The sequence below is a fragment of the Ictalurus punctatus genome, chromosome 16, assembly GCF_001660625.3.
Source record: "Ictalurus punctatus breed USDA103 chromosome 16, Coco_2.0, whole genome shotgun sequence".
Taxonomy (NCBI): Eukaryota; Metazoa; Chordata; class Actinopteri; order Siluriformes; family Ictaluridae; genus Ictalurus; species Ictalurus punctatus.
The window spans coordinates 2,625,693-2,691,976 of record NC_030431.2 but is presented as its reverse complement, the minus strand read 5'-3'; the positions used below and the strand labels follow the sequence as shown (position 1 = coordinate 2,691,976).

Here is a 66,284-nt window from a genome sequence, read left to right as displayed (position 1 = left end):
TTTTCTGATTATATTTTTCCCCCCCAATCCCATTGTCTCATCCAGGAAACTGAAATGGGAGCTAACTAAGTGACATCAACTGAGATGGAGTTTGTATGTTCTCACCGTGCTGCGGGGGTTTCCTCCGGGTACTCCGGTTTCCTCCCCCAGTCCAAAGACGAGGCTGATTGGCATGTACAAAAGTGTCCGTAGTGTATGAATGGGTGTGTGAGTGTGTATGTGATTGTGCCCTGTGATGGATTGGCACCCTGTCCAGAGTGTACCCCGCCTTGCGCCTGATGCTCCCTGGGATAGACTCCAGGTTTCCCCGTGACCCTGAAAAGGATAAATCGGTATAGAGGACGGATGGATGGATGGATGGATGGATGGACATCAACTGAGATGCAAACATTTGAGCTTGTTGGAATTCTGTTCTGTAGATAAATCGTAAAATGGAGGTACGTAAAACTTTTTTTTCAGACAGAAACCAAACATTTGGACTCAATTGTATTGGGCCTAATAGAAAGCTTTTTGTGTACCAAAGTGCACACCAAATATGTGTACCAAATATGACAAAAGAAAGCAACAACAACAACAACAACGAAAGCGAGTATAACCTAGTTGTACAAGTGTGCACACCTCTAAACTAATACTTTGTTGAAGCACCTTCTGGTTATATTCCACCACTCAGTCATTTTGGGTAAGAGTCTATCAGTGTGGCATGTCTTGACTTGGCAAGATTTTATCACTCTAACATTCTAGATCCATCAAATTGTGAGGGCATCTCCTGTGCACAGCCCGCTTCAGGTCATCCCACAGATTTTTAGTTGGATTCAGGTCTGGGCTCTTTCTAGGCCATTCAAAAACTTTGACCTTCTTTTGGTTAAGCCATTAAACCATGAAAAGCTCAGAGAACAGTTTCTTCCTCTGAAATGGACTCCTGGTTGCAAAGTGTTTGAGAACTCATGTTGTAAGTGAGTGACTAATGCCACATACACATGTGAATACATAGTAAAAAAAAAGTAATAGGCCTTAAGGAATGAATGAATGAATGAATGAACGAATGAATGAATGGACTCTTGACTCTTAAATTATAATCCTTGCCTTGGATTGATTAGATGCTGTGTAAATCGCACGGTTTAAATATTATTTACCATTAGAAGCACCAAATCTGCAAATAATTTCACGTTTGCCTGAAAAACGGCTGTATTGACAGTGAGTTGTTGTTTAAGATAATGTCCACTAGGTGTCACCAGACTTCTCTTCATGACTCTCCAGTTAGCGACTGAAGAGTCATTTCTAAAAGGAGTCGATTCTCTTAGGGCAAATCTATTCTCAAGCATGAATGAATCGAAGATATTTCTTCTCAAAGTTCCTTATTTTCTCTTTAATTATTTTTGTTTTAAAGTGACGTAATATATCAAGGTTGTTATATGGGTCAATAATGACAATCACGTGTTAAAATGTCATGTGCTATGTTGAAGTACACCGCTTTGTGCTTGTGAATCAAACGATTCTGATTCGCAAAGATCCGATTCACTTGAACAAATACTTCAAATGAATCGAATCTGTAATGTAAGTAGTAATACTCAGACTTAACTCTTATATACATCAAATAGCTTGGAATCTAACATCCGTTTTGGTAATTTAAGTGATTTATCTAATTCTAAAGAACCCCAACATACAGATATTATTGCTATTTCTTTCTTCTTCTTTTTTAATGAACAAATTAATGCATTACCATCACACTGTTTCCACTCTGTGCATTATAAATCACATATTAAGCCATATTAAAAGTTATAGACGAGGATATAAAACAGTTTTTGTATGTCTTTAGCTGCTTCTTTTATATGTTTCTTTCAGAAACACACATACACATAAGCTACACATAAGTAGTTTCCCAGATTGAAATATTCTGTATATGACATTTTCCCCCCTGCATGTCTGTTGTTTCAGGTTCTCTGTTGTTCTCTGATTGAGGATGCATGACAGGAAATGATGTCAGCTTCCTTATGGGAGCCTATTTTTAGCCTTCGGTTTGTCCGTAACTTAAATAATGCAATATAAATCTGGATACTTGTAATGCGTGTATATTTTATTAATGACATTTTATATGTGCCTGGCACAATGTAGCTTTTAATAGAGGATAACTAATTGTACTAATCGTGGTTTAGGTTGGGATATCATTATATAAAATTTTTTTAAAAATCAGGGACAGGACAGGACAATTTCTCCAGCTCTTCTTAATTGTATCGGTCAACGGGTAACTTTTTTGTATTTGTTTTGTAGATGTTGACGTCATTTTCTGATTGCTGTGTTAGAATAAAGTTATGTTTGAAGTTGATGTATCGTGTTGTTCTTGTTTGTGTGATGCATCAGCTAACTGGCATCACACCAGCTTTTCTCTTATATGCAGGAAAGATGTAGATATAAATCAAATAAAAGCGTTTCAGTGGTGCAGATTTTATTGGAGGGGGGAATTGGAACACACAATTTATCGGAAAACAATTTCATAGCTAGGCCGATCAACAAATTCAGTCAATCACAGGTTTTCTAGTGCAGAGGAGCATTTTCAGTGCGGACTGCAACCAGGCCAGACACGATGGTGTATCTGAGGGTCGACAGGAATGTACTCTGTGTGCACTTTGTAAAATCCTTCAGATATTACGAGATATTTCACAAACCCAGATCATCTTTCATATATTGTAACTCAGCAAGGCCGTTCAGGCATGTACAAGAAAAGCTAAAACCCTGAGAGAATGCTGTTAAAGGATGTACCTCGGAAATCATGCATAATATTAGCATGTGACCGTGCATCCATGCTTTTGACAATCTTTATCCTGAAGAAAAATAAGCCTTCCCGCTTTGACAGGCATGGAAATGTTGTATAAATAAAGAGTAGATGCAGGAAAAGGCAATAAATCAGATGACATATCGAATGTGTGTGGCAATATTGTATTTCTCACACCCTTATCGGCTTCCCATTGAGGGAATCCCCTCTGCCATTTTGAGAGCTGATCCACTTCTTTATTAGGTCAAGTGAAGTTTGCTAGCTCTTGAAGACCCGAGGGAGACTCATGGGTAAGTGAGACGTTACCCAAAAGGCATTGCAGTCTGATGCAATTTCCTTCCCAGAAGGAATGTTTTGGAATGTTTTTGTTTATAAATGTAAAGCAGAATAATCATAACAAGATGTACATCCTGCTAGTTAGCTAGCAAGCTAGGCCATGAGAATGCTAGCTTTAAAAAAAATTCAAATGTAGGTAATATAGATGCTAATCAACTAATCAACAGGAAAATTTGCACATAATGTGAAGAAAATAAACCACACAGACCTCCAAAGAAATCGCTTTAACTACATTATTTTTGCTACCAAATTCGAGTTTGTGTAAGCTGCAAGTGATATAGACTCAAGGGGAAGACAACAAGGGCGGTCAAACAATATTGGAAAAGCATCAGAACTGTTTTGATGACGTCATCTTGTCAGACTTGTTTTCAGAATATTCACAAACGTATTTAGTGGAAGGTTTTGCATTTTCTTTCACCGATTTCCTTACACTTTGTAAAACCTCGAATGGAAAGGTTCAATAAAACACACACACTCTAATGCACACTTTCGTCTGAGTCGGATCGCTTTCTCGGAGTACACACTGCTTTGTGTCTAACATGGTGTGTGTTTAGGACAGAACATGCCTCAAACACACTGGTGGTGGTCCACAGATCTTTTGGAATGTCCTCTTGAGGTAACAGTCCTCTGCTGGTTCAGTCAAAAGTTAATGCCACACACAACCACACACACACACACACACGCTCACATTCTCTCACTCTCACACACACAGTCACACACATACACATGCACCCATGCTATCCATATAATTCAATTCAAAGTTGCACTGAAGTCAGTTATAATTCGTCTCTCATCTTCTCGCCTTTGGGCCGGACCAGCCTGCCGATGAAGAGGATGGAGCCTGTGCTCTTATCTTTCACCAGGAAGATGAACGGATGGTCCACGTAGAACAGTTTCGGGTTCTTCACCTTGTCCGTGCCGAAGATGCTGGTGTCTGCAGGGTTGCCAGCAATGTCCCACTCAAAGGCGGAGGCATGAAAGACGTTGGCCAGGTAAAGGTCTTTCTTTCCTGAGATGTTGGATAAATCAGCCTTGGTTTTATCCACGGCCTCGGTTACACCAAGTTCTCCGAGATATTTCTGCAAAAGATTGTAAGTGTAAAAAAAAAAAAAATCTCAATAATCTCAATATATATCTTTATCTCAATATAAACAACATGGTTTACCAGAGATAGAATCTACACCCATAGAAAAGGGCTTTCTTCAAGGGTTCTTTGGACCTCTATGAAAGGGAAGTCCTCGATCATAGGGTTAGACATTAAACCAAATATAACTGAAGATAGCTGCTTTTTTCTTGCAAAGTACTTATTTCGTAAGCTTTCACTGATGAAAGGGAAATCCTCTATCTTAGGAATATACACAGAACCCTTAAGAGTTCCCAGAGAAGGACAGCCAAAGAACCCGTACTGCCGGAGCAGGTGTGCTGGTGGTTGGAGCTGTTGAGCGCATTCTTACCTGCAAATTGTGGCTGACCTCCATGCTGATCTTCGGCAAAGAGACGGCCACGGCTTTCTGCTCCATCTTAGACTGCCAGATGTCCAGCTGTTTACGCGTCAGCATTTTTTCCAGCCTCTCCAGAGACTCCACATGGTAGGGCATGATGAAGATTACGGATGATTTCTTATGAGCCAGTGGCATCTCCAGGACGAAGAAGCTGTTGGCGGTGTCATCGTAAAAGCCGTAGATACCTTATAGAGAAAGGACAAGATGAGGTGTTTCATTGTGTATGCATTCACGTACATATATTAACAGGTATGTCTTGGTGGGTTGTAGGTTTTACCTGTGCGGTGCATCATGGGTACGGACACTGTGTATGAGCGATGGACGAGGAAGGCACGGTTGTCAACCATCTGGTGATGGAATTGTTCATCCCAATGAGCTATTGGGATTGTATGAGATAAGAATTAGTCGAATTCTGCATTGACATTTGTTAAATCCGATGTAAACAAATACTTACGTTTGTAGAAGATAGCATTGATGATCATGGCGCCATCCGTCTTCTCAACATCTTTGGTGACCTCAGGTAGCTTGCCATCAGTAGACTTGGAAGCCCATTCGTTGATGGCATTGACGGCGCTCTTCTTGTCACGGAAGTTGATCTTGGCGTGCTCGTACTTGTAGTGCTTCTTGCTGTTCTTCACGAAGTCCTCAGAAAAGCTGACCGAGCTGGGGCCGTACAGCCGGTTGGTTATCTTCCAGGTGACATTACGCTCTTTAGGGTTGCTAACCTCGCTCAGAAGCTCAGCCAGGCCCGAGTGGAGATTCTCATCCTTCACTTTATTGCCACTGAGGACTGTCTTCACCTGCGATGCCGTGGAGGCCTTTCCACCAAGAGCCACCAGACCCAGCGAGGAAGCCACCACCACAGGGGAAATCAAGATATTCTCCATGTCTTTCTCTTTGGCCATGTTGTGGTACAGGTCGAAGGCCAGGTTGGCGCTGTTGTCTGCCAGGATGGTTGCATGGCTGCTGAGCTTCTTGTCTGCTCCGACGCTGGCCAACAGGCAAAGGCCCACCAGGAATTTCACCCACATGGTTTTCAAGACGTGATTGTGTTTCCCTGCGGGGGAAACAGACCAGATATACTGTAAACTCTGCTGAAATTTGACTTAAACATTGCTTTATGAAAATCCTTGGTCCAACAACTCCTCAAGTTATACATTACCCAAGTGAGTTTCAGTGCATGCCTGAAATTTTCCAAATGTGGCCTGTTTTAGCATTCCAAGTGGACTTGGATTGATGACTCAGCATTTTTGTTGTGTATATGTGAACACAACAAATGAAGTCTGACCCATCAAAATCGACTGTTTTTAGAGGTCTTTAAAGGAGGAATCACTTTTAGGGTGTATGGCTTATTTATGGTTCTTTTTGTGGTCCATGGCTTGTCAAAACAAACTGCTCCCAATTTGCTTCACGCTTTGTTTTATAGCTAAAGTATTTAAGGCTATTCATTTTATTTTTCATTCAAGTGAAAAATACTCTAACGGTCCCTAACACTATGAACTGTGTCTTAAGATTAAGTACTCAGAAATGACTTACTGTACAATATATGATTATTATGTAATATACGTAGCACGTGTATGTATGTGTTTTGTCTGTATAAACCACTTACATGAGAGTCACACGTAGACCAAGGGCCTGAAGAATGGGTTGCGTTTCATGCTTCTGCAACCAAATTCTCTTTTTACATTTCCTTTCCCACCCCCAGATTCTTAAACAGTTACGATTTTCTCTTCCCCTCATACCTTCTTAAAGATCTGATGGTCCCATATTTTGCTCAATATACAGCACAAAATGATCGACTAGTTTAACCACCAATCAAAAATCACCAACCTGTCCACTGGATCTTCTTACCCATCTTCCCATTTATGAGGTTGTCCTTTTGTTCTTCTTCATGTTTAAATAAGAATAACTTTATTCAGGAAATTCGGACAGGTTTTGGGACACATCACAGAGAAGCTCTCCTTAAGATGTCCAGTGAAATGCCAACAACACGTTTTGCTATATTTAATGATTAGAGAATCTTGCTATTCTTTTGGACCACTTTATTTAAAGCGTTGCTGTTTAAGGCCTTAGAGTGGTCTGCTTTGTTATGGTAGTTTTAACAGTTGACCACCATGGCCTGAGCTTAGCAGAGCTCGATTTGAAATACCCATAGTCGTGTAATTACAGGCTTGCTGAGCTCCATCTAGAGAGCCTGAGACGACATCAAGTGAAGATACTTACATAGCTGCCACGTCAGCGCCTATAACTCCAGACAAAACAAGAGCAGATGTACTACAAATTTTTTTTGTTATCTTGTTATCTTTTATCTTTCTAACGGACCCTTTTTCACACACGCGCACACACACACACACACACACACACACACACCAGAGATGAAAGCTTAGCTAACTGGATTGCTGAGGAAGCTATGTGCACAGATTTCTCTAAAAGGACTAAAGGACAGGGATTTGTGAGAGAAAGACTGCAATATCAAGATGCAGGACGTCCATATAAGACACATTTATCCACAGATCTGAAAGGATTGATCAGGGTTTTGTGCAGGATAAGTGTCCTCCAATCACAGGAAGTTTAGACTAGATTTGAGGATTTGGAGATAACGGAAACACATCCCACTTCTAATTTTCTACAAACTTCCATGATCCCAACTGGTATTGAAATGGACAGTCAATAAGAGTGCTAAAATGTGTTGTACCCAACATTCTCAGAAACAAACATACCAAACTCTCAAGCTTTTAGAGTGAGTTTTATAGATTCCTCAGCGGTCTACTCAATATCCTGAGTAAAAAAAAAAGCTCCAACTCTTTCCAGACCATTTAAGGAAGAACTATTGCACTGCTGTCCTGTTGCATGATCTCTGCGAAATCATTCAGCTCATACGTTTCTCTTACCTTATAGGAGACCGTCGTCGTGCGTGTCGGCCTTCACGGTCGGAAATCTGTCCTGCAATGCGAGGAAACTTCTGGAAAGGGGAGTTGAAATGAGAAGCTGTGATTGCGTTCTCCAGGAGGACAGACACAGAAGCCCTCCGCCCCCATGCTCCAGTTACTGTGGAAAATGAGTTCACTCCTCCAGGTCCTAATGCTGTGGGAACCTGCCCGGGACTGCTGCATGGCCTGAATAAACCTCACTTCAGAGCGTTCTGAAATTGGAGTCACAAAATGATCAAGTGATGAAGATTGTGATAAGATGTGAGCAGACGTCTGCTGCTATAATCTTATCGGGTAACTTTATGAATTTTTATTTATTTATTTTTTTTGGGGGGGGGGGATAAAATGTCAAGCTGAATAAAAGAGAATAAAAGACAGGCTGGTGAGGGAACATTTTATCTCACGGTGTCTTATATTTAAAGTCGTTATAATGTAAGTGATAACAGAAAGGAACTTATTGTAAATAAAAATGGATAAAACGTATAATGGGTCAATCGTCAATTAAAAGAATTGGCTGTGGAAAATTGCTGTGGTGTAAGAGGAATAAAACACTATAGGGCATGCTATTATTGGAAAATGGTGGCTCGTGATTAGCTTAGATTACTTTCCTATAACAACACAGTGTGCCATATTTTATTCCCTGCTCATCGTTCATCATATTATTAATTTTATCTTTAGCATTAGTATTAATGATAATAGGCCATATCCTAAAACACAAGCATTGTCTGTATGAATGAAGACTGCTGGATATGTTCTAACGGATGACAAAGTTAAAGGAATGTGTGTGTGTGTGTGTGTGTGTGTGTGTGTGTGTGTGTGTGTGTGTGTGTGTGTGTTATCTGCTCAACTGCAGGCTTTATCTCCTCCCTCTCGCCTCCTCCTCTTCCTCCTCCTCCCTCCACACTGCCACGTCTGTAGCAGGCCGAGACCAGCCCCAGCCCTCCATCGCAGGGGAATTTGCTTCTAAATTCCTGACCTCACCATGTTTTACTGATTTATATCAGACATCTGACTCTTTTTTTTTTTTTTTTCCTGTATGCTTCAAACTTTTTTGTTTCATTACATTGTCAGCAGCAAGCTTCTGTTTGTCAGTGCCTGAGGGCAAAAATTTGATTTCATAGTTCAGAGAAGAAATGTCATGTATTGCATGAAGGTATTTTTTAGCGAGCAGCAAAAGGTCAGCGTTCACACACAAATCTGTGTCACCACGTGTGAAAACTGCAGCACGTTACACACACAAAGCACCGTTTTGTATAGCGCATGGTCTCCAAGGGTCAGTGTGAAACGAAAATGTAGGTGAAGTACAACGTGCTGAAAGTTGGAAAAAGGAGACACACACACACACACACACACACACACACACACACATAAGTGTCATGAGAGAACTTTTAGACACAGGTCCTTTTTTAGACACAGCCGTTTTTTGTTAGCTAAGTAAACTAATTTAGCTAAGGTTAGTGAGCCGTTTTAATTGTAGGTATATTAAATTAATGAATCGTAATCATATACAAACAAATGTTACACCCTTCCAAGTCTACGAAATCGCAAATGTTGTAGATTATATCCAGTCAGAATTAATTTCCCACCCGTTTAGACTTTATTTAGATCTGCATTCATTCACGACACGTTCATTTCTGTTAAATGCCTTTAAAGCAATGGGCCTCATAAAGCTAACAACTGTGGCATTTATTATCATTTCTATAGAAGTGTTGTCCTCCATGAACTTATTCGTGAGCCACAGGCTCAAATTTCACATCTATAAATAAGACTACAGATATGGAAAATGTACCACAGACCCAGAAAAAAAAAATAATAGACAGCCTGTGTTTTTAAAATGACATCTTTACACTGTGCTTTACAAAGAGGACGATTAAGACACACTGTACATGGGGGGGTGCGGGGGGGGGGATTCAATTTAGTCTTTAAGTGCAGACCTACACGGTGACGAACAAGGTAGGAGATGTGTAATAAAGTGTTAATAAATGAACACAATGTTTAAAAGTTCCAACAAGTGACAGATACCACTTGTATGCCAACATGTCAGTGGTTCGAGACGATAAATATTTGTTAGTGTTGATGCTAAATGAATGTACATCCGGCTGTCCACTAAACACTCACTTCCCAAGTGGGACAGCACACAGCCCTCTTTTAAAGGCTGTGTCATCTTCCACATCATGGATTTACGCTCAAAGGATGTGTTATATTGACTTCATAATCCTACTTGACCGTAGATTAAGTAGACTTGCGTAGTAATTGCTTTATTTCATTAAACAATTTAATAATAATAATAATAATAATAATAATAATAATAATAATAATAATAATAATATCTTGAACTTTGTCTGATTTAGAGGGGGGAAATGCCAATGAGCCGTTTGATGGTCGAAAGAGTCGACTCTGAACCGACTCACTGTGAACCGAATTCCTGTCGTTAGTTCAGAAGCCGTTATGCTAGCATAAAATTGTTAGCGGCGGTCCAGTTCTAGCCTCGTTTAATTAGCTTGAATTCATTTTGTATCACATTTATTCATTTAGCAGATGTTTTTTTTTTTCTGAAGTAATTATTTTCCTCTGTAGGTGATCAAAACCACTCCTTTAATAAAGAATGACGGTGATACGACCTATAGCGGACATTACCTAGCATTTATTAGGACATTTGATACGTCTAACGGTCAAAATGATTGTATTTATTCAATACACTCGCAAAGCATATAAAACGTCATCTCTAAATTCATTTGGATCTGAACATACCAATTTCAGCCTGTATTGTAAGACTGTGGCTTAAATTGGTGGCTTGTTGTTCCAGGTTTGGCCACCAGGTGGTGCTAGTTAACAGCAAACTACACTCAAGGCTCTTTTAGTCCACGTACACAGAGTAGATGATGAACTACTTTTATACTGGTTCAATTTTTAGTCATTATTCTGTTCTCCACTTGAAGTATATATTTGATCAATTTGAAATCTTTTGGGTTTTTTTCCACCATATTTTTTATATTCGTTTGTCAGCTTCTCTTTAAAAAACAGTCAAGGGCGTTAGGATATCAGCCACATGAAAGACTAAAGACTAATGCTTGTCACACACACATTCACACGCTACAGACAATTTGGAAATGCCAATCAGCCATACAAAGCATGTCGTTGGACTTGGGAAGGAAACCGGAGTACCCGGAGGAAACCCCTGAAGCACAGGGCGAACCCTCTGCACACACAATGCAGAGGCGGGATTCGAAACCCCAACCTCAGAGATACAAGGCAAATGTGCAAACCACTAAGTTACCATGAACAATTTTAAAACCTAAGTAAGTGTATAAACAATAAATTCCAGCAAAGGGAAATACAATGAAGTGTTATCTCTATGTGTAGAACGTACCTATATACAGGCATGTGATTAGTGACCCCCTCCAGAGTAAGAGGATTTTGAAGGATCTCCTTATGCTCACAGCGCACATTTCATTTCAAGAGTAAAAGGGAAAATATTCACCATTATATTAATCATTATATTCAAGCCATCAGAGCTTTTAATTCCTGAATGTTTCCCTCATCCAGATTTGAATTTAAAACACTGGCTACCATCTTAACAGCACTTTCTGGTTTTATTAAAATGGCTGAACAAATTAACAGCATTTATGCCTGTTTTAAGTCACTGAGCTTTAAAATAAACCCTTTCATTTCAAATGGCCAGTCAATTATGCCTACAGCTATCATTACGACCTTGATCCTAGTTATAGTAATCGCCACCACGGTCATACGATTTTAAACAAGAAATAAACCCTGGAAGCACAACCTGCTGCGATAACCATGGCGCTATATATAAGAAGTACCGAGCCATTCAGAGTCTTACATCTTGAAGCTTCCAAGCTGTGCTTCTATTTCCTTTGCCATTTCTTGAACAGGGCTCGTTTCCCTGGTAATGTGGTACATTTAAGATCTGTAGTTATCTCTGTGCCATTATATTACTCTTTGACTCACACACCTAAGGATTTCTATTTTGGTATGAAGTATTACCTACCTACATTAGCAAGACTGTGCAGTCTAATTGAACTCTTAATGTAATGAGGTGAATCAGCTCCCATTATTCACATCAAGGACATGAACCACTGCTTGCAATTGACCCACCGCTAACCACTCTGCACACTCAGACAATGCCACAGGCTCTCAGCTGCCATGTGTGTAGATGGACAGCATGTTGCTGCACTTTTAGGTCATGAGGGATTAGAAGGACGAAATGACGTAGGCCTATAACAGTCTTCCAGTTCAGGGGGTTAATCCTTAACCACCGTCCTAGAATAGATTACACACCTGAGACAGAGGAACCAGCCTTCCAAGATTCCAAGCATTAAATACTTTTCAAACTACATACACTCAAGCGACTTTTTCTTTTAAGTGCTGTTAGTGTCTCAGTCCCAAATTAGGTCCTTTAGTTAGTGCACTACTTTTGCTGTTGTCTAATTATATTCATGATTATCTTTTTTTTTTTTTTTACTATATAGTAGAATCTCCGTGCGAAACTCTTGACTGCAAAAGGAAAATATGAGAAATGGCTAAATATGTGACGTATGATGTGAGTTTGTACATTTTTCAAGCAATGTAAAGTATAGAATATGAGAGAGAAATGTTTAGATGTTTCACACAGGCCTGGCTACCCTGCGCTGAGGCTTTTCTACAGTATAAGCGCGTGCATGCCGAAACAAAAAAAAACTAAATTCACATTTAGAAGATATATGCATTCGAAATTTACAGTCTCTCTCTCCTCCACCAATAGGGAGCAGCTATTTTGATGACATCATCCTGCACTTCAGCTTCTCATCAGATTTTCTGTCCAATCAAATGCTCTCTAGAATCTGAAATGAGACCGCCCCCAACAATTCTAGGTTTCCTGGCAGTGGGGTAAGCCAGGGGTTCCCAAACTTTTCCAGGGCAAGGCCCCCCAAATGGCACTAACATTTGACCGAGGCCCCCCTTTTTGCAAGATGTCTTTAAAACACATTAAAAATACAAACTTCTGAATATATCCCCCCCTTTTTTTTCATTAATAATTACATCTTGTATCTTTACATTACATTAGATTAGGAATTGATTGTGTGTGTGTGTGGTTGTCCGAGAGTGAGAAAGAGAAAATCATGTATTTATTTATTTTTCACACCAAATTATTGAGGCCCCCTGGGCGTCCCCTGGCGGTCCCCAAGGGGCCACGGCCCCCACTCTGAAAACCACTGGGGTAATCGACACTGTTTAAAAAGGGGGAAGAGCTACTTGATATGTCCCATACTTGATATGACTTTCTGTTTAATTAATTAAACGGAATTAATAATAATTTTATTATTATTATTATTATTATTATTATTATTATTATTATTATTTAAATGGAGGATTTAATGCTGAAGTCACTTGGACAAAATGGTACCTGTGGCATCACAGTTGAACCCTTTCACAACAAAAAGTTATGAACCCCGCCCCTTTGCTGCCTTTCAGAGGACGTAAACCACGCCCACAACACAACCCGTCCCGCCCATACCCCCCCAAAAGCCACGCCCACGCGTTTCCAGATAAATCATTCGCCTGAGCGCTCTGAGCTGAATCACACCATTATCCCTCCTCCTCCGGGAAATACACACAAAAACATCGGATTTTTAATGTTGTTCGGTCATTAAAAGAAACAAAAAAACAAATAGGACCAGCGAACACGGGTTGTTTACTGAAAACAGCACTGAAGATTTATTTATAAAAGAAAGAGAGGTAGAGAAATATTCAGCACAACAAGCGAGTCAGTCTGAAGAAGCGGATATAAAGTGTTATTCTGCATTTCTTCTGTTTGTTTTTTTTTATCCACTACTTAGAAGAACAGAAATCAAAAGAAAGTGACTGCATTAGACTTTTGGGTGAAGATGAATACCGTTAGAGAAGTGTGAACTAAAAGCAAACTTACCTGCGCCGTTCACCTTGTGAGGACAGAAGGAGGATTAAAGCAGCTGTAGAGGTGAGTGTTTACACTCGGATTAACTCTCTCTTTGTCCCTTTCTCATGTGTATTCGGTTTAGAATTTGTTCATGGGTTGTTGTTGTGTTTGTTTGTTTGTTTAACTTTACCTACATGTCAAATTTTTACGTTTTGTCAGAATTGTCCTCACATGGGCTACTTAAAGGTGCAGTAGTTCCGGTCCGGAACGCTGGTTTATGTTTTTGGATGCACCTCCTGTCAGTCATTTTATAGCCACTGTATGAACCAGCTAAAGCTGCATTCGAAGTGAAGTTGCAACCGGGTTAAAAACCACAGAATTCACCCCTCAAAAGTTTCATAATTAGTCTTCTTAATTAACTATCAGTTCCTTCTGTGTTTTACCGAGTGACGTCACATCAACATGGCCGCTCGCACGGTTAACTGCTGAGACGTTCGAAAACGCTACATGGGTTAATGTACTAAACCAAAGACCAGGGAGAAAAATTCCTCTCATGTTTCTCATGTCATGAACACTATTCACCTCTAAAACAAGTCTGTAGGCAATATTTTTACGTCAAGCGTTTTCCTCCCATAGAAAGCCTTTATAAAGAAAATGCTTAACGTTGCTTAGTGCAGTGGTTTTCAAAGTGGGGGCCGCCAGGGGGCGCCCGGGGGGCCTCAACAATTTGGTGTGAAAAATACATACATACGTAAGTTATATATATGTTTATATAATTCCAAATGTAATGTAAAGATGTAATGTGTAATTATTAATAATAAAAAAAACGGGGATATATTCAGAAGATATATTCAGAAGTATTTTTAATGTGTTTTAAAGACATCTCGCAAAAATCGGGGCCTCTGTCAAATGTTAACGCCATTTGAGGGGCCTTACCCTGGAAAAGTTTGGGAACCCCTGGCTTAGTGTATTAAGACAGTGATATTAGAAGACCAAATTCAGTGTACACCTTATTGACGATGCATACTATGTACAGGCAAGCAGATGAACCCAGAATCCGAACGCAACGTGCAAAGTTTCACGTTTTTCCCCCCATAGAAAACCGCTATAAAGAAAACGCTTAATGTGGCTTCCTGGACTACGACAGTGATATTGGAGGACCAAATTTAGTGCATACTTGAGTAATACACAGTATGCTTTATTCGCGATAACGGCTTTCTATGGGAGGAAATATTCTCTTTGGAATATTGGATTAATCCAAATTTTTTTGGATTGTGGTGCCATTACGGGTTTTTTTTTTTTTTTAGAAGCTCTTAAATGGTTATAATTTGATGGAGAGCTCATTTGCATATCGCAGGCCTTTGCAATATCAAGAGTACTATGAGTAATTGCGTATACTGTTTAACTGCAAGGTAGAAGATCATCGATAAACGACATGGCCGGCCCATATAAAGTTATATATGAAGCGTTAGCTGCGCTGTACGGTATTCTTTATTATTATATTTTATACTAAGGATCATATTCGGCAGGTTTTTTTTTTTTTTTTTGTTAAGAAAGTCTGACCTGCAGACAGTTGTTGTAGGAAGTGCTGCGGTGACGCCTCTGGAAGTTTCCCGTCGAGCGGGGGGGGAAAGAGCGAGGCGGTAGTGTTGTGAACGTCCGAGACGGGACTTTCAGGTGGAAGGATGTGAGACGCTTTTATCAGCAAAGCTCGGACACAGACGGCCGTCTGGATAATGAGCCCGTGGGCGTTTGGCTCACCCGACACCCAAGGGTGCTCGACAGGATCATAATTGCCGGGTGGGCAACATATCGTGATACCTGAAGACACAATATCCTAGATGTATCATATTATGGTGTTTAGGTTTGCTAAGAAAGTGGGAAAGTTATGGTTTTTGTTTGTTTAAAAGTGCACAAAAAGATATGATTTAAGGCGACAGACGAGGGGAAGTCGTGACGTCAGTACGGCCGTTTGCGTAAATCTGACACGTTTACATGTAAATACTGATGAGGGGGTGTTTTTCAAACTCTAAATATCGAGATTACGTAGTGTTTAACTTTCGGACCTGAGGATCTTTTTAAAAAATCTCCTCTAGTCCCACCTACGTCCTCTTCGATTATTTACAGTAATCAGTTTCTGCCCCGAGAAAAGCTTTGGGTCAATAGGTAAACCTCTCGCGAGCGATTCCGAGAGCAAACCTGCTGCTGTTTCGGTACTTCTGTACAAAATCTTAAATTCCTCCAATGAAGGTGATGGGGCTGAGATTGTAATTGCGAGCTCTCAGAACATCTGACCGTGTGGGAGGTCTTTTCTTTCTTTCACTTGCAGAGCAGGTGGGTTTGCTGTCATAACAAAGAATTAGGTGCACAATATACCATGTTTACGATGCATCGTTTGCCGTGGGGATAGACCACCAGAGAGCATGGGGGATTGTTTTAATCACAGCAATGTAACCTGATCACTTCTTTCCCTCAAATCAACCAATTCCTGAACTTTTAAAATTGATTTTTAAAGAATTTCTAAATTAACACGGCCCTGAGAAAAGATGTCGGGGGGGGGGGGGGGGGGGGGGGGTATATATTATATACTTTCTTATTCCTCTGACGTGGACGTTCTCTCGGAGAGCTTATACGTTATTCTCTCCGTTAAGCAATACTTAAATTACGTGCCGCATCCGCCGTTCGTGTCTCCGCGTACGTCGTTACTATGGAAACAATGACGTGTTGATATAATCCTGTGATTTGCAGCTGCACTACTGTCAGACCTGCTGTTGCACAAAGAGAATCCTTTAGACCAATCAGAATCAGGAATGCTATAGCACTGCGGTATGTTATATAAGGTGTTATTAGTCAAGTCGGTTATTTCTGGTTGCCTGTAATCATTCACGAGCACGGGAATAGAAAGCACATCCATTATTTATTTAAGTCGTAGTGCTGATATTAATAAATCCTTATGGATAATGGGGTTGTTTTTTTTTTTTTGGTCTCGGCTTCAAACCCGTTCGCTAAGACGATTATAGCGAGTAAAATCTTGCTAGTTAGACTCGATGGCAATGCGGGATTGCGTGTAGCGGGATTGCGTGTAGCGGTTTTTGTCCGTCTGAGAAGTTTTATGATGGAAAGTCCCGATCAGAGTGTCACTGTATTAGATAAGATCTAAAACCCAATATTTATCAATCTCTTTGTTTCACACGAGCCTTTTTTTTTGGTCTAGTGTGGAATTTATCCATGCTTCTGTTGTTGTTGTTTTTAAAACCATAAGTCGGCCGAATTTTGGACTCTAGCACCAACGTGCTACTCCTCCAGGTTTTGGTGGCGACCGTTGAACTGTGCGATAGTTCTGAAAGTTTTTGAACGTCTTTATCGGGGCAGAAATGCAAATGAGTGACACCCTAATGAATCAATGGTCTTGAAGAAGGAACAACTATATTCAAGCTCCATTGCTTATGCTAGTGCTGTGTCAACCATGCCTCCGGTGTCCTACACGACGACGACGTCTTGACTCGGGAGTCCTAAAGTAGGTGCAGATCGTTTTTAAATGGGAAAGAAATAAGCAGCGTCCCTTCATGGACTAACGACAAGCGTCGCATTTCAGTCGCTTTCTCCAGAATTTTCAAGCAGATCCTGTTTCCCGGTGAGACGCTGGTGCTCCGACTTCTGCGATATCTCTCGACCCGTGCCGATCTCTGGCGTGTCCTGCAGAAAGCCCGATTAGCCTCTCTAGCCCTCGGTCGCCAGGAGATTGTCGGGATCTGTCCCGAGGGCTCGTCGTTTCCCGTCAGGACCAAACAGTGAGTCGCTTTGCTGAGCCAGGGAGATGATTAGACATGGAGAACGTCTACACGAAAGGTTCGCGATGTCAACCTGTCAAAGCACACAGAAATACCTTTCCCATACCTCCAACTCGAAACCACACACATCGTAAAGCTCTTCTTTTAGTACGCTGGCCGTTTTCTTTCTTTTCTTTTTTTTTTTTTTTTTTTTTTTTTTCTTCTGCTTCGCGTTAACAATAAAAATGGCCGATCGTGGTAAACCTTCCTTCCCTGTAAGACAATAATCACATCTACTTCTCACGACGATTCATCTCAGTCACTCAGCTGGTGGAAACTCGATCTTCTAGCACTTGTTTAAGAAGCGACAGTGATGCATCTCGACACCTGGATTGGATTCTGCTTGACTCGTAAGTCTCGTTAGATAAAAGCACCTGCCCGATGAATAAATGTAAACGGACACTACGCCCAGAGAGAGAGAGAGAGAGAGAGAGAGAGAGAGAGAGAGGACCGCGGTGCAGGAGTGCAGCTGACCTGTCTGAAAACCTAAGCATAAAGAGGCTCTGAAAACAGATCTGCCTGAAACAGTGGCTGAAATGCCGCTGCTTTTGTGAATTTTGTAAAAGCTCGCCGAGAGGCCAGTGTCATGGAAACGAGCTGGAACAGCCAACCGTACACAAGCGCAGAGAGAGCACACAGCTGCTGATCGCACACACACACACACACACACACACACACACACACACGACAATGCGTCTCTGAACACCAGGGCTGTTATGAAGGGCGAGTTTAGAGAAATGACTCCCTTTGATCTCGGTGTTTACACTTTTTCAGTTAGTTTTATCCAAAGTGACAGCTGATTTGAAATTCTTCCAGCATGATAAAAATCATATCATGGCTCACAAACGTTTCGCATATAACCGCACGATCGTTTTGTAACGTCGTCCAAATAAGAAGCGCTCACTGCTACGTCTTCGGTCGTGGTTTTCCGCCGGCGCTGACGCTGGAGACTCCTTCCATAAATGCTCACTGAAGGTCTCGTTAACAAAATCACGCCACCCTATCGACGGTTACGCGCATCTTTCGTCCGTTCCGCCATGCAAGTCCCTGCATGACTTGTTACTATAGAAACCGTATGTATTAAAACAAGTGTTTCTATTCATCAACACGTTCTGACCAATCAGATTTGAGAATTCAACAGCGCTGTGCTAGAACCTTAACCGTTCACATCCTGATCGTTCTTTAACCTTTTATCGCGACTCCTGATATCGTAATACTATCGATTTTTTTATTTTATTTTTTTTAAATTTTTTTTTTCTGTCAAAATGACATGTTCATCTGCGACCCGGTCTCGTTTTATACGCAAGTCTACGTTTTTACGTATAAATTACGCCTCCGCGTTCGTCTTCCGTTAGCAACGATCTAGTCGGCTAACTCGGAGGATACCGTGGATCTGAATTTATTGTCAAAATGTAACCTATTAATTAAGGTGATTAAACAATAAGAATCATTTCGCGTAACGGTTTGCGTAGACTTTTTAGATCCGCTGTAACTCCGTGCCGATTTATTTACCGCTCATGCCGTGAGCGGCCATGTCGGTTCGACGTCACTTGCTGAACCCCGGGGTTGACCTCCTCGAGTTTCTGAGTCGTGCGGGCGATTCTCTTCGGTCGTTCGTGGTCAGGCGTCAGAAATTCCGACCGAGTCTGGGCAACAGGGTTCCCCGAGCGGGTCGTCGGATAGTTCGGCAGAGATTCTCCCAATGAAACCCCATCTGTTCTACATAGAACCCTTCTCCATCTGAACGTCTTAAGGGCGGCGATTTATGACCTAGTACAACACCTGAATGTTCTCGCCCGATGCAAATCGCTCCCATCTAACTAACAAATCAGTCCATGTGTTTGTTCAGGGCAGATGGCCAACATTATCTTACCCGGACAGGACCATTTGTTCTCAAGGTGTGAGCCCCGAACAGGAAGCCATGTCCTGGAGAGATAGCAGCAACAACAATAAGCAGGGCTTCTTTTGTTCACACTAATCATGAGAATGACTCCACACACACCTTTTTACTTTTCGTCAAGGGGCTGTGAGAGTTATTTCGGTTATTGGTGGGTTCTAAACATAGCTCACCTTTCACTGGGATGATGAGTCCTTTTAATAATAATAATAATAAAAAAATCTTCATTAAAGATTTTGGAAGCAAATATGAAGGGATATTGTACTGTAGTGCGTGGAGAGCTGAGAGACACCTAAAGAGCTGTTTAGCCACGTTTACGTGCACACAATAACCTATCCGTATTTAATCCAGGTGAAGCGCTAATTACAGCAATTTTAGCAAACATTTATGCGACCGGGCACGTCTACGTTCGAGGGCGATTCAAGGATGTCCTTAACGTCCTTAAAGAGTCACACCCAGCCGCATTAACATACGGTAGATAAACCTTTGTTCTGCACGCCTTTTTCCTGGGTGTTTCCACGTGACGTTCGTTATCGGACTCAACCTGAGCGCTTGTCGTTCAGCGGACGGGGGACTGTATCCGGTTCTGAACTTAGGTCATAAACTTAGAGTAGTTCCGTGAGAATGTTCTGGGTATCCATCCCGTAGTCGGGTGGAAGTTCAACTAGCCGCGAAAACATAAACGCCATCCCGCGCGCTAACCGACGAGAAGACGCGAGCAGAAAACGCTAATCCCGTCGTCGGGTCTTATCCGTAACGTTCACACCGCGCACGTGCGTGGCGTTTTATCCCGGGGGAAATTTACATTATACATGCGACCGTGTATTGTCTCGTCGCTCTCCCAAATAAAACCGTCCTTTGGGTCTCGTGGCTAATTTTGTACTCCAGAAAGCCTGTTTATGAAAGATTTGAGAAACAGATGGCGAGAGATATTGTGTCGTGTGCCAGAGGGAGCTGAGTCACACCTGAAGAGCTCCAAAAAAAAAACCGTTCTCAGCTATTCAGCACCTCCGGCGCTCTAATGACTCATTAATATTCTCATCCCGCCGTCTACACGAGCCAATTCATTATTCTATTATTAACAAGTCTTATAATTGCGCTCGAAGCGAGTCCTGTGTCTGTTTTTTTTTTTTTTTTCTTTTTTCTTCTGTTCCAATTCACACACTATTGTATGTGAAAGATGTCGAACTGAGATGTCAAATGTAAGAATTGAGTCGACTGGATCTTGTTTATCTCTTAAGGCCCATATGGTAGCTGGGAATATTGTCCTCATGAAAGCCCTTATAGATGTCGAGTTAGCATCAGCGGGAGCGACCCGAAAGCATCGTAGACGGGAAGTCATTCGAATAAACACGCACACGTTAATAACGAGGGAAATCGTTCCTCATCGGGCGCCTTTCTGACGCATCAGATGCGTTGCTAAGACATATTTAAGCGGTGAGAAACACGGACGAGAGAGAGCCAAAGCCGCCAGTGGAGAAAGTTCTTCCAGCCATTTCGAAGTTCCCAAGACAACGGAGATTTCAGCCGTCACGAGATGAATAATTCATCGTTCTCCAACGATGTCAAGCTGCAGTTAACTCATCGTTCTGTCAGTGCTGGGTTATTATTTTGTGGATTAAAAAAACACTATTCAGACTGGGACGTCCTCACGGATGCGGCATGGGGAAATGCACATCGATTATTAATATCGTCCCAGGTTATTACCGACTGAAGGCTTGAGGGCATGTGAAGGGTCAAAGGTCATCACAGAGGAAGCACAGGGTGGCAACTATCAAGCAAAACAGCAATGGACCCTTTAGAATCCTTAAGGGGTCTTCAGACAGGGGGCAGCACTCATCACAGTTAGCTGGCTGGCTTGTTTTTAACAAAAGATGAACATGGAGGTGTGAATGGTCCCCCCCCCCATTTCTGACATCGTATCTAGCATCTAGCAGAGTGTTTCCCTATCCGAAAGTATTCCAAGTAGGACCCTTTTAGACATTTCAGAACCCTTAATTATCCAAAGAATGCAATAGGAACCCCTTTTTTTTTTTTTTTTTTTTTTTTTTCCTACGTCGCAAGTACCCGGATCAAGGTATTAAGAAGAAAACAGTGACCGATGTCTTAAACGAAGCGTTCTTTAAGGTTTCCGTGGATAGTCGAAGAGTTCCCAATAATTTGAAACCTCTCCGACGGGAAGATACTTTATCGTAGGGTTTGAATTTTTAGTTCCCCAAGAGGTACAACCAAAGAACCTTTAAGTGTTCGAAATCATTTCAAGCATGTACATACTTTTTCCACTGGAGCGTCGTGATCTCAGTGCGCTGCTGATCGGGACGCTGTGCGACTCTAATGACAGCGCTGGATCTCGCAGCCCTTTAATCTGGCCTAATGACAGGAAGTGACTAAGTGAGACCTTCACACCGGCTGCTTGTGTGTATATATGTGTGTGTGTGTGTGTGTGTGTGTGTGTGTGTGTGTGTGTGTGTGTGTGTGTGTGTGTGAGAGAGAGAGAGAGAGAGCGAGAGTGTATTTACCATGCTAATGAGCGCCTGCTGTGACCTCCTGTCATTGCGAGAAGGCACCAATGCATGAAGAGGTCATCAATAAGGGACCTAGCCAATGATTGCTGCTTAATTACTGCAATTTACCCTTTTCTCCCAGAACCACCTCAGAAATGAGCGCAACATCTGCTGCTTACATCACGAATAGAGATGCATCTGGTGACATTTTTGGAAGGACAGCACTAATATCGAGCATTTCCTCAGGGATCGTAGAGTAATAATAGTCACAAAGCGCTTCAAACTGGTTCATCATTTGCCGCCCGTTCTTCGATGAAGTGAACTTTTGATTAGATCTGAAAGTTTTAATGGCGAGCAGTTTGGGAATCTAGACCGAGGTCGTCCTGCACTGGCAACCCTAAGGTTATGAATCCGTACCCTCTGTTGTGTAAAGTTCTTAAGCCTCGGGTTCTCAGCTTTGTGCTTTGATTTGTATTTCGAAGTCGTTCTGGCTGAAAGTTCTGCAAGAATACTGTTTTGAACACACCCTCGTCGACTTCCTTTCACCTTTTCCTCTCAGGGATTCCCCGTCTCCGGCGCCGCCTCAAGCAAGGTTGTCAGATGAACCATTGGGATTTCAAGGCTCGCCAATTTTACCATACTTCAGCTTCAGGCATGAACGATGTTTGAGTACAATATTTTTCGTTTAATTTAGTTTTTTTCGTAGCCAAGGCATTTATATGTTCTCCGATTTGATGGTAAGCTTGTAAATAACAGTTTTATAGACATGTTTTATTGATTTTTGGGTTGTTTCTGGGCTGGCGTTGAAAGTCTATTGAGTCTTTTTTTTTTTCACCTGGCAACCCGTCAAACTATACTGCCTACACGGTGTTCAGTTCGGATAGTAGCTCGGTCAGTGAATTGGTTCCACCCGTTTAAAACCAAGACGGTGTAGTCAAAACAGTTTGAAATGTTTTTGTTCGGCGGATGTCGGAACTATTGCATTTCCATCGACGTGTAATTGGATAGGTTTGAATGGAACCCCTCATTTCAGCCACACCTTCAGGGAGCTTGTGGAGATTTTGCGTAAAGCCGTGAGGTTTCCGAGCGAAGGGAAAGTGAACTGACTGAAGGATGGATTGACTGACTGAAATTCAGGACCGATCTCTTCAAATGCACCTCCGGTCTCTGTCCTCACGTCTCGCCCGTAGGCGTCGCCTCATCTCGTTCTTCGGCATCTGATAGACGCCACCGTTGCTATTTATACAGTAATACGCGTTGACGAACTGACCTCCACCAGCCAACATTAAACTTTCATGCTGTCTTTCTCAATGTCGTCTAAATTAAGTCATCCACAGCTGTGAGTTTGGTGTTCAGTGCAATTAGGACTCATATTTTTGCATCTGACAATCTGTACTTTTAGAGTTTTTTTTTTCTAAATATCATTACACGATATCTTTCTCATTCTGTCCTGGGGTGTGCAAACTTGTTCAAGCTGTTTTGACATGAGAGTGAAATATAACGATGATCCCGAATGTCTGTTTTAGGACGGTCAATACGTCATCCCATCTGTTCTCTGTCCTTAAATATATTTAATAATTGAGATCATGTGACGTTTTGGGTAACGTTACAATTTCAGTGCTGTAAAATCTGAACAGAATTAAAGGGAAACGTCTAGCCCGATGGGACGTCCGTTGCTTAGTAGTGGTACGCACTGTGAGAGTGTGCGTTTGTCCGCAGGCTTCCCGACACCCAGTGGGATGTGAGCGGATCGGTGGCGGGCCGAGTGTGAAGGAGCATGGTGAAACACCAACCCTTACAGGTCTATGAGAGACAGCTGTGCTTGTCCTGCCTGACCGGGATCTACGGGTGCCGCTGGAAACGCTACCAGCGCTCTCACGATGACAGCTCCAAGGTAGGAAGCGCCTTCGTCACGCTACAGTACATGCAAATAATCTCCTCTGATGTCCAGACAGTCACCCACGCTCCATCTCATCTGCATTGTACAAGAGAACACACCTGGAGTAGACACCTTTGATGGCACAAATTAAACAGTCTTTTTAGACCTCAAATGAAATGTTGCATAAAACATGAATAAAATATGGTTAGGAAAATGTAGCAATAGTACCAATACACTGGCGCCATTGCGCTTTCTCGTGTGTGTGAGACGGCCGAGAGAAACCCAAGCTGAGGTTTCGGGTTCTCCCGAAGGGCATGCTGTAGGTCATTCCTGTCTGTATACAACGCACACAGGAGCGCGCCGGGTTAGATTTTCCACCCCCTTCGCTCTGGCCTGGTAATGCGAGTGCAGGTGCCAATACTAATGTTTAGTCAGCCAGAGAAGGTTGTTGGGTTTTAAGAATCCATCCATCCAGTTAGTTTAAAAAAACAAACAAACAAAAAAACCCCCTCCTAGTCCACTTTTTACTTCAAATGTGGTCGATTAACTGAGACGTATTTGTCCGTATTCTCTTGAAAAAGATTCAATCGAGAACCTGTAAGAATCCTTAAGAGTTCTTTTGACTGATTCAGTGTTTAATCCGTGTTATAGTACTCCTGATGTGCTCTCCTCAGCACGCCATTTTAGGCAAGTCAGAACTCTGGTATGGACCGAAGCGTCCTGTCCGAGAACGTCCTAGCGAGGTGGTCTCTGTCCGCCTGAAAACTGAGCTCAATCGAGAAAGTGACTCGACTCCGAATCGACTCGGGAAGTGAATCAAACATGCCGTGTGGTTTGGGTTGCAGTGTTTTGGTTTGTTTTTGTAAACGTGAGCCGCTAAACTTGAGCTAAGGGACCGAGGTGCAGCGCTGCTGAAATAAGATGTCTTCGGACCAGCTTACAAAAAGAGGAAAGGAACGATGGACGCATGCGATACACCAAATGATTTAGCCTGGTTATTTATATAACGATTGAGTCGGTTATTTAGACTCCGGCTAAACGTTCTCCGTACTCGAGTGCCAGTACTATATCCGCTATGTCGAAAGAACGCTCTCTTAACAATAGTAGTTTTCTTCTTTCCTCGACTACGAGGTTAAAGTTGCGAACAATTAAGGAACACAGACACTACTAAGAACATTAGATAAGAGGAAGATTGTCAAACAAAAATGAGCGACCCGTCCTCGTTACCAGTTTGGCGTCTGTGCTGCACCAGATGTGGAATCGGTGCTAATTGCTGCCTTTAATATTCATGACATCTGGCTGGAAAGCAAGTGCCTCATCACCATAAACAGTCTGGCTTCGTCTGATAGAGGAGCTTAAATGGCTTTGACTAAAGCCGCCCGTGAAGCATTACATTATTTATTTATTTTTTTTTATATTCATTTGATTTATCTGAAGCGACTCGCAAGTGTTACAATCCGAGCATGTGGCTGAGGTCTGAAGGTGTAATCACACGGCTCCTGGGATTTAAACCCTCAACATTAAGGTCACCGGTACGAACGTTAACAGCTGAGCTACCACTGCGTATAAATAAACAAAACACGTCAGGAACACGCCGTCAGAACCTGTTTAATTCATAGCAGTCCACAACCGAAAGATTTCTCACAGAGGAGGTATTTTATCCAACAGTTCTAAACTCCATGTTTTTGAGCAGGAGAAGCAGCGTAGCAGTGTGAGGTCATGAAATGAAAGTTTCACCGTGTGCTTTTTTTTTTTTTTTTTTTTAAATCCCCGATCCCGGCTGCTGTGGCCGTCTCAACACAATAGCTCATGCGGGTGAATGCAAATTAGACTGTTTATGGAATGTGTTCGGTGGGCGAAATACTGAACTGCTGATCACAGGGGAAACGTGAACAGACACGGTGACGTTGCACAGGAACGATGGCGTGCTGCAGCTGTGTCTGCTCCGTGTCCAGCTGATAGCAGAGTTGTTGTTTTTTTGTTGTTGTTGTTATCAGCAGTCTACTCAATATCAGTATTTATACCACAGAATTCTCGATTCTGATTGGTCAGTAGATGTCGATTCATTTTCTGCACCAGCGCAGCTGCGAATCACAGGTTTCTATTAATGCCCTCGTTCGAGTACGTTATCCTTTCCATAGTGACAACCTACACAGGGACTTGTATGAAAGACGCACTACATGAACTGTATGAGGTGGGTGGCACCATTGATTATTTTCCTATAAGAGCACGCTGCGAGGTGTTTTATTCTCTACTTATGAAATGAAGTGTACTATGATTTAGAAACAGTACTCCTGCTGCTTGGTAAGTATCGGTGGTCCTGATTAACGTGAGTTCACGTGAGGTTCTAGAGAAGCTGATTGGATTGCCAGATTAGCCCGAGTAAGCTCTATGCAGCAAATGATTCAGGCAGTGAGGTCTGGGATGCGTCTCAGTCTTGACACCCCGTAACGTCCCACACAGACGCGAGCGGCGTTGTAAACGTCATGCTGCGCCTCCACTGAAGCGCGTTTGTTTTGCGTTGTTAAGGCAATGACCTTATTTAAACTTTCCACATGGCCTTTTTACGGTTTGGGAGATTTGGCCTCCAGTTTATGAGGCGTCTGCAGCTCGTCCCGAGTCGGTTGTCCAGACGTGGATTAAGAGAGCGTCGGCCTTTATTCAGCCCGTTTCGCTTTGATACCTAAGTGAATTATCATCATGCTTCTATTTATAAGAGCGCGGATTGTTAATCAGCAGCTGTGACGCACGTCTTGCCTTCTCTTTCGTGGGCTGTCTAGAAGTTAAATATCGAGCTAACAGATTAGACTTGTATTTAAAAAATAAACGAAATACGTGAAAACCCGATGAGCGACGTCTGCTCACACTGTAGAGTACACATGGTATTCGTGGTAAGAATCCCACGTGTACTACGTACACGCAGTTTTAATACAGATGGATCGTTTCGACTTTTATTAACCCTTGTCGTAGGGTTTGTCGCCGCTCAAGTGCCAGACCTCTTTTCCCAGAGGATATAACCGAATCTTTAGCAGCATGTCAGTTCAGACGGGACGTATTCTACCTGGGGTTATTTCCCGCGCTCGTTTATTCCCGACGGGATTAAAAATCCCGGAGATCTTCCCAGCTCCGCATGTAAAACTAATCCAATCCGAAGAGGGCTTCAGTCTTCCAATCCTAAAATGTTAATGAAGCTTGTTAGTTTAAATCTCACAGTAAGCAGAATATAAACCACACGGTTCATTAGTACCGGTCACCATGGCGTGAGTTATTGTCAAAGTTCACTTGTAAACGGAGTTACATGCCATAAAAATGGTGAACTTTGCACATAGAGTATAATCGTGCTTTCTCCATAACGTCTTTGTTGTCAGGGTGCGTGTCCCGGCGTCTGACAGGATAATCACGGTAATAAAATGTCATGTGATAGTATGATGTGTGTGTGTGTGTGCGCACACGTGCGTATTCGCAACCAAATACGGCACTTTGATTTCAACTTTGTGGACTGATACATGAGGAAAACAAGTATAAAGGAATATCGAGTGGTTCCAGATGTCTGGACATCATCATTAGGTCTGTTGCTCATCATGGGATTAAGAGGTCTTTCAGGTTCTCTGCCGTGAGCCCGGTGACCAGACCGAGAGCCGTACGGATAGATCGCCTTTTCTCATCTCCTCCGCGCGGATTATGTTACATCCGCTGATCTGGAGCTGTGGTTTCGCCGCCAGGTCAGCCTACACGCCGGAGCCCCGCCCCTCGTCTCCAACGGCGATCTAGTGCAACTCTCGCTCCCTCTTTAATCACTTGAAGGTTACCACCTGCTGCGTGTTATTTCCCCAGTCGTTTTTGCTCTCTACCGCTGGCCGCTGGGGTTTCTGCGGAGAAGGAATTTAATTAAGCGTCGGTCCGTCGTTTGTTATTTTCTCTCCACTTTGAGGACATCTTCAAAGGTTCACGCTCGAGGTTCAACTCGGATCCCGAAATCCGTTCCCGGCTTGCACATCCCCCTGTTTCCCCCTGTCCCAGGTTGTTTGTTTTCTTATTTTGCCAGAGTTCCTGATTTTCATCACCCTTACCACGGGTTCCTCCATATTTCGCGCTTTGAGACGAATGTTTTTCTGTCCTTCGTTAGACCGTCGCTATGGTCTACAAGGTAACAGGCCACACCCCCTGAGTACAATGACATCTCATTGAAGCTATATATAGTAGCCTGTGCGTTTATATTATAGCAGTGTTGCAGCATACGTATATAGTACATATTGCTCTCAAACCAGGTCAAGGTCGCAGCAAGGTCAAATGTCTGAAATGTTTTTTAATAGCTGCGTTCTTGTTTGAATGATGTATTTAGGGTATTTCTAGGCATACAAAGTAACAACAAGAAGGACTGGACTTCTTGGTGGCTGAGGCATCTCCATCAACACTGTTGGCTGACGTGAAATGAATCTGACCATATAGTGAAGTGCTTATGACCAGTGCGATATGTTGATGATGCGTCTCTCCACCAGTGGACCGATGTAGTAGTTCGAGATCCTTATCATTGCACTGAATGGCATGGTGTCATGTTGCAGTTTCATTCGTTTGCCATGTGACTATATGTTATGTTATGAACCTAAGAGGCTTCGTAAATTACTCTGTGCTTCACAAGTGGCTTCCCTAATCATTAGCACAAAAAGTTTAACTCCTGATCCATTTTTTTCAAAACGTTCACATTGCTTCTCTTCCTTTTTTTTTTTCTTCACAGTGGGAGTGCTCCTGGTTCCTCATCCTGTGCTCCTCGTTTCTCCTCCTCCTCGTCTGGTCTTACTTCTGGTGGGAGGCTCACAACGACTACAACGAGTTTAACTGGTAAGGCGCTCGTGTTATTAACCGCTTTCATGCTTTTCCCCCAGAAAAAATAAAATAATTTGTACTCAGAAGTGTCTGAAATGGCAGCATGGCAGGTGTGTCTGTAATTCTGTCATGTAATCCAGGAAGGAAAAAAAAAAAAGAACACGCCTCCGTCGGCCTGGCCTGCTCAAACACGAGACGTGCTGTAGCCGTAAAGGTCAATTAAAGCAAACCAAGCGTGTAATAAGTGACGCTGGCAGTTAGTCTCGGGTTGTGGCGTCTACGAGGCCGTCACACCGAGTCACATCTCTCTTGCAGGCTGTTATATAACCGGTCAGGGGAGTGGAGCGATGGTACCGTCCCCATTCTCGCCAGCACGCTCGTGGGATTCTCTTACACTGCATTTTTAATGGTGAGCATTTAACACACACTCGCGCGCACACATGCTTTCTCATGTACTAGTTTCACTCTCGGTTATTTATCATAAACCCTCGTATCCTGAAACCGTTCGATTATGCTGTCCGGATCGCGGCTGGGTACGATTACGACGTCGTATCATTGTAAATGGAATAAATGGTATCACTCGCGTCGCTTTTCAGAGATATCACATCATATATGTTAGAATTATATCACATGGACAATTTTAAAATATGTTTAATGCGATCACACACTGATTGGAAGCCACCGATTTGATGGTGATGTTTATTTTTTGCAGTGTTTTTAACGCACCCCTACTGTTTTGTCAGCACACTTGTATGTCGTGATACATTGTGTATTGTAGAAATTCCTTTAAGTATCGTGATGTAATGTTTTTGTCATGTAATCCACCACGTACTGATTATTTTATTTATTTATATTTTTTTCTTGTCTGATCCACTTTCAGATATTGGGCCTTTGCCATATCGCACTGGGACAGCAGCTCAATCTCTACTGGGTTCATAAGGTAAACACGGCAGACGAGTTTGCTTCCTGGCTCTTCCTGTACTCGTATCACAGGATTTTTCGCTGCACCACCAGAAAGCAAAGATTCCACTTGTATAGTTTTCAGTACCTGCTGTACTTTAGGATGAGGGCTAGCAGGTGCTGATTCTCTCAGTTCTCGCAATGGTTATGTTTACATCATCACAAAAACATAAGTTGTGTCCCAGATGACGTACTATACAGTATGAGCTATGTACTCTACCGTCTAGTGTATGAATTTTAGAATTGTAGTGTCGTCTCGAATGGAACACGGACGTTTTTTTTTTTTTTACCAACCAGAAGTGTAAGCCGTTTCCCAGTCGACGGCAGAAACCGCGACATCGCTAGCTCTAGCCGAGTCAGCGATAAAGAATTGCTTCGTTTTACTTTTTATACCGTTAGCTTTTTTCCGTTCGTAAGATGTCTTGTCCACCAGAGTGTCGTCGGCCATCTTGAAATGTTTTTCTCATCCAGCGTCGGCGCCCGGTAGCCCCTCCCCTCTTCCACTACGAAAGCAAAGCTGCGACCGTTGAGTGTCCAACGTTTTACCCGGGGTGTTTTTTTAATTTTTAATTTTTTTTTTGAATGTGTTGTGAAATAAGCGACGTATTGCTGCCTGTTGAATGTCGTATGGCTACCGGATCGTCCTCGTGAACGAGCTTTACTACAGAAGCTCTGTTCATTTGTGAAAAATATCAACTTAGCGGATGTTTACCGTTACTTTATACGTGCAGATTGGCGTGCTGGCCGTCCTGCTCATCACCGTCACAGGCGTGGTGTCCATCGACGACTTATGGCGGGACGAATGGGACATCATCCTCATCTCGCTGCAGGTCAGAACACGTCCACTCACTCGGTAAAACGTCAGTAATGCACCGTCTTAGAGATTTCATGCTCCGTATTGTTCCATAGACAAGTCCAGTGTCCTTGTCATGCTACTACTTCTACTACTACTTGACATTTCAACATGGCTCCAATGCCCAGCTTGGTTCCAGTGTTCCATGTGGTTGGTTTTATGTTTGCATCTAGTCGACTGGACCCTTCCTGCACCTTGGGGCCGTGGCTGCCATGACGGCGTTGGGGTGGATTGTCGCAGGTCAGGTCGTGCGTGGAGAAAGAACGAGTGAGTGTGCAAATGCAGTGGGTTGTGCAAATGAACACCGGTGTTGCACACACTCTCATGGTGCGCCTGATACACCCAATCCACCTCAATAATATCTGCTTGTGTGTGTGTGTGTGTGTGTAGGATTTCAGGTACTGCTGCTCCTGCTGTATGTGTGTGTTCTCCTGGCTCTCTATCTGACTCCCCTCACCATCTCCTCCCCCTGCATCATGGACCGATCGAACCTGAAGCCACAGCCCACCATCATCAGCCGCCGAGGAGCTCCGATGGTGCTTAAATGCAGCTTTATTCATCTTTATTATCACTTACTGTGTAATGTTTTCACTCCGACTCTGGTGTGTCAGGCTTCCCATAAACCCCATCTCCATTTTGCCTTCATTACTGCAAAATCAGTGCCCCTTAGAAGACCCCAGGAAGATTTATCCGTAGAAATGGATTTCATTTTTATAAATTGTTTAAAGATTTAAATAAGGATTATGCGTGCGATGGTTTGTTGAATTGAAATTGATTAATATGATAAATTATATGACCGAAGGAACCAAATGCATCTCGGTAATGTTTACATGAAGGTTTTTTTGTTGTTGTTTTTTTTTTTTTTTTAGTTTATTCGTCTTTTTTATATATATATATATATTTGACGCTTGCATCGTCATCTGCTTTATAGCTCGCTCCGGAAAACACCGTCATGTCCTTCAACAAAGCCTTGCAGCAGAAAGTCAGCGGCTTCGAGGCTGACGTCACCATCAGGTACCTGTTAATTCATCATCCTAACCTTTACATCTAACATAAAAGGGAAAAAATAGCATGAATCATCTGAAAAGCCCAGGGCTTGATCAATCACCTCGGCTGAGTCGTTTGATTCGGTTCAGCGCGTGATTACACCTCCTGCGTTCCGGATTGGAGAGGTCGGTGAAACCACGTCTCGGTAACGTCTCGTCCCTTTTGGTGGAAACGTGCCTCAAGTCCCAGCGCTCCTGAAACAACGTGTCTAAAGTTCTAGAGTGAAAGCATACCTGGGTTCTTGAAAAGGTTTCTTAAAAAGCTTCTGAAAAGGTACTTCCTGAAAAGCTTCCTTCAAAAAAAAAAAAAAAAACCCTACTCTTAACAGGAACTGGAGCTACTTAATGTGGGGCCGCAGTCGCTGTTACTCACCGTTTCGCTGTTTTTTTCCACTAAAACAGACGCGTGTCTTTTCCGTCCTCAGTGCAGACGGAGTGGCCTTCCTGATGCGTGACCATACGCTGCACCGCACCACAGACGTGGACCGGGTCTTTCCTCGGCGGCAACACGAAGACGCCTCACTCTTCACCTGGCCGGAGATACGCTCTCTAAACGCTGGCCTGTGGTTTCTCAAGGTACACACACACACACACACACACTAATCTGCAGCATGCTTAGCGTACACTATGCTCTCTTTATCACGAGGATTAGAACTAATAAGTATTTTAGAAAAGAGCTCATAAACAACAGTCACTGGTGTCTTTTGTCCCTCAGGATGACCCTTACTGGACGGCCCAGTTCATGTCTGTGAAGGAGCGAGGCCGAGCAGCCAATCAGACGGTGTGTAGTCTGGTGGAACTGCTGCGTCTGGCGGTAAAGACGAACCGCACAGTGATGTTGAGCCTGCGCAGTCCTCCACCTCAACACCCACGACACGAGCTCTGGATCAGCGATGCCCTAAAGGCCGTGCAGCGCTCCGGCATCCAGTCTGAACAGGTGACACGTGGCCTCCTCATAATAATAATAATAATAATAATAATAATAGCAACAACAAACAAATTTTGTTTGTTATATCTGATCTCTGATCCACCATTGGTCAGTCCTGTGTATGGGATCGACGCAGTCTCAAGTATTTCGGTATGCTTAATTAGCGAAAATTATACAGAGCAACTCTCCAGAACTGTGTTCCATATGACTTCCGTATGTTTGGGGGGGCGGGGAGAATCTTGGAAAAACTATTCACGATGGTGTTTGTTGTACCTCCATCGTGGAAAGGTTTACTGTAAACGCTTCAGGACGTCTTCATCCAGGAGAACATGGAGTCACGGTCTGTTTTGGAAATGTTGCCGACACACACGTTTGGAACGCAGATAATGAGTGTCGGGGTGTCGGTGCCGTGTAACGGTGTGGGTCAGTGGTCAGAAGTTTATATGGGTGTGTGTTGTAGGTGATGTGGATGAAAGACTGGTACAGGAAGAAGGTGCGATCCGCTGTGCCCAGGCCGGAGCAGACGGACGAGAAGCTTTCTGCGGAGGAGTTTAAAGAAAGGGGAATCCGTACAGTGAGCTTACACTACAGCCAAGCAACAGAACCAGAAATCAGGTACACACACGTACGGGCCCACATTTTTTCCCATACGATTCATTCAGAGCAAGAACTACAGAGTTCCTCAATGAGGTGTCTTGCTTCGTTGCAGTACTATCATAGCAAATTAACCTTATCGAAGCTTAATAGCAAGCATCAGTGGTTTGATAATACTTCCTGCGCCACAGAAACGTACCTACTCCGATATTTAAAAAAATATATATATATATATATTTTTATTGCTTGTACAAACAATGTTTTAATCTGTAGCTTTAGTAAAAGTTTAAGTTCCTGAGAAAAACCAGTTTGGAGAACTGACTTCCGGTCCAGTTTGTTTTATGTGTTTGTTTGGATGTGCCTAGTGTCTGTCATTTTATAGACACTATATGGGCCACTGGGGGCGGAGCTTCGTGAACACAGGCAGGAATCCTTCAAATGTCGAGACTTTAATCTTGGGGAAAAAAAAAGGGATAGTTCACCTAAAAATGAAAATTCTGTCATCGGTATAAGACCTTCGTTCATCTTCGGAACACAATACGATCTTGCTCTCGCGAGAACGTCCGCTCTCGCGACCCGGAAGCCCTGCGCTGTTTACAGCGGAGGAAGAGGCACACTGTACATAAACCGACGCAATTTTTTTTGCACGCTCAAAGCATCGCTTCAGAAAATTAGGATTAAACCACTGGAGTGACATGGATTACTGTTATGATACCTTTATGGACGTTTTGGTTACTTGGACTGTACATGGAGGGACAGAAATCTCCCAGGTTTCATTTAAAATGTCTTCGTTTGTGTTCTGAAGATGAACGAAAGTCTTATGGGTTCAGAACTCCATGACTGTGAGTAATCCATGACTCGTTAAAATTTTTGTGTGAATTCTCTTACCTGGTGCACCTTCAATTGACATCTGTTAATCGAGTTGATATTTGTTCCGAATTTTTCTACATCTGTGTGTGTCCGTGCGTACAATCAGACGCTTCAGAGGCAGCAACGTGAGCGTGAACGTGTACCCGGTGAACGAGCCGTGGCTCTACTCGGTGTTGTGGTGCAGCGGCGTTGATTCCGTCTCGTCCGACGCCCCTCACGTCCTCCGCAAAGTGCCTCGGCCCATCTGGTTAATGGTGAGCGATGGATCATTTTCGAATCGTTATCACAATGTTATCGTCCCTTTTGGAATACTGACGTGAACAAGCCGTTTCATCCTGACCAATCCCAGATGCTCCAGGTAAGCGTAATGGGATTATTTCTGGCATTCACAATTCGATAAACCATTAACGTCAACGGGTTAATAAATTTCAAGACGCACTATATAATCACAGTATGATATCATGTGATTTGTCTCTACGACTGCGGAGCCTGTATGTCTTGCAATTTTCAGTTTTTATTTCTATTTCCGTCTCTTTTTCTTTTCCCTGTCATGAGTTATAATGCTTTGAAAGATTTCTACAGTTAGATCGCCATCTAGTGGAGAAACACAACAATAACACCTGCTCTCTCCTTTTTCCGCAGAGTCCAGACGAATACTGCTTGATATGGGTCATGGCTGATGTAATATCCGCAGCAGTCGTCATAGGAATGTTTATATTTCAGAGGTGAGTGTATTTCTGAAATTTGAAATGGTACACGTTTAAATAAACCCCCCCCCCCCCCCCCCCACACACACACACACACACACCTTAAGCTGTCTGAACGCTCTCTGCTTCTGAACTGATGCCATTGTTCTCTTCATCGCTTCTCCTTTTTTTTCCTTTTTCTCTGTCGTTTTCCTGTCTGCCTTCTCCGCTGCATGCCTCTTCGCTCCGCTGCTTTCTGCAAATCTCTCAGCTATCACTTCATCAGGTAAAACAGGATTACACCCGAAGCTGGAGTTCTTTGCGTTAAATTGTAGCTTCTTATTTTTTTTTGGTCATCCCAAAGTCCACTCCTTTGGCGTCGTATTTGTTTTGCTGCCTGCCGTACAACACGTTCTTGGTCCTGAAGCTCGTTTATTTTATCATTTATCATTAGCCTGTGGTCAGTTACGCTTATAGTTTGCCCATGAAAGAACGCTAAACCAGGTTTATGTCTGCGTCAGGTCGGTTAAGAGTGAGCAAAGTTTACTACTAGTAAGCGGAAGTGGCACGATAACGCTCTGAATTTTTAATAGTGATAATTTAATTAATAACAAACCTGTACCACACAGACAAGCGTCATAATTAAGAAGACTGTTAAATACCGTGTTCAGTTCAAGAACCGCCTGTGTATACATACCGCAGGTGGAGGATGAGCGGGATGCGCAGCTACAACCCGGAGCAGATCATGCTCAGCGCCGTGGTGCGCAGATCCAGCCGTGACGTCAGCATCATGAAGGAGAAACTCATCTTCTCAGGTGAGAGACACGAAAAGACACACGAGCCACGTTTTCAGTAGTTCGCTGAAACAAGGTGAAAATAAACCACTCGATTCTGCTCGATGTGTGTTCCTTAATCTAGTATCGTACCTGTATTTCAGGGAATTTCTTACGATGCTAACGACACCGTGCTTCTTTCCGTGCTAACGCGAAAATGCTTTTCTCGTAGAAATAAACAACGGAGTCAGTAGCACAGACGAGCTGCCTCTCTACACGGAGCACGGATACGAAGGATACGCGCGCGACACCATTTCCCGCTGAGCCGGATATCATTTGGAGCGCGTCTTGAAATGTTTTTCCTGGACTCTGGGAAAGTGCGTTGTTTCTTTTGGACTGAACTGCCGTGCCGCCGCCGCCGCCGCCGAAGAGCGTCCGTGATTTGGGTCTTCAAGTGGAGCTTGTGGAGCTCTGAATTGCACAGCTCGGTGTGATGGGATTTGTATCGATTATTTATATAAAGGACCTTCACTCTGATGCCTTATGCTCTGTATTAAAGCGGCTATAAGAAGAAAAAGTTGCTGCAGCAGTAGTGTGTATAGTTGATGGAATATGATGGAATGTACCATTTACTGAACGAATTACCATACTGCGAGTGGCTTATTATTACTGTTCACCAGTTTTTGCAAATCGGTCGATTTCTATGATCTGTGATCTTTGGAGGAAGGAGAATTATTCGTATTCCGAAGTAGGTCAGTACCGTGAGTAGATCGTTTTTGTTTATATACATATCTTATCCCGACTGTAGTATTTTGTGCCGTCTACGCTGCAGTGGTTGAAATACTGTGGTTCTCAGAGAAATGAAATGCCTCTATGACGTGCAGATTTGAATGTATTTCATTCGTAGGAAGTGAATTTAAAAAAAAAAAAAACACAAACAGCAGCAGCAACAAAAATGAGCCACTGGACAAAATAAATAAAGGTATACTGCAGTGTTGTGTACATCTTCGTGATCTTCCTGGAAGACTACGACGTCCCGATCGAAAGCTGTGATTATGGTATGATGTTGCGTAGGTGGTTCACTGAGACGGAGATATTATCATGAATTCATACTAATACAGCACTCATATTTTACATGTTCGGTTACAGTGTTTTCTTTGTATTTAAGAAATGGGATTCTGTGTTAGTAGTCATATTTTGTTCAGTATGGTGGGGCATTCATTTTACTGACTCAATCATGCTGTTACTTTCACGTTTAACGACAAAAAAAAAGTCACATACTGCCACTTTAATCCCGAACTCGGTTAATCCGTAACGCAGCAAAAGGCACGTCCGCTTTACGGAAGTGGTTTGAAAGGAAGCCCACACTAAAACAAAGCAATACATGTAGAACATATATCAGGTTTATTTAACATCACTTACATATAACATTCTCTCTCTCACACACACACACTTTACCGTGGAATGGTGATTGAGAATTGAGATCGAGATTAAAGCTGCAGTGTGTAACTTGTTGAGAATGAAAGTAGCAGCATGATGTATTCATTCCACAGAAAAGAGCATGTGTGCAATTTATGGAAACTCTAAAATAAACAAATAAATAAATAAATCACCCAAAACAATAATTAAAACATGTTGCTTTTATTGCAGAAAATATATCGGGTTTATTTAGGTCGAGGTCTATTCCTTTCACTACTAAATACATTATATATTTCTTTTACATGTTATTTACATTCTATTTACAGTGCTTTCATTTTTATTTCTTTCTGATTTACACTGACAGTTGAAGGTGAAAAAGAGTGCTCTATATGGATCACTTGAAACAGCACGCACACTTGTACGCCACACGAATAATCGGATTTCTACGCATCATGGCACGATTGACTGACTGACTGTTCAAAAACAAAAACAAAACCGAGGCTTCAGATTCACAGTGAACATGACTACGGTCCTGACATTAACACAGATTGATCGCTGACCCACTTACACGAGGGCCGTGGTGTTTGTGTGATGTAGGTCAGATTCTCTAAGTGCAGGAACACATTGTGGTTAGACCTCAGCCGGTGATGGGGACAGAGATGCAGAAAGGTGGCTCTCCGCGTCCTCTTTGCTGTTGTCGGAGCAGTCCGAGGCGATGTAGCAGCCCGAGTCTCTGGGGCAGTTGTCCGGCTCGGCTTTCGCCGTCGCGATCGGAGATTTGAGCGCCTCGTCGTCTTCTCCTTCTCTCAGATTGTTGGCTAAAAGAGAAAAATAGAAAGGGTTTGAGACCTTGCACTAACGGCACCTTTAGTACGCTTTAATATCGTTCCTCTAGAGAGGTGTGTATAGTGTAGGTCCACTTTTGTAGGTGTGCAATATTGTATATTAAAGGTACAAAAGATAAAGGTATGGTGTTTAGCACCCTTTCTTTCAGACTATTCATTTCAGTACACGACAGATGATTTGTCACAACACAGCATGTTTTGGAGAAAGAAAGGGGGGGGAAAAAGCTAGTTTTGCAGTGTTTACGGTTGGGCTGGTTCAAGTGCTAAACCACAGAAAACTCACCACTGCACTCATTTCCTGTCAGTAACTGAGCTCTTGCATCATGAACTGCTTGTTCTCATTAACTCAACACTGGTGTTGTTTACTTCTCTGGAACCCAGGTTTAAAACATATCACAGAAGGGGGATTCCTGGTTAACATGCTAACTTTAAACCCAATAACAGCTACATTTAACTTATTAAAGTTGAACTTATTGTGTTTAACTGGCTTGTCAAGCCACAGGTTTAAGTCTGCGTGTGTCCCTCAGAGAATGTTTTTCTTCACATTGACAGGGGTGCTGGGTGTTTATATTTGTTAGTTAGTTTATTTAGCGGTTGCTGTTATCCGAGGTGATTTACACAGGAGGAGGAATCTAATCTGAGCAGAGTTACAGCTGTATAAATAATCTCTTCATTTTTAAAGCACGATTTAATATGCACAGGATGTACACTAAACTCCTCAGCTATCGTAGTATTGTAGGTGAGCTAATTTGTTGTGTAGTCATTATGGTCTAGGCTACTGAAGTGAAATAATTATATTTTCTACTAACTGAAGTGCTATTATTGTGTTTTAGGCTAACTGAAGGGTAGTTATTGTACTTTAGGCTAACTGAAGGGTAGTTACTGTGCTTTAGGCTAACTGACGGGTAGTTACTGTGCTTTAGGCTAACTGAAGGGTAGTTACTGTGCTTTAGGCTAACTGACGGGTAGTTACTGTGTTTAGGCTAACTGAAGGGTAGTTACTGTGCTTTAGGCTAACTGAAGGGTAGTTATTGTGCTTTAGGCTAACTGAAGGGTAGTTACTGTGCTTTAGGCTAACTGAAGGGTAGTTATTTTTGCTTTAGGCTAACTGAAGTGCTATTAATTTGTTTTAGGCTAACTGAAGGGTAGTTACTGTGTTTTAGGCTAACTGAAGGGTAATTATTGTCCTTTAGGCTAACTGAAGGGTAGTTATTTTTGCTTTAGGCTAACTGAAGGGTAGTTACTGTGCTTTAGGCTAACTGAAGGGTAGTTACTGTGCTTTAGGCTAACTGAAGGGTAATTATTGTCCTTTAGGCTAACTGAAGGGTAATTATTGTCCTTTAGGCTAACTGAAGGGTAATTATTGTCCTTTAGGCTAACTGAAGGGTAATTATTGTCCTTTAGGCTAACTGAAGGGTGGTTATTTTTGCTTTAGGCTAACTGAAGGGTAATTATTGTCCTTTAGGCTAACTGAAGGGTAGTTACTGTGTTTTAGGCTAACTGAAGGGTAGTTACTGTGTTTTAGGCTAACTGAAGGGTAGTTACTGTGTTTAGGCTAACTGAAGGGTAGTTACTGTGTTTAGGCTAACAGAAGGGTAGTTACTGTGCTTTAGGCTAACTGAAGGGTAATTATTGTCCTTTAGGCTAACTGAAGGGTAGTTATTTTTGCTTTTGGCTAACTGAAGTGCTATTAATTTGTTTTAGGCTAACTGAAGGGTAGTTACTGTGCTTTAGGCTAACTGAAGGGTAGTTATTGTGCTTTAGGCTAACTGAAGGGTAGTTATTTTTGCTTTAGGCTAACTGAAGTGCTATTAATTTGTTTTAGGCTAACTGAAGGGTAGTTACTGTGCTTTAGGCTAACTGAAGGGTAGTTATTGTGCTTTAGGCTAACTGAAGGGTAGTTATTTTTGCTTTAGGCTAACTGAAGTGCTATTAATTTGTTTTAGGCTAACTGAGGGTTAGTTATTTTTGCTTTAGGTTAACTGAAATGCTATTATTTAGTTTTCGCCTAAATGAAGTGCTATTATCCTGCTTTAGGCTAACTGAGGGGTAGTTATTGTGCTTTAGTTAGGGTGACCATATGTCCTCTTTTTCGGACCTTAAAATAGTGTCCGGCCGGGATTTCTAAGTTTGAGAAAATGTCCGGGATTCCTCTTTAGTTTCATTATGATGTGCTTATGGTCTAATACCGCATGATGTGTGCGCATTGCTTTAACCCCCTCTCTGTAATTCCCACCTTCTCGAACACCACTTGGTCGATTATAAAAGCCTTGCAGCGACTATTGGCCAAATTCTTGCCTCTCAACCAGTAGCCTGCTCTCAGCGAACGCATGAAGGTGAAGCGATGCTGAAGGTGAAGGTACAGGTACACTCATAGCATCTAATATTTAATTTCATTCCATGGACATTCAGAAGCATGTTTTATGCTGACTGATGTGCAGTTATTGTATCCTGTGGTCGGCTAACAAGAATAGTTAGACTAACAAGTTCTGTAATAGACAAACTGAAAGGTAACATTTATATAGCATAGAGTGCTAACAGACGTGTGCTTATCGTGTCGTGTAGGAGGCTAACTGAAGTGTAGCTGATGTTAACTTGTGGACTCATTTAGCTTTGTGATCTGTTATCATTGGCCTTTCAGCTAATGCAGTTCGATCGCTTGTTACATCGCACAGCACATATCTTCCTCGTCTTTGATGAGGACATATGTGTATATTTATTTAATTTTGGCTTAGACGATATCTCTCACAACATAATCTCTCAGATATGGTTAGCTTTTTAACTAGCTCATCAAATGACCGTAGCTCAATGCTGTCGATTAGCACAGGAAAAGAAGAACATAAAGTGTTGGGAGTAAAAAAAAAAAAGTCTTCTGACAATTTCTGTGAAATTTTCAACAAAGGCAGGTATTTTTTAGTTTGTTTTTAAGTCACACTCTCTTTCAGTGTGTACTGTTTAATGAGCTGACTGGGTGCTTGTGTCACTCACACTCCACGTCGTGTAAACACTCGGTAGCTGCCAGCAGTTTGAGTCTGTGCTCGGGATCGGTCACGTTCAACTCAATCAGGTGCTGCTCTTTCAGATCCTTCAGATCTTCTACCGTCTGATAACCGTTTAGCAACAGCGACGACATGAACTCCTGCAGGGAAAAGATGGACGGAAAAGATTTCAGTTTTTAGGTCGCATCACATCAGACACGGTTTTATATCTTTTCACAGCCGTTATCACGTGTCTCGATCTGACGCTGAAACTCCAATGAAGCGTAACTTCCCTTATTAATGATGTTTTTCACATTTATCTTGATTGTCACCGAAAAACTGTGAAACTGAGTAGAAGCTCAGATGAAAGCTCAGACGTGTTTATCAAAATGCAAATTTTCTGGTTTAGATTTCACACCATCTGGTGCATCTGAAATTTTTTTCTATTGGCTGTTGGTTTTAAAACCACAGGTGAACCGATTTTTTTTTTTTTTTTTTTCCCTCCAAATGGAAACTTTTTTTTTAATCACCGAAAAAAAAAGAAAAGAAAAAAACAGTCAAGCGGAAAATTTGCATACCCTTTGGACTAAATGTAGAGTAAAGTAGACGAAGAAATGAATGAACTTCTCAACAGATGTCACTTCTTCACGACAGGTCCGGAGACTGCGTCAGGGTAATATTTCTTTTTAAACTTTTTTTTTTTTTTTTTTTCCTGTTGAACTGCCTTGTTGCAGGATATATCAATATTTCATATTTTACATTATGGCTGTCTGTTACCATGGGGATGCGAAATTGTCCAGTCAACATTTAGTTTTAGTTTTAACATTGAGAAATACCCGACGAAACATAAAATGACAGCTATTTTGAAACTTTCCAAACAGTTATGTAGTAAATGAAGCGTCAAGTTCTCGGGGTTATCTCGAAGTCATACTGGGTTTCGTGTTGAGTGACTCGTTAGACTGATCTGAAATTAGTGAGTAGGCAACAATAACATACATTGATAAACGTCCTAGATCCTGGGCATAAACTTGGTTGTTTGTCATAATGTATGGACAGAACATGTGAAGGGCAGCATTGATAGAACGAGTGAGCAGAAAAAGGACAAATAGAAGTGGATGGTTCAGTGTATGTGTGTGTAAATAATGGCACCTAGCTGAATTGGAAGCGTACAGGAGTGAGCTAAACCGAACAGACTCTGGGGTCATCCTTACCTGACAGGACTGGAGCTGTTACCTTTCAAATGAAGCAAGAGTCGGACTTCATGCCCAGGTCTCGCCCTTGCTTCAGTGGAAAATCTCACCTTGATATAGTGTACATTTAAACCTAAGAATTGCTGCTGTAATCATAAAGACTTTCCCGTCGCTCATCCCTGGACTCTTATTCATAATCTGCGCATACATCCTTTCAATACACTGTACTGTTTGTCGTTACTCTTCTACACCTGTATACTGTAGTGATATGAAGTTGATCTCAAGTTCCCTTTAGGTTCCCATTTGCGTCTGGTTCCTCTCAAGGGTTCTTCCTCGTGTCGTCTTTCCTCTCCTGCTGTTCGTTAGGGATCTAAATCATTTTCTGTCTCGTGAGCTTAGTGTCTAATGCAATGTTTACGTACTCTCAGAATTTTCATGGATCAAACACAAGCGTTTGGAATACAGCCAAAGAAATAAAGCACCACCTCCAGGTTCAGTCTCTCGAGGAACTCCTGGAGCGTTTTGGGTCGAGGTCTTCGGCTCTTCCTGCGGTTTCTGATGATGTGCACTGGAGCAGGCTCCTCAGTCAGGACGTCCACGTAGATGAACTTAAAGCTGCCCACTTTGCCATTCAGCATGCCTGTCCATATGCCCATGGGCGGTTTACTGATGATATCGATCAAGTCTCCGGCCTGAGGACAACAGAATATTTAGAAGTTATAAAGACTGTGACATGATGCTGAGTTACCATCATTGGTTAAAGCTTATGAGCTGGTCTGGACAGATTTTATATTATTATCACATTCATGTGACCGATACGAAACCAACTGGAAGATCTACAGTATTTTCATCAGTATTGCTTCCATCACGTATGTGATATAGAAGATATTTAAAAATAAATTACAGTCATTAGAGTAAATTAATGAGCTGCCTACCTTGAGTTTTAGAGACTCTGTGTCATATGGGCTTGGGATGAAATCGGTGTGAACTTTTGCTTTGCCACAGAACTGGATGGTGTCTGGGACTTCCTCCTCCAGCCTCAAACTGTCTCTATTACATGATCCCTCAGAGCCACTGGTGATGCCACCTAACACCCAATAAAATGACAATAAATAACCTAGCAGATTCTTTTTCGGAGGCAGAATGGAGTCCAAGTATAAAGCCGAGCAATTGAGACTTAAAGCCTTTGACCTAAGGGTTTCGACTTACTAGCGCTGAGCTACAGTTGGCCCATGGGTAGTCTTCTCGAGAGCTCATAGTCATTTAAACAGAAGCAGTGTAATAAACACAGCTTATGCCACAAATACAATTTGGAGCAAAAGCCCCCACCCCCCCACCCCCCCCTCCTCTCGCCATATAGTTTTAAATGGCCGAAAAGTGGGTAAGGTCATATTTTTACAAAAATAACGATACTGAAATTTGGGTGTGTTCTACAGAAAGGCGAAATAGTGTAGGATACTGATAGAATCCAAAAGCTGTTTAGAGGATATGAAAGTGGGTGTAGGCTGTTATAAAGAAAAAAATTTGTACATATAAGCTATTAGAGACTATTTATGTCACATACGGGTGCGAAAATGCATTTAACATTCATATTCACCCTTCAGTTTTGTGACACGCACCTGTTTCGCTCGGCACCGCAGTGTGAGAAATAAGGCAAACAAATCGCACATTTTCTAACAAAGTAGGCCTATATCAAGCGAATACGGTGGATATCGGTGTGTGAAGCTTACTGCTGGAGGAGCTTTGGCCGCTGTGGAGACTGAAGAGACTTTCCACTGAGGTACTGGACTTTGTGCAGACTTTGGCTGGAGCTTCACTCGCTTTAGCGACTCCTTCGGCTTCCTGGTCTCCGTCTACGCCTTCGCCCTGTGCAAAACACACCGCAACCTTACCACGCTGAATTCGCAAACAACAAACTATTTTTTGCTGTCTTTATACTACATGTACACCAATTCCCACGTGTCCAATCAGCTCAGGATTGGGGTGTTCTTGCTGGTGTTTAATCCACAAAAGCTGTGTATAAATCACAATGACGGGTAGCTCAGCTTCAGAACCACAGGTTTATAACAGTGCGCTCGTTCTAATACGCCGTTACGACGTTTTGCGGATGTTTGACGATGTTAAATGCAACTATAAATGGATAAAAGTACGTGTCATACTTGTGGAACTTCATAAATGGAAATCGTCATTGTTTGGTAACTGCTATGGTATAAGGGGTATATGTCATGTCCAGAAGTGCTTTATACCCCTTATACCATAGCATATGTGTGTGTGTGTGTGTGTATATATATATATATATATATATATATGCTATGGTATAAGGGGAATAAAGCACTTCTGGACGTGTTGTTTTTAAGTTGAAGTTTCCTCTTCTTGGTGGAAACTTTGGCACTTTAACAAAGTTATTGATTATTTTCCTATAACAGCACACCCCCAAGTATTTCATTACTTGCTTCTGAGTTGCTGGTAATAGTTATAAATAGTTGTATTGCCAGTCTATTTAAGAAAAACACGCGTTTTTTTTCTTTTCTTTCCCTTCTACATTACTGTTGAGTGTGTGTTTGTGTGTGTGTGTGTGTGTGTGTGTGTGGTTTTTTTTTTTTTTTTTTTTTTTTTTAATAAATAATCAAAAAGTCCTCAGTGCACTTCCTGAAAGGTAACATTGACGGCTGTTTTGTCACATCGGTGGTTAGAAAGTTGAGATGTTTTCCAGTGATAGGTTTACACGAAGTGTGCCAAAAAAGCAGACGCTGCAGAAAAAAAAAAACGCAAAACACTCATTTGCTTTCATCTTCAGCGCTCACCGTTTCCTCCGACAGAACTCTGGTGTATTTCTTCCCCATCTTCTTGCGCATGGTCAGTGAGATGGCTTTCATCTTCTTCCCTAACCCCCCTTTGATATGATCGCCCTCGGCCGATTCGCCATCAGCACCCTGTCCCTGTAAGTTTAGAAAGTGTCAAAGTTGCAGTGCCACATGTCAGGATAAACCACAGTAGCTCACGACATGACGTGTTTCATAACGTATATGATTATTATTTCTTCACATCTTTTTTCTTTTTCTATAAGCAGCAGTGAAGATTGAAGCGTTTACCAAAGTGCTCTCATGTTCCTCCGGCTTGGGCTGGTTTTTGGACGTGTCGAACCTGCCAAAGCTGTAAGAGCGCTGATGAAGACAGAAGTGAAATGTAAGACTATTGCATAAGTACAGCAGTATTTTTCAAATAAAACTATGTAGCAAACTGTGGTCAAAATTGAGTTACGACTAAAAAGAAACTTTTGTTGTTGTTTTTTTTTTTTTCTTTTTTTTTTAACCTGCTTATTTTGGAAGAAAAGAAATACCTTGTACAAAAAAAAAAAAAGGATAACATATTTTAAGACATTTGTCTTTTTTTGAAGGACACTATGTTAAAAAAAAATGGATATTTGTCTATTTACAGTCCTCTGTTTTTGGGAAAACCTTGTTAAAAAAGAAAAGAAAAGAAAAAAAAACAGAAAACATCATGTTGGACATTTGTGGGGTTTCTTTCTGGTTTTTTTTTTTTTTTTTTTTCTCCCCCAAACCTGTTCTGTTTTGGAGAAATCATTTTCACATTTAAAAAAAAAAAAAAAAAAAAAAAAATTTACCTGCAATGCTCAGTACTCAGTTTTACTTTTAACATTATTTGCTAGTTATGTTGCAGGCCATAAAAATGGTCATTTAAAATGATTCTATAATCATCACTCGGCTTCATGCAAAGTAGTTCAATATCATGACCAAAAAAAAAAAACTTTCGCATCATTCCATTCGCAATCTCATTTACAGCGTTCTGTATCATACACTGTCTATTAGCACTGACACGATATTATTTATACAAAGAATCTTCCTTTTTTACCTTTGGCTTATTCCTTGTTTTCTCTGAGGCATTTGAAGCTCTCCTCTGAAGCATGACTCTCGAAGACGCGTTATTTGTCTTTAGAAACAAATTTTCCTATGCATGACCAAACACACGACACGCACTCACACTTCTCAAGCACTCTCTGTAGACATAGACACAGGGCCGGGCCCACACTTCCTCATGTGTACACAGGATGTGTCGCGCGTATGCCACTTACATCTGGTCAAAGAGCGCAACGCTGAGCTTCAGGAGAAAAAGCCGCAGAGAGTTTAGAGACTGTGTGAGATGCTTACTATGTAAATGTAATGGTTAGTGCAAATGTGTTTCAGGAACCTGTTCACACAAGTCATGCACAGGAAAAAAGTTATGACCAAGAATATGTCTGTTGCTTTGCGTCGTTTTAACTGATAGCATCAGAGTCATGCCGTGTTTATGTTTATATTGAATCGAAATGCATTCATTGCTCTATCTACATTATCTTCTGACGCGCACGTTATTATTTTTGCGAAACTAATCGAGAACCGTTTCATACGATCACGTTCATGACATGTTAGCCTTAGACATATTAGCATGACTAGGTGACACCATCAAGACCAGGGACTCACTATGTTGTCGGTCATGTCCAGGTCAGTGAATGAGCGGATGACTCTCAGGGGTGGATACTCCATCTTGAAGAGATCCAAATCATGCATCAGCTCCTCGTACCGGTGCCTATCGGTTCCTCGGGGCAGAGTGAAGTTAACGTTATTCAGCCATGGATCGGCTGTGGGTCTGTGGCAGGTGTGATAGGACGATTCCCAGGACGAACAGGCGTCCATGGCGCTCCAGTGGTGGTGGAAATGTCCGGGGCTCCACAAGCCTTCCATTTCCGTTACGTACTTTTCGAGTCCTGGCTCAGACTGCAGTTTAGACTCTTTCCCAAGCTTCTTCTCAGACTTTTTAGAGCGTCCTATGCAGGTTACGACTGTGACGTCTTCATTAAACACCGCCGTGGCCGGATGGAAGCGTTTATATTAGATGCATGTCAAACATATGCTCTGATTTCATGCCATATAGTATATTTTTTGACACTTTACACATTAATAGGCCTTACCACTGATGTCTGGAGGATTTCTGCTCTCCTCGACATTGCTCTTCACCAGCTTGTGGGTCTTCTGGAGAGTTCCATGTGCCTTGTCCTCACCAACCTGCAGGCCAAAAGGAAGGTCAGTACTACAGTAGTATCAGTGAGTATTTAACTCGGAGTCCCCTCAGCCTCGTTTTAATCCGTTTCGGTGGACATGTTTCTGTGTTTGTAGAATTCTTGGGCGCCACTTTTAGCAGATTGGTGAGCTCCAGGAATCCTGTTATTTGATAATCTGTTGTGCCTGAAAGAAACTACTGAAAATTCAGAGATTCAGAAGAGTAGGAGGCTCTTAGTTGTCCATCAAATGAAGGGAGCTGGTATTAAACAGCAAGGATTAGAAGGTAAAGCAGACATTTTCTTGTCTGGTCAAATTAAGTGGAGGCATCAGGGATGAGGTGAAGATAATGTAGCAGTGTTGCCAATTTATTGATTTGTGGCTAGATTCCTTTAGCGACTTTATTATTTTTTTTTAAAAGAGCTAAGTGACAAACTAGTGACTTTTTTGAGCAGATATTAGGGACTGTCCGGCACTCAATATGGCGCTCCAGCTCACACCACAGCTTCTGTGTTGAGTGAGAAGGTTCAGTTTGCTCACCACCAGTGTGTAAAGCCTGACTGAGGTGCATTTGCATGAGCCAGTGAGCCCAAGGATCAATCACTGATCACCACTGTTCCCCACCACCAATCACTGACCGCCACGGTTCCCCCCAACCAATCATTGACCACCACGGTTCCCCGCAACCAATCATTGACCACCACGGTTCCCCACAACCAATCATTGACCACCACGGTTCCCCACAACCAATCACTGATCACAATTGTTTATCTCAATCACACGCTTCTTTCTTCCCCATAAATTCACTTCTTGGCGATATTTACAGTGATACTAGCAGGTTATTCCTTCCGTAACCGTTGGTCTTTTTTCTTGATATTGAAATTTCAGTATTTTGTAAATACACAGTTAGCTTGTGATCCCATGACCAAATTCTTCTTTTTCTTTTCCAGAATAAAATAGTCTTAAGAAAAACGATCAAATTAGTCTTAAACTACATCAACGGATGACTTCTGGTGACTTTTCGGAGCGTTCCGTTACTCTCTCCTGTAAAGATTCGGCAACGCTTGTAGTGTAGTGTTTTGCTGTGCCCTCATTAGACAACGTCACCAATGTCACCAACTAATGGGAAATTACTGGCTACTATGTGGTTTGAGGCTTTTGCATTTGAATTGCAAATGTGCTTAAAGTGAAACGCATTAGCCGACTTGCCTCATATTAAGATTCAAACGTGAATGGGCAAGTCACTCGACAAAAAGTCCCTAAATGCTGACGCCATTATCAGCTCGAAACCGTCGGACAGGAAATACGGTACACAACGTGTGACGCTGTTATATTGGCCGTGAGTTTATAGCCACTGGCTTAATTGCTGTAGACATGAGTGGCCGGTTTGGATGCTTTGTATTCGTTTCTGATTTTGCTCTGCATTTTAAAGAACCAGTCAAAAATCTTGGCACCCAAATTGAGCAGCTTTCATTATCCTTGCACATTTGTGGTAATCTGCAAATGCAAATGCAGACTGATTGGCCCCTTGTGCCACATAAAAACCTATTTGTAGCAGACATCAGCGGGCATGTTAAAGTGGATAGTAGGCTGCCCTCCAGCTCCTGGCTTCATGACCATGCCTGGCACGTGTTAGAGAGATTAAACAGGCCATTCATGACAATCTGTTCTGCATTACTAATAATAATCAGTTGGGCTAAGTGATTGTACTGCTTCAGGGCACACCAGCGGCGAAGATGGGCGTGGATTTTTAGCTTTGAACCTTCTTAAAATATTTGATAACAATTCCAAAAACTTATTCGTGGACGGTTTGGTATAGGACACACATAAGTGGCTGATTATATACGTGTCGAATAATGTTTTGCTCAGTAAGCGTACTATAGGAATATTTGTAAAAGGTCAGCAAAACCATTACTATCTCATCTCAAATGTCAAATGAATGCATTCCTTGCAATGTTTTTCTTATCTATCAAGTGCTTTGGTGCGTAACAGGTTTAACCAATCGAAGAAAGGGAAATAGAATTGTACAGATCACACGGATCAGATAATCATCGAATAGAAGTTCGCCGCAAATACGACCGCGTATCCAAAACTCGCAATGTTTTTGCGCTGTGAGCTCACCAATGAGGCCATGTTGTTTTCTTTCTCAGGGTTCACAATTAGGGTTCCAGGCCTTAAAATTCACACCCTGGAAGATGGAGAAGAAAAAAAAAGAAAAAAAAACATCCATCCATTTGTAATGGTGTGAAATGAATAATTTCTTTTAAACTTCATGTCATGAATTTAGTAAGAAGCAAATGGTTGGGTTTGTGGGATGGGTTTGCTTTATGGCTCCTCAAAGCAGAGGGGACTTATCTGACACTGAAGGATCGCTAGCACAGAGGAATTAGGCTCAAGACAATCAGACGCATTAAGCACATGGAGATTTAAATCAGCACTCGGTGACACGTTCACTAATCGACCCTTTCGTTGGTCTAACGTTTGACAGAGTGTTCCTGTTAACATGACTGATAAAGAGTGTAGAAAATTTGATGCAGTGATGTTCTAGATGAGCAAGAAAAACAGAGATTTTGTGTGAGATTAGGTGGGCTTGTGGCTTTTCTCATCAATGTAAATGCAGCTCTGTAAACAGTTTTTTTTTTTTTTTTCCTTTACAGGAAGATACAGAAATTATCCATCTGACATTGAGATTTGCTGATGTACCTGAACGTCGTAATCCCTCTCATTTCTCTCAATTCTTTCTTCTTGAGCCAAGGGGTTCATCATGTAGGGAGCTTCACTTGCATCTGTTCAGAATGCAGAGATTGCAAATAATCAGTGGGAGAAAGATCGCCAGCAGCATTCCATGCGAAACGAGTTCAAACATTGCAACATGGTCTTAGAACTGCAAGAATTTCCACAAGGTGGGCTAATGCTTCCATAATGCACCTGGCAGCCGTTTTGTAATCTTTCACCCGAGCGGCACGGGCATTCGCGTCATCGTTGATGTGCAAGCTTTTCCAGTCTATCGACACGTCACCTTCATTTAAATACACATACTCATAAACATCCTGCTGCATCGCTTACCTTCAGCATGATGGTGAACTGGATCATCTGTCTTCCCAGTGCACGGACAGTAGACGTTACTGGGTGCTGTTTTGTCTGTGAATAAGAACAGAGACCAAAATAGTCATTATGTTAGTAAAACATAATGTGTGAGATAAATCAAGTGGCAGCAACTGAGTCAGCCAAGCAGGGTACGAGTGGGACAGCCATTTGAGCCATTTGGGAGTGTGGGCTTAATTTGGAAGGCCAAAATTAGAGTGATAAAGGACCGATGGATCAGTGGGAAATTCGTGTAACTAAATTCAAAGCTGTAGTGAGTGCACTTTAAACTTTTAATTAAAAACGGCAGGGTGCAGTGTGATTAAAAAGGCAAATCTGACGTACCACTGATGCGCGTTAACTCTGATGTGCGTGATCTGTTACATACACAAAACATACACAAAAGAAGTGTTAGATACAGTAAAGGTTCACTGGTATGTCGTAGTTGAATTAACAATGAGCGCAGGAAAGTCCGTTACAAGCAGTGTTTCGTGTCAGTCGAGTGGAATAGAATAGAATGGAAGAAAACAGAAAAGCATTCATCTTGTCGTCGGGCGACGGTGCCACAACCATCTGTGGGAATCCAAGAGAGCAAAATCGGCCATGCTGTCTGGGTGGGAGGGGCATACTCTCTTTCCGCTGTCAATCACAGCGACACTTGCCAATCACGGGCATGTTTGAGCTCATGAATGTGGAAGTGGGTTGATAGCACGTGCTAGCCGTAACCCTTCCCAGTTGATAGATCATGTTATAGGAAAGACCTTATTGGGAGAATGACCAAATGAAGAAATTGGGAGAAAATAGGGAAAAATATATTTATATAATCCCTTGCTGAAAATACATCAGAGGGCATATTCATTGCTTTTTGTGGAATTCAGTCTTTGGTTTATGGCAGACCTAACGGGAGCCCTTTATTCCAAACTGTTCCACTTTGGACTCATCAATCTGCAGAGCATTCTCCCAAAAGGTTTGAGGATCATCAAGCTGTGTTCAGGCAAGAACACTCGAGCTTTAATGTTTTTTTGGGTTAGCAGTGGTTTTCACCTCACCACTCTTCCCTGGATGCCATTTTCCCCCCAGTGTCTTTCTGATAGCGGAGTCATGAGCAGTGACCTTTTATTGATGCAAGAGAGGCCTGTAGGTCCTTTGATGTTGTCCTTGGCTCTTTTGTGACTGGATGAGTCATCGCCGTGCTCTTGGAGGAATTTTGGAAGGTCGGCCACTTCTGGGAAGGTTCACAACCGTGCCGAGTTCTTCCATTTGGAGATGACGGCTCTCGCTGTGGTTCTTTGGAGTCCCAGAGCCTTTGAAGTAGCTTTGTAACCCTTCCCAGACTGATGTCTTTCAATCAGCTTCTTCGTCATCATTTCTGGAATTTCAGTTTTGCCATGACGTGTTACTGAGTAAGATCTTTTGACCAACATCATGCTGTTGAGAAAGTTCTATTTAAGTGTTGATTTGATTGAACGGGGTTTGCAGTAATCAGGCCTGGTTGTGTCTCGTCCAGCTGAACCCCATTATGAAGATATTTTCACAGATGTAGGGAATTAACAACTATGAGCACAAACACATTGACCTTAGATTTCGTTTTAATTTCGGAAACAATTATGAGCTATACGCAAAAACAGAAGAAATCAGCATGGGGTAAATACTTTTTCCACAACACTGTTGTTAGCATATAGCAACTTTTAAAGGTTCTTTGGAGAACACTACAACAGACGGTTTCTGTATAATATCTCTCAAACATCATCTAGAGAGGCGTTAAACATCCAAAGAATCCGTCGATTTAATTTTATTTTATTTAGAATTTGTAGAATCACCCCGCAAATTTCTACACCGTGTTTGAGCAAGCGTGTTCCTGTTGCTGTCTACAAACTGCTCCGCTTCTGAAGCACAGAGTCGCTCGTGATGTAATTCCTGCACTCTTCTTGATTCATACGTGGAAGTTGAGGTCATGAAAAACTGTGTTGTAATGTAGAGAGAGACAGACAGAGACAGACAGAGAGAGAGAGAGAGAGAGAGAGAGAGAGAGAGAGAGAGTTCAAAATGATAGTCTCTTGCCCATGTTGCAAGGCCGTTTGTGCTGCTATGCATGTAGCACAAGACAAAGCTCCAGATTATCGCTTTTCCGTCAATTTCTCAAACAGTTTACTTTGACCTGCCTTTGTTTGGGCAGATCAGCAGATTTAATCCCGACCATTAATCCAGTGCTTCCGTTCCCTCATTCACAAAATCACGAATGGGGAAAAATCTGGGTCTAATATCAATCATGATCACCAACATAGGAAAATGTTCTGGGGTAGCCTGGGAAATAACGATGTAATCTGTTCTTTGAGCTTAGATATTGAATACTTAGGTTACAACCGTAACACACACACACACACACACACACACAGGCTGAAAACCTCTGCTTAAACAGTTTGCTCCTGGCGTAGCTTCCTGTAAGCTGAACTCTCTGTAAATACGGCATTTTAGCTTGATGTCGGTGTGATTTAGCTGTCACGGGAAAAGATACGATCACTTACCTTCTCTTTGCCTTCCTCACATCCGTCTCACCCTGTTTGGCGGGAGTCAGGAGAAGCTCCTGGAGGATGGGGAATAATAAATCGAGACTCGTTCATTCATTCCTTTGTTTTGAGTAACCGTTTTAACGTAATTAATTTAATGTAATTGTAAATGTGTCGTTAAATAGTAACTGTTTGTTTGTTTGTTTTCTGTGATGGACTTCCGTCTCACCCGAGCTACCCTGGCTTTCTGCTAATCCGACCTAGTTCCATTTTAGGTTTTATTTCTCATTTTAATATAATAAAAATCACTAAACTAGTTGAGGTGATACACCGGGCAAATAATTCTAGGATTTGGTCATTTTCCTGATGATCGTGAGACAGATTAATGGCGCATTGTCCAGATGGTGGACACTTATGCTGATTAATGTCGTCCCTTCAAAACAAGGACCGCTGCGACGTGCCTCAGGAATGCACTTGTGGACTGAAACGATTAATCTGCTGTGCGACTGTGGGGTTTATAAGAAGATCTCACTGGAACGACGCAGGGCTCCGAGCCGCTCCACTCGGGGCTCCACGGTGTTGGACTAGGGCTCGTCTGCGGAGCCTCGTACAGGCTGTCTGTAGATCCCTCCTTAAAATAAATAAATAAATAAAGATGATCAAAAGATGTCATGACAATCACGGATATCTTGCAGAGATAACAGTTTTAATGACGATTCAGTCTTTAATCTAATCGGCACAGACGTTTGCAGTATTTTTACAGTGAAGTACAGGGTGTTTACTAGGAAACGAACGAGATCTTCAGCTTCAAGGACGTCGTTAAGGGTTCGTGTCATTTCAGGCCGACGTGAGCTCCAAGGCTAGCCGATAATGAAAACGTATCGCGTCTTAGCATTGAGCAAAATGCATGCCTAAACGTCTCACATCTCTTCTGATGAAAAATTCTGCGTTCAAAATTTAGACCACGCCTCCTGTCCGAGTCTGATGTTTTGTACCTCGTGACCCCAGACTACCTTCACAGGAAGAAAGTGACTCAACTTCAAACTGCTCTGTGACATCCTTTCATCCACTTTGATAGATAACGACGTGCCACAGAGTGTCAGAAACCACCTCAGCAATTCTGCTCCAGAGACCCATTTAGTCATGAAGTTTGCACGGTGCTAGCTTTAGTCTCCACTTAGTTATTAGCAGCACGAACGTCAAGGAAACACCGGCAGAGGATAGGACTTGGATAGGAGGCAGATTTACGCCTTCCTAATCCGGCGCTGTTATCTGTGATCTCTCGGGCACTGCTTACTGAGCCGTGCGTTCTTATTTTAGCTTTTCACACCTCTGTGCAAATTGTGTCACCTCTCTGCAGGTAGGGAGATTAGTAACGGAAGTCGTATAAAAGCTAGACCAGCAGGTAGCCTGTACACTGTGTGCAGACAGTCATTCCTCCAGAACCAGACCAATCAAAAGAGATCATATCCAGAACAAGCATGCCGTATAAGAAGAGCCATTTAGCTGCATGTCTTACCAGGCTGAAGCAGAAAAGGTTCATTCTGAAGCCACTTGTCCTTTCTTCTCTACCTCACAGGAGTACAGCAGCGTTCGAGCTCTCACAGGGCGACTGTCCGACACTCTGCGGCTTAACAGGGAGCTGAAAATCCCTTCCATAATCCAATAGACGAGGTTTTGTATTGGAGGGAGAAAGATTCACGACAATGGCCATCCTGCACTAGTGCAGCAGATGTATACAGTTTTGATTATTCAGTACTAACTGTAGTTTTCTGATCAGAAGCGGACACTGATGAAGGACTAGACATTCAACTACAAATTATTTACATATTTTGCTGACAAAGTTCACGGCAGAACAGAGTTACTTTTTAAATCTTAACCATTGTTGAGTCGTTCATCGCTATAAATAAGACTATTCGATGCGGGTAAACTCTGACTAGTGGCACAGAATCTCTGGATTAGATGCTTAATGCACACTGTGCAATGACCAAGATGAGCTTTAGTCTCGAACTGTACACCTACAAGGTGATCATCTAGGTAGGTGTGTCTTCCATCCGTCCATCCATCCATCCATCCATCTTCTATACCGCTTATCCTTTTCAGGGTCACGGGGAACCTGGAGCCTATCCCAGGGAGCATGGGGCACAAGGCGGGGTACACCCTGGACAGGGTGCCAATCCATCGCAGGGCACAATCACACACACACTCACACACACGTTCATACACTACGGACACTTTAGCCTTCAGACGTCTTGACCTATACTCCCATTGACTTCAGTTTAACGTGGAAGACGTACAACGACGCACCATTCTATCTTTTCACTGCCAGGCCATGTCTGTTTAGTACAGTACTCTCCATCTGTCCATCCCTCTCTCTTTCTCTCTCAAGGAAATCTTAATTCCCTCGTCTGAGGCACAGAAACGCTGAACCCATTTGCTCAACCCGGATTAAGCTCAGGTTAAAAAAAGACAGAGTTTTTTTATTTATTTTATTTTTTTTACAGGATCTGTATGAAACGAGTAAATAAGTGACATTATGATTAGTCAGGTGTTCACAGGAGTGCTGAAAGTGGTGCTAGTCAGGGTCACGGACGGCCTGGAGACTATCTCAGGGACTCGGGACACATGGCGGGGGACACCCTGGGTGGGTTGCCAACCCATCGGAGGACACAATCACATGCGCATTCACTCACTACAGACAATTTGGAAATGCCGGAGGAAACCCCCATAGCATGCTCCAAGCACATAGGACAGAGGCGTGATTCGAACCCACAACCACTAAGCCACTTTTTCAAAGACAAATAAAACCTGCCAAAATGATTCTCTTCACTGTCTAGCTCTAATTGTCTACGTTGTTCAGCCAGCTTTATGTCTGAATTGCTGTGAGCAGGCTACGAGACTCTCTTTACGTTTTTGGACACTTCCTTTAAATTACGCAGAACAGAAATAAGAACATTCATTCGGCATCTCCGTGGTATCGATTTGCGCATCAGCTTCTGCACGGTTTCAGCCTCACTCTGCTGTCCTGTCACTCAGAAAGAGAACGGACAGCGGCCTGCAGTTGTTCTGATGGATGGGGGAAATAATCTCTCTATATTTTTCTCTGTCTGTCTGACTCTCTCTCTCTCTCTCTCTCTCTCTCTCTCTCTCTCTCTCTTTCTGTGGCTCTCAGGATTGAGTTAGATTTGGATAATAATATCGTTAGTGTAAGCCTGTGGCAGTGCATGCAAATCCACTCAGAGAGAGAGAGAGAGAGAGAGAGAGAGAGAGAGAGAATTCCTTTACAAATCAAAGCAAGTTTTGTAATATTTATATTATTAACCGGTATGTGAAGAATAAAACACAACAAGGTGATGTGATGGCTGTAATCGGCCTGAAATAAATAAATAAATCATACTTTTTGGTTTTTTCCCCCATCTATTCACATTTACTTTAACGTCCACTAAACGTCCACGTTCCCCTTCTCACTTACGTTATAGCAGCTATAAACAGCCAGTTCCCTCACCAGCCTGTCTTTTTACCTCTGTCTTAAAGTTAATACGTCAAAAATGCAGCTTGTCATGTCACTGAGAGACCGCAAGGCATAACCTCCTCTGTCCCGAAGGTGTCCGAAAACATTAGTGATGCTTTACCTCTGACTGTTGAAACCTTAATACTGGACACACTTCTTTCCATAAATGTGAATAAAATACTTTAATACTTTAAATGCCATAAATACTTTATCCGTACTATTGGATCCATTTTTTTTTTTTTTTTTTTTTTACAATCTGCCTTTTGCGCTTCTATCCACATGATGGCGCTGCTGTCACTGCCCAAGTTTCATAGTGCCCATGTGTGGCCTAAAATAAAAAATACTGCTCTCATAATACTATAGCACAACTCAGCCACTGAGTGATGATGATGATGATGATGATTATAATGATGATGATGATGATGATGATGATGATCTAGATCACGATGTTCTCCCTCATTCAGTGATTTTCCATTCATAAATGTTTTTGGGGGGGGCATTGAATCTTATCCCCCCCCCTTTTTAAATGCAAATCAGAAGGTATTTGCATGGAATGAGATTTAAAGTAGACTTCCTGCTGATTACTAACACTGTGGAAGAAGGAGAAAAACGACCAAAGGTGCAAAGTGTCCGGAGAGGTCAACGAGAGGAGGGAAAAAAGAAGAAGAAGATGCAGAAGAAGAAGAAGAAAGACCCTGAGGATGATCTATGTGAGCTGCAATAAAGCTCCAAATCCACTGGTGATGTGGATAGGCCGGGCGTCATTGATTTTCCGTGCCCTTGTTCAGTTATTCGTAAATTGTTGGAGCTGTTGGCCTTCGCTTTTCACATCAGTCCACAGCCTTGAGTTGGAACACAGCCGGTTGAATTGATGTTCGCTACGAGCAACGGCACTTATTGGTGAAAACAGTGATTTAGCATAATTTTTTTGTGTGGATGTATATTAACGAACGATGCCACATCATAATACCCCGAGTAACTTGGTTTAACCTTAATCCGATTCTTTGATGAATCAGATCAGATTTCGTTGAGGATGGAATTTACCTAGAGCAAAGCTTTTAAGATTTAAAACTCATATTAATATCAGATTATATGTCTTAAATGTGCATGTTTGACTCTCATGTTACGTTATTTAGTACCACACTAGATGTGAGGCTAAAACCTGATAGCTATCAATAACTCAAAACTATAAACGTTGAGCAATGTATTCTATTATTCTATCATATTATAGACAGATAGAGAGCCGTGATTTGGTGATTTCTGTTTATTTTAAGTCTTTCAGTTCCAGTTCCAGATTGTGGTTTCGTGGACCCAGACGGTCCAGTGCTTGCGCTTTCGTCACGGATAGATGTCCGCAAAACACTGCTTCTCCTTCATCCCGTAGGATACGATGCATCCATCGGTCCGTACGGGATTTCCTTTTAGTAGGAACGCCTACTGGCGACTTCATAGTACTGCGACTGTATGTGCGGACGTAGTTTTACGGATTACAAATATCAGCCGAATTGAGATCTGATCTCGGGGGGGGTGTCACGCTGTGTGATCACCTGGCACGACTGTCGCTGATAGGTGGGATGAATCTACAGTCTGGGCTAGAAAGAAATCAGCTCAAGCGTCGCTTTTTGCTTCTTCATTTCATTCTGTGTGGGGTTTTTTTGTTGTTGTTGTTGTTTTGTTTTTACAACCGGTGGTGGTGCTGTTGCATTCGTTTTCCCAAAAATCCCCCCCACCCCCCCCAAAAAAAGTGGATTTTAAAAAACCTAAAACGTCCTAATGAAGGACCGAGGGTTTAATCCCCGCTAGCACATTTATACCAACCAGCCCGGAAAATCTGCATATTGTGCACGAGACTGTAGCTAGATGAAGACAAATTGCCTGCGAAAGGTCTTTTTCGGCAGGAAACCGCAGCGCAGCTAGCCGCCCCCGATAATACTTGAATGTCACTGTGAAAAACGACATGATCACGAAAGAACGAAATGTGAAATTATAAAGGCTTTAAATGGAAATGGGCTCCTTGTTTAAATTTAAACCCTGCCTCTGAACATGTGATCTGTTCGGTGTTTATGTGCGTTATGACTAAGCGAGTTCAGGTTGCACACACAGATAGCGCCCGGCTTTTGATCTGCCCTCGTGTCGTGAAAAGATGCACAACCAGAGATGATTTGAGCTGTCGTTTATGAGCCAGGCTCCCGGAGAGAAAGCGAAAACATCAATCCGTCACCGATATCTCAGAGAAACAACCTCATACATCATAACTCGAGAGGAATCGGGAAGTGGCCATTTCTTTTCCAGGAGACGATTTAGGGTGTGAAGAAGGCCAGCAACCTGATAACCTTAAGACAAAGAAGAAGCAGAGAAGTGAGCGAAAGGAGGTACGGAGTGATTTTTTTTTTCTTCTCTCCTCCGGCTCCATCCCCGTTCTCTCTCCTTCTCCAGGCTGCTCACATGCCTGTGTTGACCTCTGACCCCTAGCTGTGCTCGGAATCTGAACCTGGAAGGTCGCGACCTCGTGACTTCTGAGACGACCCCCTGAACCCTCGATGCCCTTCAGTCAAAAAGTGAAACAGTTTGGCCGACCTCTTCTTGGCCGCTCCAGCGAAGGTATGCGAGCGTGCTGACCCGGCGTGACCTTTCATTAGCGCTTCTTTTTATCGCCGTGCCTCCTGCAACCAGCTGCCTCGTCAGCACATCACAGCGAGGCAGAGCGGGAGAGATGAGGGCTTGAGCAAACGCCCTCTTGCTTTGCTTCAAACTTTTTTGCTGTTTTGTTTTGTCGGACTTCCCTGTCCCTTATCCTCGGCGTTTATCTTACACTCGAGACTGGTTTTTGGAAACACATCCATCCTGCACGTGGTGATATCCTGCATAAGATTTATTTTCGTTTCATTCGCAGATGCTTTTATTTAAATGTACTGAGCCTTCCCGTAATTGCCTGGGCCAGTTGTGTAATACGTAGAGACACATACACACACGTCAGACACACCTGAGCACACCGGGGGCCAAACGCTACATCTCATTCATGCATTTTTCAAAGATTTGCTTTAGTTTTGAGGTATTTGTTCTAAGCCCTTGTTGTGTTTCTTATATTCATGGGATAACGAAGCTTGTCTAACAGGTAGCTGAGTGTCACCAATGTTTAATTATCACCTTTAGCTGGTTCAACTGGTCGGTTATGTGCTCCGGTCGGTTGTTTAAACTGTTTTACAGTACATCCTGGGGCTCTGATTGATTTATGATATATTACAACACGGCACAGTGTTGTTATTATCATAGGTGTGTCATTTTTTTAAACCCGGATGTGTCCGAGAACAGAAATCTGAAGCTACACTGGGAAGCTACGTCACCAGGTCTTTTTTCCAATCTTCGACTGTCCACTTTCGGTGATCCTGCGCCCACTGTAGCTTCGGATTCTTGTTCTTGTTTGACAGGCATGCAAGCTGATGTGATCTTCTTCAGTCGTAGCCCAACCACCGTCAGCCCGAAGCGGTCTGGCCATTCTTTTCCGACCTCCTCTCATCGATAAGACGCCCACAGGACGTTGAGTGCGAAAATCCCGTGAGATCAAACCAGACAGACTGGCAGAAACAACCATAAAGTCACCGAGATCACATCTTTTCACCGTTCTGATGTTTAACGTGAACGTTAAACGAAGCCCTTGGTGTGTCTCCGCAACTGAACCAAAAGAATGAATCGATTCACGATTCATTCAAAAATGAATCCCTCTTGCGGATAATCCATTTCTGGTAGGCAGCACGTTTGGTCAGCATTTGTGGACCGGTGATGAAGATTGTACAAATTAAGATGAAAAGTAAGGACAACAAATGTGGAGTGGATTCTTTTTTTTCTTTTTTTTTTCTTCTTTTTTTATAAGACGATCTGAAAAAACCCCAAAACAAAACATGGCAGTCCAACAGAGGAATGCATTTCTAAAAGCAGATTTACTGATTTACTATATTGTTGCATCGACAAATGAAAATAACATTATTTTAACAATAAAATTGGCTTATATACTAACCATAATAAGAAGTTAACTCACTGTCATGATAATGTAAAGCCTTGTCTAAAGTACATATTTGCTGCTTATTTAACCCTAAGTGCTGGTTTGTGTTTGCTCAGGCTTATTCATGTGTGCGTGTGTGTGTGTGTGTGAATGTCTGAGTGAGTGTTTCATGCATGCACACACGTACACCCACCAGCTTTTTCCCACTGCCCCCCTTGGTGATCTCTGACCTCCGGTGACCTTACATCACGAGCCGGCCTTTCATTGCCGTTGGGCGGGAGACAGTGGGCATAATTACACGCCAGGCGTGAGCAGGTGCTGTAAAACTGCTCATGCTTAATGATGACAAAGCACTCGTGGTGCTTGTTAACTTTTAATTGGGCCAGCTTTTGCGTGTTGCTGCTCTTTTTTTTACAAGACGGCGGCAATGCGAGTGCCTCCGGGCTCTCGCCGCGATCCGCTTCTCGCTATTCTGAGCCTTGCCTCGCCTTTTTGACCAAAGTTTAGCGGAGTTTCCGCAGCGTTGAAGTTGTACCGGACGTGCCGATTTAACAGTTCTGTAAACGCCTCTGGTTAAATACTCACCCGTGTTCAGTGATTGTCCAAGATGGCCGCCACCATGACAAAGGTCTTCATGCAACATCATGTTTATACAGTAGATGTCTCACTAAAGACCTGGATGTCTAAAAATGTTAATTAGAGGTTTAATTCCAGAGGATTATTTCTTTATTAAGTATAGTATTATAGTATTTATTAATTCAAACACTAATAGGAAATAGGAAAAGAGTCAGTGTGAATACTCACAAAACAGTACAATGGTGCGCAAGTGTGCACTTTGGGACATCATCTCACATCGCACTGTAGTCCTTTCACTATTTACACTCATACTGCGCCACATACATGAATCGTGCACATTTTATTCTTCTATATCACCGAGCCACATCATCGAAGCATATGCATGTCCGCCATCTTGTGCACGCATAGTCGAATGCAAATATAAAACCGGACGTATGTAGATTTCCATTACTTGCTTTAGATTTGAATGAAATTGCATCATTTACATCTTTTCACCATTCCTATAAAGTGCCTGCTTAAAATAGCCGACGTACTTAAAATAGAATATATTATTTTTTGAGGAAAATCCTTTTCGCGACCTAGTTCGGGTTCAGCAGGAGTTCCATTGTGTAGAAATAAAAAAAAACGAAAAAAAAAGAAAACAGAAAGGAAATTTCCCCAGAGTTTTTAAATATCTTTAGAGCGCCATTCACCTCTGAGCAGCAGTTACCTGTGGGACTGTTCAATAGGACATTCGATTCCTCAGCAAAACTAAGCTGCATTTGTTTCTCTCACCCCCCCCCCCCCCCCACCCCCCCAACACACACCCTCCCTCAAGTGCAATCCTCCACGTTAATTCCCACCCTGTTTGCACACAATGTACCGCCGCTTCTTGTTATTCCTCCACGGGCCATTCCCTGACTGCTCAGCGTAAATGATCGCCATGTATACGTTAACAGGATAGAGCAGTAAACCTGTTTTCTGGTCAGCTATTACGCCATTCTTCTGCAGGAAAACAGAACCCAAACAGGCAAATAAAGAGTTATGCTCACTCTTAATCCTCTGACGCTCGTGGCCTTGGCTCTGTAGCTTCTGACTCCCCTAACGTGAGCGATGCTTGTTCGCAGCTGTGTATGACTCACCGCTCCGTCGGCCCGACGTGAGACGCCAAGCTCACACGCACCAGTCTGACCGAGACGAGGTGTTTTTTTTTTTCTCCTTTTTTCTTTTTTTTTCCTTTTCACAATACCTGCTGCATGTGAGAATGGGATCTTTCAGAGAGCTGACGGTACTGTGTGTGTGTTTGGTAAGGGTGTCGTTAAAGGAACTGGAATAACAAGAGGCTTTGTTTATCCGTGCTGTCATTTCAGTCCGCTACTCAAAAGACGAGGCAGCGCAGAGCTTTGACCTTTGCTCTCTACAAGTAGTCCTCCTGCATGTTTGCCGAGAAGCCCTTCACCACTGCAAATACACAGGAATCCGTGTAGACTTTTGACCTCCTAATTTTATTGCAGGTTGGGAGTTTGGTGCTTTGCATACATTAGATTAATAGACATGATTTACTTATAATCAAATCTTCTACTAAACTCACCCCATGATCAGCATGTACTAGCGGCCGTGCCTCGTGATCGCAGTCTCAGTATCGGCTCTGTTAGCCAGGTTAAACGACTCATCACGATCGTCCTAAATAAACAAAATATGGGGAAAATACCCCCAAAGAGTCCGAAAATGATAACTGGAAGCATTATGCGGATAGGGATTTGTATCGGCAAGTCGAAATTCAAGGAAAGTGAACTCCAAATCCACGATACTGTTTAAAGTTTTGGTTTGGTAAGTATATAGGTATTCACTGGAACGTCTGAGAGGTTGGAGGATTTTAAAAATAAACGGACATGAAATCATCCGTCTGTAAACATGGGAACGATCAGGAGTGACATGGTGGGAAACTGAAATATGATTTCAGTTCAGTTTCACTGTAATAGTAATCGCTGCCATCGGTATTCTTCTGTAAATAAATAAGGAGTAGGTGAAACACGGTACGTTTTATAGTACACGGTAACTGTTCATGTTACACGGTCTGTATTAAAGTGCACTGTAAAACCCGAGAGTCCATTTAACTCAAAAAGATTTGAGGAAACTAGTTTCCTCGAAATTTTGAAGCCAGATACACTCAAATATAACAAGATTGAGTTCAATTTTTTTTTGTTATATTTAAGTGTATTCGGCTTAAAGAAATTGGTTTATCTTTAAGTTAAAAATGTTGAGGTAATTAGTGTCCACATATTTTTGAGTTAAACTCTGCTAGTCCATATAACCAGTGGAAATGAATCTAATTTATTTACAAAAGGAACAATGTTTTTGCAGATCCCGTTCTTCTTAATACTTACAAGCCTGTCGGCCATTTTATTTCGATTTACTTAAAATGCCTCGCTTCCGTCGTCTCGTCTCCGTCTCATAATCCAAAAAATGATTACTCTGGACTTTGAACAGGTCGCACCACACTTACCCGGCTAGTACAAGAATTTACAGGGTTCGTCGGCTGACTCTCTGGGGGAACTTTTAAAACTTCTATGTAGAGCCCGACAACAAATGTTTCCCTTTCACATTCCGAATAAAACAATTTTTGGAAGCTATTATCCAATCAACCCTAGAAGAACCCTTTTTTTTTTAAGGAGTGTATGTATGTATTAACTAAGGTAAATGTGTGGTACAAATTCCAAATTTGCTATTGTTTTCTTCTTAATACCCAGAAGTGTCCGATGTCCGATTAACATTTAGCTAAACTGTTTAAAAATAAATAAATCAATCAATAAATAAAGGATATGGTGTCGGAGTGTTTTGGAAACGTTTTCAATACATTTTATAATAATAGTCGTGAAATTTTTACGCTTGATATAGGGTTTATTCGTAAATTTCAGCTAGCCCTGGGTTTGTTTTTCTACCCATTTTGATGCAGACCTGGCAACCCTGATGCAATGCTAAACAGCTGGAACTGGAGGAGTGTAAATTTGTAAATATTTTGACAAACAAATTGGTTTAAAAGTTTCAGGATCAGAGGCGGGATTAGAGCGCATAGCTTGTCTTTCGTACGACGCAGCGTCCATTAAATCCACTGAAGCTTGTCCCGAATTCTGCACGGGATTTGGTTGAGATTTGTGCAGGAGGGACATCGGGGATACGGAGACATTGGATACAGAGTGACAGTTTCAAAAGCATTTTCCTCTTTAATGCGTGCTGGCGTTGAGCGATAGGAAAGATACGGATAAGATGGGAGATGGAGGAAAGGAGGGATGGTGGAAGGACGAAGGGGGTCGGAGAGAACTCGCCACGCTTCCTGAACTTCCCCCAACTTTTCCACTCCAGTTGGCTCTGGGCGGTCTGCAGGATCAGAGAGCCGGTTCCGCTCTTTAGTTAAGATGTCAATGGTGCGTGCTCTTCCTCAAGGTCAATGTACCCTAATGAGAATTCACCCAGGACCGCGGTAATTATCGTCTAGCTAAGCCACGGTGGAGAGTGTGTGTGTGTGGGGGGGGGACTAATTATTCCAGCTCATGTATTAGATAAAGGGACTCATTTCCAACATCCGGAGAGGAACAGTGTAAAAAGGATTAGATTTCCCCAAATACCTCTTTGTTTGTTCCATTCTATGTGCTAATTGTGCTTTATTCTGCTGTGTGTCTACCTGCACGGCCTAAATATCATAAGACATCTTTTAGATTTAACGTCCTAGCATGGGTTCCTGGTAAACAGCCAACTTGTACCGTCCTCTGCGGAATAGCTAATAGCTGTTTAAACTCTGCGGTTTTTCGGGAGGTCAAGGCCTTGGCTCTGCTGGGCTGAGAGACACTCTGTCTCTCTCGTTCTATTTCTCTCTCTTTTTCAGTGTCTGAAGGTCATCTGTAGCAAAGCCAAAAGGGCGCATCAATTTTTAGAGCTCTCCCGACGACTGCCACCCCCCCCCCCCCCCCTTGCATCCCCACAGGCCCCCCCTGATCACTTTGCCTCCTGTCGAGAGTTGACTTTCGTTGTTTCTCAAAACGTTGGTTTGTGTGTCCACACGACCGCTGCGGGAAAACAATTTCTTGGACTTTTATAAAGAAAAATCCCCCGCCCCCACTCCCCCCGCCCGCCCCGAGCCACCACACCAGAAACTCTTCCTTTATCCTTGTATTAAGAAAGAGGTATTTATAGATCCGGATGAGAGAAGGTGAGAGTCACAGATCATCAATAAGTGAGAATAAGGGTCGTTCGAGTTATTATCGCACAGCCCGTCTGGATCATTTCACCCAGGTTTTCTCACTTCCTGTCACAAAGAAATGATCAAATAAGGACTATGATTGGCAGAACGATTGGCAGGGTTATCAAATCAAGTTTACCAGAGTCCTACTTCCCGCTACAGGTCTTCTCGTGAACAGTCTTGTCTTTTCTTTCCCGTTGGCTTTTCTTGTGCTGTCGCAAGGACAAAACAATGGCAGGGTTCAGTCAAGCAGTGCTTCAGGGAGCGGTGGGGAGATGAGATAAGATAATACAACACAAACACAGCAAACACTCAGAGAGGAAGGGATAAGATGAACAGGAGGATGAAGAGCGAGTTGCCACAGGTCGGGGTGACCCTGAGCTAAAGCTAGGAACACCTGCTAAAGTTAGCGGAAAGACTAAACCATGGCTTTGCTTGAGCTCGCCAAATCATTAAAGAAGTGGTGCTTCTTTAATTTTTTTTTTCTATTTCTTTTTTTCTCTAAAAAGATCAGTGTTCTCGAAGTTGAGCTGGATGTCCTGTCATAAGAAGCCACTGAGGCTCGGTGTTTAGAGCACTACATGGATTTATTCCACAGTACTACTGAATGCTCGATCCTGATTGGTCTACAACGTAGACAGTTTTCTGTGAGGAAAACATTCATGAAAGGAGTCTCCAGTTTCAGCGTTTTTGTAATAATCCGAGCTATAACGTTCACGTTCTGGTTTCTTTGGTCACATGACAAGCCGATTTTTTATTTATTTATTTTTTTTTGCCTTTTAAAAAAACTCGGGAGACTGGTGGGAGAATGTGAGTGCTGACAGGGACTAACTTGTTCTGCAGACGTTCCACAACAGTAAGTAAAACTACATATCGATTTTGAATCAAGCACAACATGGTCCTTTAATAAATACAGGATTGTTAGGTTGGAATGCGCAACGTTATTGTTACAATCACACCACGTTACCACCAGCACTAATGGATGCAAAAGTACCTAGTGGCCATATTTTTGGAGTAAATGTTATGACGGGCCCTAAGACATCTAATGGAAAGTATTTTAATAAAATCGCGATGTTTGTGAATCCACAAACATACACTTTCTCAGAAATGGCTGTAAGAGAGTCTCTAATGGCTTTCGGAGAACATTCCAGGCTTTCAGAGTGCAGAGTTTTCGGGGGTTTATTTATTTATTTATTTATTTTTATCCCTGTCAGTGTCGTTGATGTGATTGATTCACCACACACTCGCTGTAGCACTTTTGCTACTTTCTGAGTGCCGCCAGTCCTAAACCACCAATACCCAAGGCCACGCTAATGGAGACTCCGACGGAGGAAGCAAAGCAAGACCTCGGCGAGAGTGATCTGGCCATTTTGGAGTGTTTTCGCTCGTCCGTCCATCAACACTCGTCTGGCATGTTGTTAACAAGGTCACAAACCACAGTTCCTGTACTCACTGCTTGTTATTAGACTTAAAACTCTCATAGACCTTGTCGGATGACGACGCAGAGCAGTTGATGATTTTTGCCTACTTTTTTTTTTTCCCCCCGCAATTTCTCAGCCGCCTCCGCTTCCTTCCATGAGGATACTTGACCTCTGCGGACTTTTGTTAGCACAGCGCCGCACGCATTTGCATTTTACAATTGTTTAACAAATAGCCACCCACAGAGAACCATCCCCACCCACTGGGGTGCTCCTCCTTCACGTCCCGTGAGGCACACGGAGGGGGATTAGCTCTCATCTGCTGGAGACACACTCTAGCTACTGTCAGCCAGGGTCACTCGTACATGGAGAATCAGATGATTTGAATAATGAGCTGTTTATGTA

The 66,284-nt window shown here is 42.4% G+C and overlaps 3 protein-coding genes and 1 long non-coding RNA gene across 6 annotated transcripts; 2 read left to right on the top strand and 2 right to left on the bottom strand.

Moving 5' to 3' along the window:
- Positions 1–2,426: 2,426 nt before the first annotated feature.
- Positions 2,427–7,692, bottom strand: serpinh1a (serpin peptidase inhibitor, clade H (heat shock protein 47), member 1a). Its single transcript, NM_001329286.1, is given in 5 exon segments — positions 2,427–4,185; positions 4,561–4,793; positions 4,886–4,984; positions 5,063–5,665; positions 7,500–7,692. Coding segments are annotated over 4 exon segments (1,212 nt in total). The 5' UTR covers positions 5,640–5,665; positions 7,500–7,692; the 3' UTR covers positions 2,427–3,882.
- A 5,391-nt stretch (positions 7,693–13,083) lies between these two features.
- gdpd5a (glycerophosphodiester phosphodiesterase domain containing 5a) lies at positions 13,084–36,688 on the top strand. 2 transcript variants are annotated; one of them, XM_017489520.3, is made up of 17 exons: positions 13,084–13,274; positions 13,376–13,515; positions 23,385–23,559; positions 28,280–28,383; positions 28,684–28,777; positions 29,249–29,308; positions 30,060–30,158; positions 30,355–30,448; positions 30,572–30,717; positions 31,113–31,195; positions 31,653–31,803; positions 31,943–32,164; positions 32,616–32,770; positions 33,726–33,873; positions 34,262–34,344; positions 35,008–35,120; positions 35,311–36,688. In XM_017489520.3, the coding sequence occupies exons 3-17, from the start codon at positions 23,443–23,445 to the stop codon at positions 35,400–35,402; spliced, it is 1,761 nt and encodes a 586-aa protein (XP_017345009.1). In that variant the 5' UTR covers positions 13,084–13,274; positions 13,376–13,515; positions 23,385–23,442; the 3' UTR covers positions 35,403–36,688. The 2 variants fall into 2 exon arrangements, with proteins under 2 accessions (XP_017345009.1, XP_047016674.1); XM_047160718.2 differs by lacking the exon at positions 23,385–23,559 and having other exon boundaries at positions 13,084–13,515.
- A 15-nt stretch (positions 36,689–36,703) lies between these two features.
- On the bottom strand, positions 36,704–52,846 carry samsn1b (SAM domain, SH3 domain and nuclear localisation signals 1b). Of its 2 annotated transcripts, XM_047160717.1 has the most exons (14): positions 52,691–52,846; positions 52,177–52,235; positions 49,997–50,028; positions 49,634–49,708; positions 49,271–49,353; positions 46,480–46,573; positions 45,992–46,359; positions 44,603–44,674; positions 44,315–44,449; positions 43,241–43,376; positions 42,446–42,597; positions 41,996–42,202; positions 40,331–40,481; positions 36,704–37,315 (listed from the first exon to the last, which is right to left on the bottom strand). In XM_047160717.1, the coding sequence occupies exons 1-14, from the start codon at positions 52,829–52,831 to the stop codon at positions 37,128–37,130; spliced, it is 1,893 nt and encodes a 630-aa protein (XP_047016673.1). In that variant the 5' UTR covers positions 52,832–52,846; the 3' UTR covers positions 36,704–37,127. The 2 variants fall into 2 exon arrangements, with proteins under 2 accessions (XP_047016673.1, XP_017345010.1); XM_017489521.2 differs by lacking the exons at positions 45,992–46,359; positions 46,480–46,573; positions 49,271–49,353; ... (2 more) ...; positions 52,177–52,235; positions 52,691–52,846 and adding an exon at positions 45,384–45,553.
- Positions 40,941–49,991, top strand: LOC108277125 (uncharacterized). The gene is made up of 4 exons (XR_008398072.1): positions 40,941–40,993; positions 44,581–44,696; positions 46,473–46,591; positions 49,225–49,991. It is a non-coding gene; the product is annotated as an uncharacterized LOC108277125 (long non-coding RNA).
- Positions 52,847–66,284: the final 13,438 nt, after the last annotated feature.

What these genes read in the sequence shown, in the direction of transcription:
- gdpd5a (XM_017489520.3), top strand. Translation starts at nt 23,443, where the DNA reads ATGGTGAAACACCAACCCTTACAGGTCTATGAGAGACAGCTGTGCTTG. An exon ending in TCATCCTCATCTCGCTGCAG is followed by an intron (nt 30,159 to 30,354) that starts GTCAGAACACGT and finishes GTTTGCATCTAG; the next exon opens with TCGACTGGACCCTTCCTGCA. An exon ending in CGTGCGTGGAGAAAGAACGA is followed by an intron (nt 30,449 to 30,571) that starts GTGAGTGTGCAA and finishes GTGTGTGTGTAG; the next exon opens with GATTTCAGGTACTGCTGCTC.
- samsn1b (XM_047160717.1), bottom strand. Translation starts at nt 52,831, where the DNA reads ATGACATCTTTTGATCATCTTTATTTATTTATTTATTTTAAGGAGGGA. An exon ending in GTGAGGAAGGCAAAGAGAAG is followed by an intron (nt 50,029 to 52,176) that starts GTAAGTGATCGT and finishes TGTATGTAACAG; the next exon opens with ATCACGCACATCAGAGTTAA. An exon ending in TGGACATGACCGACAACATA is followed by an intron (nt 44,675 to 45,991) that starts GTGAGTCCCTGG and finishes TGTCTTCATCAG; the next exon opens with CGCTCTTACAGCTTTGGCAG.